Here is a 70268-nt window from a genome sequence, read left to right on the forward strand (position 1 = left end):
AAATACATTCCAGAATTAAAATTGCTGATATTTGCAGGTTGCAAACTGCTCACTATGCAATATGGATAAAGGGCTTGATGGTCAAGAAGCTGCATGGTGTCAGGGCCCGGCCTGGGACCCGGAAGTACTCTTATGCTATGTGGGCACTAAGTTGTATGACATTGTAAAAGGTAAGTACAACTTGCCTATGCAGGCACTAAGTTGAGAAGAAGGGTAACCTTCTCAACTCCCCGCATGGCACCCATAAAAGGAAAGACTGTACAGTTCCCCAGTTGAGTGGTGTGACTATGGGGAGGGTCCGGGTGGCAGTACTCAGAGGGCATGGGAACATTCTGGGCGAGCAGCTCGCCCAGAACTGTGGCAGTGTCTGGAGGTCTTCTCACACTTCCGTGCTCACACGAGTGTACAGGGCAGTGAAACAACAACTGGTAGAGAAGGAGAGGAGGTGGTGTGGGGTCAGGGCTTGGGTGCTGGGCCCTGACACATGGGCAGTGAAAAAATATGTATTGCCAAATTCCTGCAGAAGCCACACAGGAAATTGTCCGGGAACTTATGGCAGCCAAAAAAAAGTAAATGTTTGACGGTATCAACCCATTTGCCGCGTACTGCCACACCGGGAATTGCCGGGATTGTGCTTAGTTATGTACGTCGCCTACCTCACTTTGCAATGTTCCCCTTTGAGCGCACTTTCATTGGACAAGACTCCAGCGTGCTTCATATCGCCTCAATTGTTTAGAACATCTTACTATGGATGATGTTTTGGATGACATGTAAACGAGTTTCAGCTCCGTGCTTCCTCATTCTGATCGAAACTGTGGATCCAGAATGCAAGACCCCCTCGTTGTCGGACTGCTTGTCTTCGATGAGCTTGCCCTTTGCGTCGCACGTAGGTTCCCTCTTGTCATGGTGCTCACCCCCCCTGACCAACCTGTCCAGACCGCGGCGAGCTTCGAGAGGAGGATGCCGCCCCCATTACTGAAATCCTGAACCGAGTCGGAGTCCAGCCCGGAGCAACAGGAGAGGTTCCATTTGGTGAACCACAACGGTATTTGACATCGTACACTCGAGCGTGATGCGCAGAGACATGTCTGACGGAATCACTCAGTTGTCTACAGTTCCGCCACACTTCCTCATATACATTAGCCATACTTCGTGCGGCCCAGTATCGTCCGGGGTTTGTGCCAGGAGATGAGCGACCACCAACCACCAACCCTGACCTTAGTCAGAAACTATGACGTGCAAAAATGAAATCTTGTTTGACATAATGTGTCGTCACTCTACTATTGAATATCGCGCGCATAGTCGTGTGAGGTGATCAGAAGTACAAACGTGCAAGACTTGACCAATTTGAGTGAACAAGCAACATGTAAATGGGGATGTGAGATCAGAGGACCTGAGAGAACGAGATACTTCGGAGCCCCTGTATCAAATTTGAGGACATGCGTAATAAAGTTGCCAAAAAAAAGGCTTACCAGCGAACGTTGTATTTAACTCTTTGGTGCCTCTTTGAAGGACGTAGCCTGCTCTTCGCCCATTGCCGAAGCTACAGTAACAAGAAGCTCCTTGCCATCTCCAAACTCGGCCCTAAGCTGTTCTCCTAGCTCGCCTTCGGGAACTTTCACGTCGTTCTTTAGAACCCCATCGGTATCCATCAGACTGAGGAATCCATCTTCAATATCAATCTCAATACGACAAATCAGAATAATTTGACTGGTAATTGCATGTACTGATTTATTACCAGCGTGAATTCAGTGCGACTAACGTTAGGAACATCCATGTTATGGGTTGATGGGGAAATATCTTCCTATGGAGTTCCTTGGATCAGAAAGGATACACGAAAAGGGGCAGGTTAGGAACATACCAGTTTTTTACCAGTAAAAATCTGGGAGAAGGTAGATGAGTGTAAATTGGATTAAAAATTGCCACGCATCTTACGTCAATCCCAACAAGATGAACCTTAGCATGCCCGTGCTTTCCAGTTTTAGAAGTGGACATATCCACGATCTTGCATGGTCTCCCCTTAATGACAACGTGTCCACTAACGACAAAGGAGGACGGCGTTGGCGGGATGCTCATTTACATGAGTCGATCGAAGGCACTCACTTCTTCCTCAAGGCAGAGCACTGCATGGGAAAGGTGTGCGAAGCGCCAGCATGCGCCTGATCAAAAGTCTGTTGGTGCTTGTCGTCTTCACTCATGGATGGAGTAGGGACTGGAAGAAAGATCGATTAGACCGATTGAAGGCAGTTGCCGAGCCATCAGAGGCACGTGATGGCTGGAGTTCTCCTGCAACGCGCATGTCTGTTGAGCAAAATTTCCGAGGGGCTCTGGACCAGTTCCGGTGGCCACCAACGCGTGTCGGAGATGCACAAACTCTTGACACACAGCCAGGACCGGGAGTGTTTTCTCGCTTGTACAACAGTATGAGCTCTTATGTTCCTCTGCGTTCGGATGAACGGTGAGAGTCATTTCGATTGCACTGTTGTTTGTCATCAGCAAATTTCGATGCAGCGTTACTTAGGTCGAATGAGGAGGAAGCTTACTTTGCATTGAGTCGATGGGAGAGGTAATCCTCCACCCTCCACCATTTATCCACCCTCACTGGTCATTTTTGGAAGGTTGCTTGGATTCGGGGCCTGTTTGATAGGATCGGCTGTTTGTTTTGCTGTGGCTTTTTTCACCCTCCCTCTTCTTGCTCTGCGACCCGGGAAGTTTGCCCTCGCATTCAGGTGCCATCGTTCCGCCCAGTTTTGGTCCGCAACTTACAATTTCTTCTCAGTTTGGGAAGCCTCCTTGTGATGTTCGGGTAAGGAATCATTCATATTGGTGGGGGAGTAGTCGGCTTTGATCATCACTTCAGTTTTGCAGTTTTATCGGGCGTTCACAATCACTTTAAACACTTGATCGCCCCGCAGCGTTTACCTTTTTCCGCTTCGTACTTTGGTTCTCTCATTTTCACTCTATATTTCTCTTTGGTGGCAAGTCGACTCTCTCTCAGACTTGTTGTCATGCTGACTTCTGCTTATAGCGCAAATCCTACCTTGGCAGTTTAATATTTGCCATCATTCAGGTTGTGACTCTTATCTTCTACGTTGCCGCTTATTTTCCCGGCGGCATACAGACTATGAGATTTGGTGGGCAAGTGTTGCTTCGTGGGGCTGAGAGTGTGTTACCATTTTGATATCCAACAATTACCATGCCTTTGTGTCGCTAGACCCACCTGTGCCCAGTAGGCCATGAAGGGCATGTGAAAGGAAAAAAAGAAATTTTTGAAAATGAAAATTTCCACTAGTGGGTCCTATGGGTTTAAACTTTGCTGTGCAAAGAGGTCCTCTATTGTTGCATATTCCATTGCCTTCCAGGGTCCTCTTTGGTCTCAACTCCCTGCAAGACCTTGTAATTCCTGCTACTCTGTAGTGGGTCTTGTAAATTTTTTGACCCTGATTGAATGTGTTTGATGACAAGGTCCTCTATTATTGCCAATTGTCATATCCATCCACCACCACCACCACCTTCTGCCATCTCTGGCCATCCCAGATTGCCTCTGCTCCTTCATCTCCAGCCTTGGAGCCCCTGGATCCCACAATCTCCTCCGACCCCCCCCCAATGGTCACCACCCTCCCATTTCAATATATTACCTACACCTCCCTAAGTATGGAACCCTGAAGGTCTCCAGACAGCTCCAACATCTGCAAGCGCACCCCCACTTCTGCTGGGTCATTTAGTTGCCTACCCTGCAAGTCCACCTTCGGACTGATCCTGTTATGGATATAGAGTCTCCAACAACCATATCCATCACATTGTCAAAGACCCCCCCTTTCTATCACACACACTCTCTCTCCCTCTCTTTCCCAATACCCTACTATTCTCTCCCGTTCTATTCCATTCCCCCCCTCATGCAAAGCTTTCCCCATCAGGGTTTTGGTGCTGGCCGAGGTTGTTTGCATTTCATGGGATTTCCCATGACCTTTCCATTTATAGATAGTCACGTGTCATGTACAGAAACCACTGGAGGCAGTTCCTGTTAACTACTACGACTTGCTACAAACTACCTTGTGCATTGTCTCTTGTAACAACCCCTTCTGTGACTCAGCTGAACACATGTGTGTGTGTGTACAACCTTCAATATGTCCTATATGCCTGGTTATGTCGAGTCATCTGGCGGTTCCTGCCATGAGGACTTGAAGTCATGAGTCAAAGCCTCATGACTTGTGTATCATTCACTGGAACCCATGTCCTACAGGACATCATTGCCTAGCTCTCCCTCCAGCGTTTGACGGACAACATCACATTATGGTATTCGGGATCACGACTGCTCTGAGACTCATATTCCTGTGATGCCAGCACACTTGTTGCACAAGCGCCAAGTAGCTGCCCATCAACTGTCTGGTCCCTCCCTTGTCAGTCATCGTTCCTTGCTGCCAACGGTATGTTCCCTTTGGGAACACCAAGTCACTGAAGGCCCCACTAGCCATTCCTTACTGGGCTCTCATGATTATAACCTGCTACCAGTACATTCGTACTACGAACACCAAGTAACCAATAGCAACGATACGGGATCTTCACACAACGTACAAGTCGTGACAATGCACACAGTATGCTCCCCTGAGGATCACCAAGTACCCATGGCCAACCTATCTATCCTGGCATCCCCAACTACATGTAATCAAACCCTTAATAACTCATTCCATTGTGAACCATGATCAATGGGGATTTGATCATCTACTCTCATACACGACTGGGACCTCCCATTGATTACACTTCCCATTAAGGTACATACAAGATCTTGCAATCATCTTCCAGCTACAAGAATGGTTTGAGAAGGGAGAAGTTCTCTCCATCCTTGTAACAGATCCCTGTCAGAGTACAGCCCAGTTAAGTCTGGACTGCTTACACACAACTGATGACACACTTGCCCCAGACTGACATTACCTGCACAGCCTGATCATCATCCCCGGACTTGCACAGACATTTGTTATATTTCCTTCTGTAGAGCGGCCCCGCTTTGCTGGGCATACTGACTTTATCATTCCCTGGGTAGCGAGTGAGGAAGATAACTTTCTTCTCTCACTTCCCCTTGCTGCTCAGGTATGTTGTACATAGTATATACAATGATATGATCTCACTTCCCCTCACTGCTCAGCTGGAATCCCTATCGCAATCTGCTTTGCCAGGTTCCCCCATTGAGACTGACCCTGTCCCCCTCAGCCTCAGCTCCAGCAAAGGCTCGGGATCCCTCGACTTAGAGTCCGAGCAGCTCGGTACCCTGACAATCCCTCCATCCCACTTCTGGGTTACAACCCATTAACCCCGTAACCCAAGTCATCGGTAGCATTCAGTCAGCTAACCCTTGACCCCATTAGGTCAGCTCCATCCGGCCCTTGCCATTTATGGTGAAGGAGCGGAGCTGGATCACCTTATGTAACCAGTTTCCTATGTCCAATAACGATATTAGAGTTTGTGCTGATTTGCGTACTGACTGTGTTTTGGTTACCAAATATATAATTGTTCACTGTCTAAACAACAATAAACACCCCCCAACGATCTCACCTGACGTATAGATCGTCTATGGATAAAATTCTATATTGACTTTACTATGATTTCTAGTCAATATTACACCTAGATATACCACTTTTCAGTAGGATGTGATTTTCCTGATAATTTACTGAAGGAAAACTACTAATAAAATAATTCCATAATAAATGTTACTCAATACAGGAGTGACCAAACTGCTCTTTCTATCGCTTTGAGTGCATGCTAGTTATCTAGCAGGTTCAGGATCGCTCACTTTTCTCCTGTGGTGTGATAACCAAATATTACTGAGAGATTATTCAATTAAGAAGTCCCTCCACCAAATTCTCACTAATTCTCACTATGACACTTTTGTTCAGCTGTGTCTAACTGACCCTAACTCACACTTAGAGTGATGTGTTAGTTTTATATTAGCTAACAACTTTTATCTTTTGGAGCAAACAAACCAACCACTGGTGAGGAGAATTAAACTTATATTTCTACCTGAGGTTTGAGAGGGGGCAGAAGCGGCGGCCTTTTATGCTTTTCAGAGGCCTCTCTACTCCCACGCCTCGCACTAGTTACATGTGTTACATTTGTATTATAGATAGTTCTAGAATGATATAGGGGCTTGGGCTGTGTAAGCTTAATAATGGACTTAGGACATGACTCAGCAATAAGTAATTCAGTTCTTTGTCTTTTGGGCCGATCTTAGCGGGGTCTTGTAGCGCTAAAGCTATGCTCTACACTGCCTTACTTACGAACGGTTATCTTTAGAAATGACTCGGCTATAAAGGAACTTTCTAGACTGTTCTCTAATTCACCCCTTTTTGTGAAGCCGCATCATTACTAATGGTCTAGAGCTTTCCCAATTAATTAACTGATCCACGGACTTCTGAATCACTTCATGCTTATGATCCGAGATCCAGATCATCAATCATTCCTTTGTTCTGATTTATTTGAGCTTAAAATCAAAAAGTTTTGATGAATCATGGGAAAATATACAAGATCCGGTTTTTTAGCATTTTCTCCTCTTCTGATGTGATCAAAAACTGTCCGCCCACGCCGGGGAATACTCTGTCATATGGTATTCGGTCCGCCATACTTCCGGGCATCAATATATTTCCCTTGAGTCACATTACTTTTTGTAAGAATTAGCAAATACATATATGCGAATTATAAGGTGTTTCGCTGTTTGAGCTATATCTCCATCAGTTTTGAAGCTTTTAGAATGAAACAAAACCGTGGATAAAGTTAAGAAACAGTCCTTTCATATGGTAAAAGTATTACAGTCAAAAGCTTTCTGGTTCCCGAGATATTTACATTTCTTTCCCAATGTTCCTTCTTATTCTGTCGTCTATGTGCTATTTTCTTGTTGTAGGGATATATTCTTTGAATATTATACCTATGCCAGGTTCTAGGCATGCTTGTAGTAGATTAAATCTCATTCTACATGGGTGTAGATAATTTATAATGATCTTCTAATGTCTGTCCAGTCTCATAAAGATCATGAGATCTGTTAAACATCTGAACTTGTCACCTGATTGTTGACTATTCTGATAGCTCATTGTTTTATTCTTTGAATATTATTTCTCCTACACCACACCAATGTAGCATGAGATTTAAGCTACTACAACCATGCCTAGAACCTGGCATAGGTGTAGGAAAATATAATATTCAAAGAATATATCCCTACAACAAGAAAATAGCACATAGACGGCAGAATAAGAGGGAACATTGGGAAAGAAATGTAAAAATCTCATGCTACATCGGTGTGGTGTAGGAGAAATAATATTCAAAGAATAAAACAATGATCTATCAGAATAGTCAACAATCAGGTGACAAGTTCAGATGTTTAACAGATCTCATGATCTTTATGAGACTGGACAGACATTAGAAGATCATTATAAATTATCTACACCCATGTAGAATGAGATTTAATCTACTACAAGCATGCCTAGAACCTGGCATAGGTATAATATTCAAAGAATATATCCCTACAACAAGAAAATAGCACATAGACGACAGAATAAGAAGGAACATTGGGAAAGAAATGTAAATATCTCGGGAACCAGAAAGCTTTTGACTGTAATACTTTTACCATATGAAAGGACTGTTTCTTAACTTTATCCACGGTTTTGTTTCATTCTAAAAGCTTCAAAACTGATGGAGATATAGCTCAAACAGCGAAACACCTTATAATTCGCATATATGTATTTGCTAATTCTTACAAAAAGTAATGTGACTCAAGGGAAATATATTGATGCCCGGAAGTATGGCGGACCGAATACCATATGACAGAGTATTCCCCGGCGTGGGCGGACAGTTTTTGATCACATCAGAAGAGGAGAAAATGCTAAAAAACCGGATCTTGTATATTTTCCCATGATTCATCAAAACTTTTTGATTTTAAGCTCAAATAAATCAGAACAAAGGAATGATTGATGATCTGGATCTCGGATCATAAGCATGAAGTGATTCAGAAGTCCGTGGATCAGTTAATTAATTGGGAAAGCTCTAGACCATTAGTAATGATGCGGCTTCACAAAAAGGGGTGAATTAGAGAACAGTCTAGAAAGTTCCTTTATAGCCAAGTCATTTCTAAAGATAACCGTTCGTAAGTAAGGCGGTGTAGAGCATAGCTTTAGCGCTACAAGACCCCGCTAAGATCGGCCCAAAAGACAAAGAACTGAATTACTTATTGCTGAGTCATGTCCTAAGTCCATTATTAAGCTTACACAGCCCAAGCCCCTATATCATTCTAGAACTATCTATAATACAAATGTAACACATGTAACTAGTGAGAGGCGTGGGAGTAGAGAGGCCTCTGAAAAGCATAAAAGGCGCCGCTTCTGCCCCCTCTCAAACCTCAGGTAGAAATATAAGTTTAATTCTCCTCACCAGTGGTTGGTTTGTTTGCTCCAAAAGATAAAAGTTGTTAGCTAATATAAAACTAACACATCACTCTAAGTGTGAGTTAGGGTCAGTTAGACACAGCTGAACAAAAGTGTCATAGTGAGAATTAGTGAGAATTTGGTGGAGGGACTTCTTAATTGAATAATCTCTCAGTAATATTTGGTTATCACACCACAGGAGAAAAGTGAGCGATCCTGAACCTGCTAGATAACTAGCACGCACTCTAAGCGATAGAAAGAGCAGTTTGGTCACTCCTGTATTGAGTAACATTTATTACGGAATTATTTTATTAGTAGTTTTCCTTCAGTAAATTAGCAGGAAAATCACATCCTACTGAAAAGTGGTATATCTAGGTGTAATATTGACTAGAAATCATAGTAAAGTCAATATAGAATTTTATCCATAGACGATCTATACGTCAGGTGAGATCGTTGGGGGGTGTTTATTGTTGTTTAGACAGTGAACAATTATATTTGGTAACCAAAACACAGTCAGTACGCAAATCAGCACAAACTCTAATATCGTTATTGGACATAGGAAACTGGTTACATAAGGTGATCCAGCTCCACTCCTTCAGCAGATAATTACGATGAGCTTCTAATGTGTGTCCAGTCTCATAAAGATCATGAGATTGTCAGGGCACACACCCTGACTATGTTAGATGAGTGGGCAGAGTTGTCCGAAAGCGGAAAAGGGACTCGGAGTGGAGGGACCTTGGCCTCAGCGACTCAAGTGGAGCGCTGTGCCACTGCTTGTTGTCTAAGGTGGTCCTTAACTTCAGGTTAGCAGGGGAAGTCTCTTTGGGGGACAATCCAGTTGTTATTCTTGTCGATTTCAGACTGGGGGTACAGGAACTATGTACAGAGTGTATATATAACGATACAGGAGTGGAGTCGGAGAACAAAGGGAACTGGAAGGGGGACAAAGGGAGACTGGATGAGGGGACAACCCCAAGGGCCAAGGGTTGGAACTCTATGGTGCTTCCCAAAGGGCAAGGCCAAGAGGGGAAGGAGTGGAGGGGGTTGTGGGGAATGACAGCTGACTAATATGGAAAGGAAGCAGCTGTCTAAATAAGGAAGAGGCAACAAGAGGATCAAATGACACCATACAGTAGAGACTGCAGGGTCTGGAGTAAGTTCCAGAGGTCCAGAGTTGGAAGTTAAAGTCCGGAATATTGGCAAGACGTAATAAATGAAATGTAATAAGGAATACAAGGAGATAAGATGGAGGAGGAGGTCAAAGTCCAGAGGTGGAGATGTGACTGGAGTTCCGGAGGTGGAGGTGCGATGAGGTTCCGGTACAGGAGTCCGGAGCCAGAGGTGTGGAGCATCACAAACTCTGGTCTGGAAGGTACAAGGTTGGGATTGGACCTGGAGTAAACTGGAGTCGGACCGGAGGTAGTGTTGGATGTTGTGTTGGAGCCAGAGGTATAGTGGGCTCTCAACAACCAACAGGGGGAGGTGGAGGTGGAGGATGTGGAGTTCTGGAGGAGGAGATGGGGTGTAAGGAATGGATAGAGGATGGTTGATGCATGCTTTGCACGCTTTCCTTTTATTCTTTATACTATAATAATCCTTGGACTAAACAATGTATAACAACTGTATATACATATATAGTGTCCAGGGTCAGGAATAGGGGCTTTGCTCTTCTCCTCCCCCCCTGTCGAAATACTAGCTCCATACAGCCTAGATTATTGACAGCCTGAGGATTGAGGAGTCACCAAGGCCGGCACCCCAACTGGCCTTACATGGGGGTCTAGAAACAGGAGTGGAGGTCCGGAGTTGTGTGGATATGACAGACTAGCCTGGACCCGGACCTGTGTCTGGACCTGCTACACTTCCTGCACGTACTTCCCATGCCACATGCCACATGATCCAGCCCTGGATCCTGCCCTCATGTGACTTCCGGGTATCCCCGGAAGTTTTCCTGATATGGTGGCCACTGTGGGAAGATGAGAAGTTAGCTTCCTTCTCATCTCTTACCCACAGTAGGTTGTGCCCTGGACAGGGCTGGTTACACATAGGGCTGTGGACCATAGGGGAGGGTCATGGGGACCTGGGAGTCATCCCCTGACAGAGATCTGTTAAACATTTGAACTTGTCAGCTGATTGTTGACTATTCTGATACATCATTGTTTTATTCTCCGAATATTATTTCTCCAACAGGCCTGCTGCCTAGACTCCCTCTGTAACTATATATATACATAACTTGTAGTTATGGTACACCTCAGCGAAAATATTGATTAGAGTTATCCCCCTCTTCTAGAAGTCCCCTCAGTCTGTAAATTAGGGCACCGACATGATACTGGGCACAGCGCTCCTGGTAGAGTTGCTGAGGCCATAGCCCTCTGATTAACAGGGACATCTCCGCTCATCCCAAACCTGGTCTCTGACACCAATTCTAGATAACCCAGGGTCCTCCCAACTCCTTATACCATACCGCTTCCTTGCTGAAAACCACATTTCAATGTTTGCACTGTGTCACATATTCTGTTTCCCCCCTTTCCCCATGCATGTCCATCTTTGCAACCGATTTCCGGATTATGACAGATATCTTCATGATGTACTTACTTACCTTTTTACTCTCCTCTGTATGCACTTCATGCACTTCATGCTCTTTCAACCATGATGATGTCCTATCTTCCCTCCTTCAATTTTAACAAATCACCTACTATTAACCAGACTATCATTCATACCTTGGAGTCTGTATGTTCCTCTGACCTCTGTGCTCTCTGTTTTTGCATGTCTGGAAAAAAAAGAGGGGGGGGGGGTTGAACACTGGACTTGCTGGGCTGTTAGTGATATGCCCTGATTGGGACAACAGGGGTGAAATGACAATTGGGTGTAGAACACAGTGAAACAGTTGGATTATGGGAATTGAATATCATTATGCACTGATCTTTTTTTGTTCATGTGTTGTGTTTTGTTCGCTGGGTTAATGCAGAGTGTGTTTGTACATGGGTTGGATCTTGAACCCAAATATATTTTGGAACAATGAAGGACAGAAGAGTGGTGGGACCTGCTGCATCAGGTGGCATCCACCAGTTATTGTTGGTCTGGGACTCATCAGTGCTGTTCTGAATGTGCATTTTTCTGCATTGTTGCTAAGACCTCACAAAGAGTCCCTGGGTCCATTGCCCCATTTGTCAATCAATACAAAAAATCATGTGCAGGGAAATCTTGGGTTCTCTTGTCAGTCACACCTTAGTGGAGTTGACCAAATACATCTATACAGTTTTTCACCCCCCAATGGTTCAGATTTTGTATTTTGCATGTAGACACTGTGTCATATCCATACAATCCTAACCTCTACTCCGGGTTCCTGGAACTCCGAAACTGACTCTGGAGCCCCACTTCCCTTCCATCACCTTCTCCTTGCCAACTCCCAAGAGGTTATCCCACCTCTGGCTCTGACACCACCTTCAGTCTGTCAGGGCATGCCTTCGGGTCGCTAGCGTAAGTAGCGCATTGCCACATGACCCATATCTCCATCAGCTTCTGCTTCTTTTCTTCTTCTTCATCTCCGATCTGATCCGATCTGCGGCTGTCAGTTATGACGCTGCATGATCTTCTATCATTCTTGATCCGATACTACCGGTTATTAGCTAGTTGACTAGTTACCACCTCTACATGTATATATGACCGTGTGCTGGGATGGGCATGTCCCCCAGCTTTGATATCAATTAGGTTTCTGGGGCATCCTTTGTTGCGAGCACGCACGACCCTGACACAGTCCAACTCCGGACCATTCCAGTTCCGACCTCAACCATGACACCTTTCAGATGAGTACACGACATCTACACTCCCAACTCTGGACCTGCACTCCAGAATCCTGTTGTCAGGGCCTGGCCTCCGTCCGGGGGCGGCCCTACCTCAGAGCTGGACACTTGCGGTGTCCCAGGTAGCCAGGTGCTGGATCCTATCCCAAGCTCCTCAAACTCACTAAGCGGGGATTGAGTTGTCATGTATTATGGAAGGTAGCTACAACTTGCCTAAGCGGGGATTGAGTTGAGAAGAAGGGTAAGTTTCCCTATTCCCCGCTTGGCTGCTATAAAAGGAAATGTACTGTACAGTTTGTAACGTGACTATGGGTAAAAGCCAAGCATGTTCCCACGATGCGGAAAAGGTGTCACATGGGTTAAGGCGAGTTGCTCGCCTTGACCCACGTGATTTTTCCCACGGGTTCACATGCGGGCTGTAGTTGTGAAAGATGGGAGGATGAGGGAAGTGGGGGGAGGTTAGGGAAGGTGGTTCTGGGTTGTATGGTCAGGTGTGGTTGCCCTGACATCACCCCCCCTCTATGCCGCTTCGCCTCGGAGCGGCTGGGTGTCTTGGCTGGCGGGTTCTATTGGACCTTTCTTGTCTCGGGGCATTGGGGTGGGATCGATGGAACTCTTCTATGAGCTCTTGAGAGTGCTCTAAGTTTTTGTGGGGGAGCCATTCATTTTCTGAGTTTGGCCAGCCCAGGAATTTAACAAAATACCAGAGTTTTCCATACCTGTACTTGGAGTTTAGGATCTTTTCTACTTCATATTCTTCTTCTCCATCAATAACTTCTGGGCCGGGGCGGGGGTCTGCTGTGCGCTCAGCAATCTCATCTGGGAGGTAGGGGTGGATGTTGGTGACTGAGACTACAGGGTGGACGCCCTTCAGCTGGGTGGGGAGCTGCAGCTTCACAGCTGCTGGGGACACCACCTTGGTGATGTGGAAGGGGCCAATCCATTTGTGGTCCAGCTTCTTAGTTGGTCGGTCGGTTGTGTAGTTTCGGGAGCTGAGCCAGACCTTCTGCCCTTCTTTGTACTCTGGGGCAGCCTTCCGGTTCCTGTCATAGTACCGGGCCATCTCGTCTGCTGCGTGCTCTAGTGCTGCCTTTGCCTCTTCCTGCATTTTCATCATCCGGGAGGCGAAGGCATCTGCTGCTTCAACATCAGAGGAGCGGGTCGGCTCAGTCCCCATCCGGGGGTGTTGTCCTGAGTCAAGCTCAAATGGGGTCTGGCGGGTGGCTGAGTGGACCCGGTTGTTGTATGCAAACTCAGCTAGTGGGAGCCAGTCAGTCCAATCATCCTGCCGGTGGTTGACAAAGACGCGGAGGTAGGCTTCGATCTCTTGGTTCACGCGTTCTGTCTGCCCATCCGTCTGCGGGTGGTATGGGGTGGATGGGGTGAGCTTGATCCCTAGGAGTGCTGCCAGCTCGCTGGAGAATTTGAACACGAAGGCTGTGCCTCGGTCGCTCAGGATCTCCTCTGGAAGGCCATGGTGCTGCCAGACATGTTCGAGGAACAGCCAGGCTATGCCTGCAGAGTCCACTGTGGTGACGGTAGGAACAGCATGGATCCTCTTGGAGAGGCGGTCTACTACCACCAGGATCGCATTGTAGCCCTTTGACTCTGGGAGCTCGCCTATGGTGTCCACCGAGATTATCTGCCATCGGTGGGAGGGCACTTTGTTTGGGATGAGCTTCCCGACCTTCCGGGAGGGGAAGGATTTTGCCCGTTGGCAGGTGTCGCAGCCTGAGACATAACTAGCTATGTATCGTGACAGTCCCGGCCACCAGCAGTTCCGGGAGATCAGTTCCAGAGTCTTCCATCTGCCTGGGTGTCCTGCCGGGACCGAGTCATGGTGCAACTTCACCAGGTCATGGCGGAGCTGAGGGTTCCTGGGGACGTATACTCGCCCCCGGTAAAGGATCAAGTCCCCATCTCTATCCCATTCGTCCGGGCACAGAGAGCCTTTTCCTAGTTCTCTTAAGGCCTTTACCACTGCCTCATCATGTTCCTTCCCTTCTCGAATCCTCTTCAACATGTCCATCTCCTCTCCTCCCATCGACACCCCCTCAGTCACCCAGACTTCAAACCACTCCGGGTGCAGTAGGGTTACGCCTGTATTGTCCCCTTCTCCTCGGGGGTGGTCTGCTCTGCGTGACAGAGCGTCCGGCTTCCCCATGAGCTTCCCTGGGCGATGGGTTAGCACGAAGTCGAAGCGGGAGAGGTAGAGGGACCAGCGTGCTTGTCGCCGGTTCAACCTCTGGGCTGTTCGGAAGTATGAGAGGTTTTTGTGGTCTGTGAAGATGGCAAACTTCTCTGGGGCCCCTTCTAGGAAGTGGCGCCATTCCTCAAGTGCTCGTATTATGGCGAGCATCTCCTTGTCATAGATCTCGTAGTTCCTTTCTACCTCCGAGAAGCTCTTAGACATGAAGGCCACTGGGTGGTAGTCTCCATCCGACTGAAGCTGTGAGAGGACTGCCCCCGTCGCAAAGTTGGAGGCGTCACACTCTAGGCGGAATGGGGCAGTGTTGGAGGGGAAGGTGAGCACCGGGGCCAACGTGACTGCTCGCTTCAAGTCCTCAAAGGCAGTCTGTTCTACTAGGCCCCAGGCCCAAGGCTGGGTCTTCCGGGTGAGTCGGTGAAGGGGCTTTGCCTTTTCTGAGAAGTCCCGGATAAAGCGGCGGTAGAAGTTGACGAAGCCTAAGAAGGATTGAACCTCCTTGACCTTCATGGGGACTGGCCAGTCAGTTACTCCCTTCACCTTCACTGGGTCCATCGCAACATGACCTTCAGAGATGACAAGGCCCAGGTAGTCGATGGTGTTCTTCTCGAACCTGCACTTCTCGGGCTTGAGGAAGAGCTTCCGCCTCCTCAGGGTGGCCAGAACCTCTTGCACGGCCTTCCGGTGCTCTTCAAGAGTGGGGGAGAAGACTAGGATGTCATCCATGTAGCAGATGACATCCCCTTGGTCGATGAACTCCCGCAGGATGTCATTCATCATTGTCTGGAAGGTGGCAGGGGAGTTGCAGAGGCCGAAGAACATCACTGTAGGCTCAAACAGCCCTCGGTTGGTGGCAAAGGCCGCCTTCCACTCATCCCCCTCCTTGATCCGGACATTGTTAAACCCCCATCGTAGGTCTAGGGTTGAGAACCACTTAGCGCCCTGGAGGCGGGTGAGGACGTCGGATATCAGGGGGAGTGGGTAGGAGTTTTTAACCGTGACCTCGTTCAGCTTGCAGTAGTCTTGGACTAACCTCAGGGACCCATCCTTTTTCTTCACAAATAACACAGGGGCCCCTGTCGGGGACTTAGATGGTCTGATCCGCCCATTTGCGAGGTTCTCCCTGAGGAAGGCATCCAGCTCTTTCTGCTCCGCTGGTGAGAGCGGGAACGTCCTCCCTCGGGGGAGCTTGGCATCTGGGGCGAGGTCGATGGCATGGTCCCAAGGCTTCCGGGGGGGGGAGTTCGTTGAAGGCTTCCTTGGAGAATACATCCTGGAAGTCTCGGTAGTGCTCTGGCACCAGTTCCTCGAAGGGGCGTTCTACCGGGGGGCCTTCCTGTGCATCCTGGGCCATTCGCTGAGAGGGGGTGGATGTGGCTCGGAGCTCATGGCCCCACTCTGGTGGGATCATGGCTGCATAGACTCCGTCTCCGGGTTCGAGGGCGAAGTCGGGTTCCCCCTGGGTTCCCGGCTTCGGCATTGGGTTCCGGCCGTAGCAGGCTGGTGGACACCGGGACAGGGTGACCCTCTGCTTGACCCAGTCTACTTCTGGGTTGTGGTGGAGGAGCCATGAATGGCCAATTATCACTGTCTGGTGGCCCAGGTTAGCAACTGCAAACCGGGCCCGCTCCGTGTGTCGGCTGAATCGGAGGAGCACTTCTACCTCCTCTGTGATGGATCCGTTCTCATTCAGGGTTCCGTCCACGTTATGGATGGGGACCGGTTGCACTAGAGGCAAAGTCTCTAGGTTGTGCTTCTGGACGAAGTCGCGTCCGATAAACATTCCAGTGGCCCCTGAGTCCAGTAGAGCAGAGGTGGTGACTGAGCGGAGTGAAGTGGTGGACATCAGTTCCACTGAGAGGTTGAGCGAGCGGGGGGAGTGCTTAGACAGGACGTAAATTGCAGGGGCTGGGACGGCAACCTTGCATGGGGGTTCACCCCCTTCTGGCTTTCTTGGTGTGGCTTTTCTCTTTTTTGCAATTACCCAGAGCAGCTTAGATTGCATGGCCCGTCTGGGGCGGCTGCGGTATTTACAGGTGGGTACATTGCTCTCATCAGGCAACTGGGGCACACTCTTCACCGGTCGCCCTCTAGAAAATCCCCTGTTGGATCTTCCTCCGCTTCCTCTGGTTCTGGGGGGGGGCCTCCACTGCGTGATGGCCTCTCAGCGAGTCAATGATCGCTCGAAGGTCCTCTGGGGCCAGCCGGGATGGGGTTCTGAGGGTTTCTTCTTGGAAGGCCCCACGGATCTGGTGAGGTCTCGGCCTTGGGCAGTCGCGGGCTATGTGCCCCGGTTGGTTACAGTTGAAACAGAGCCCACTGCGTCTCTGCTCAGTGCGGGGGGAGCGTGTGTGGTCCAGGTCCATTGCTTGAGGGTCTGGCTTTGGGGTTGCAGCAGGAGCAGTGGTGGATGGTGCCAGGGGAGGGGTGGAGCGAGAGAGGAATGGGGAGGGTTTTGCTGCCATGGTGCGAGGTTGGGTGGCTTGGAAACGTCGCCACTGGTTGTCGAGGATGGAGGCCTCACGCTTCCATTTGGCCCAGGTTGCAGGCATCGGGCGGAGGCGGTAGATGCTCTCTCGGAGGCGTGGGTGGAGGGCCTGCTCGAAACGGTCCACCAGGGCAACATCTCCCATCCATGACACAGGTCCGTGGAGTTCAAACTGCTGGATCAGTTTGTCCACCGACTCGCTGCCTTGCCGAAGTGAGGCCAGCTTCTGCCGAGCTGTGGCCTGGCGGTTGGGGTCAGCAAACATGGAGTCTAGTTCTTGGGCGAAGTCATCGAAAGCGATCCTTGGGGAACCGGGGGCAAGGAGGGAGTTGATGCGCTGGGTAGCCCATGGGCCAGCAGCACCTCCCTTCATGTATGACAGGACAAACAGAACTTGGCTGTGTTCGTCTGGGAACTCGGCATGGCGCATGCTCATGTAGAGCCCGCATTCTGCCTTGAAGCGGTCCAGGTCATCTTGCGACCCGGAGAAGGGAGTGGGGGTAGCTACTTTGGGTGGCTTGCGGGTCGGAGCAGGGGCAGCAGCAGGGGGGGGGCAGGCTGCCTTTGGGTAGCCAGCTGGGTCTGGAGGTCTTGGAGCTGGCGGGTCAGCTCTAGTATCTGTTCTTCTAGCGACATCAGGGGGTGTGGAAGTAGGTTGAACCCTTCTTCTGCTATCAGGGCCCGGCCTCCGTCCGGGGGCGGCCCTACCTCAGAGCTGGACACTTGCGGTGTCCCAGGTAGCCAGGTGCTGGATCCTATCCCAAGCTCCTCAAACTCACTAAGCGGGGATTGAGTTGTCATGTATTATGGAAGATAGCTACAACTTGCCTAAGCGGGGATTGAGTTGAGAAGAAGGGTAAGTTTCCCTATTCCCCGCTTGGCTGCTATAAAAGGAAATGTACTGTACAGTTTGTAACGTGACTATGGGTAAAAGCCAAGCATGTTCCCACGATGCGGAAAAGGTGTCACATGGGTTAAGGCGAGTTGCTCGCCTTGACCCACGTGATTTTTCCCACGGGTTCACATGCGGGCTGTAGTTGTGAAAGATGGGAGGATGAGGGAAGTGGGGGGAGGTTAGGGAAGGTGGTTCTGGGGTTGTATGGTCAGGTGTGGTTGCCCTGACACCTGTTCGCATCTCTGTCTTGGAACTCCAGTCTTAGCTCCAACCTCGGACTTTGACCTCACCTCCACTTATACCCATTGTATTGGTTAGCTAATTCCATTTATTTACCTTTGCCAATATTCCAGAGTTTAACTTCCGAGTTTGGACTTTCCAGACGTACTTCGGACCTTGCAACTATTGCATTGTCCCATTCAATTCTGCTATTCTCCCTCATTCCTATTTGGGCTGCTGCTTCTTTCTATTCAGTCAGCTAGCCATTCCTGACTCCCATCCTCCATCCTTCCTCCTTGGGCCTTGGCCCTTCACTCCTCCTTTGAGAAACACCATTGAGTCAAACCCTTGACCCTCAGTGTTGTTCCCCCTTCCAGCTCCCTTTGTCTCCTTTCAGATTACCCTTGCTCCTTTTGATTCTGGACCCCTCCTTTATATACAATGTACCTAGTAACCTGTAACCTCAGTCTGAAATTGACTTGATTTCCCCCCTAAGAGACTTCCCCCTTGCCAGATCCGAAATTAGGGACCCCCAGGACAACCAGCAATGGCACAGCACTCCACCTGAGTCGCTGAGGCCAAGGTCCTTCCATAATAAGTCTCTGATTCCATTCCGGAATTGTCCAAACCTGCCCTTTCTAACACACTGCAATTTTGGATCAAATTATATGAAAAATTTTGTGAATAGTAGCCAATAGGAATGTTGTTTCATACCCTAGCTAGTTGGCTGAGGAATGTAAGGATGAAGGAGGAAATAGGGATGCAAATTCAGTGTCCAAAAATGGCAATCACCCCTCAATGGTTATTATGTCTCATAATGCATCATCTGTGCACTTCTTCTGGAGTATTGCAGTGCAGGAAGTCCCTGCACCTCTGTGACTTCATCCTAGCCATTTTGAAACACAGACAGAACCTAAGTTGGATGGGTATTTAGCATTGCTAATTGGTCTAGTGTGCAATATAACAGAGAATATCATAGATATCCCTGTACTATTCAGCTACAGATAATCTTTCTCTAAACACAGTGAGTGTGTCCAACTTTTAGGTTTCCCTACCAGGCTACTTTTGTTATGAGGGTTCCCCTCAAACTGATGGCCGAGCTTCCGATGTTGCCCATTTCCCACGGTAAAAAAAAATTGAACCCCCTCTGGAAACAAAAGCCTCGCAAGCTCGGCCAAAAAGACCACGTGAAAATTCCAACAGTTATCTTGTTCTTTGCGCATTTATGCACATATTCTTGAACATCATCTAACTTATACTAATCGCGTGCGCGGGTCCAGCCGGATGACCTCCTTTATACTTACAGTTTGAAATTATTGAAACCTCTAGTTGATTTTAGAATCGTATTTAAGATTTTTAAGATTTTTTTTTTTCACCTGTACATGACCTTTGTGGAACGTGCTGGGTGGGGCATTTACGCTGATTTTCTTTGGCTTGCTGTAACGCCTCGTGATGCGTTACGCTTGAGCGGTGTTTTCCGACATTCCCTGCACCTTTTGCACAATCACTCACGGCCGCAATTATTCGCCATGCTTGGTGTGGTAGACCAATGCCCGAAATGCTCGAAAGCTGCATATGCCGCTGAAAGGGTAAGTTCCAAGCTGGTTATGCTCGATCGAAACTAGACCAGGATTCTTTGGGATAGGTAATGGGGCCTGGTCGTAAGGTTCGATTTTTAAGTTGTGTGCTCCCTTTCCATAAACACTGAATGACGGATGCGTGCTCCTCCCGCTGTGGCTCTTTAGTACTACCACAAGGTGCTCTCTACCTCCTAGGCTGGTTCGACGCAGCTCAATGACCATATTCGCTCAGTCATGTCTCATGTGCACGTTGTGCGGAAGTCGTTTAGCACCTGGTGCTCTCCAAGAACACGATGAACAGGTCAGTGAGGGAACTATCGTCCTTTGTGCAAAGCATTCGAATTCTGACATCCGAACTCACAGCCGTACTGCCGGAATTGCTATCTAAAGCTCTTTTCTACCCTCGACCTCAGACACCAAAATCTCCATAGTCGTGATTGTGCTTCCCCGAGCTCATCCCCTAATCGCTCAACGCCAAGTGCGGTGACGCCCCAATACACCAGTTCGACACCGAACGTTGCCCAAGTTGTTCCTCTTGGCCAGACAAATACTGTTGGTGCTCGTTTTAACGTATCCTCGCAGACACAGTGTCCACTCTGTGGTAGTGCGGTGTACCATGCTGAGCAGGTTGGGGGCTATTTTTTGTGTCGTGGCAACGATTCTGACCAGAAGACGTCGCAACAATTAATGTTAGGTGGTGGCTCTGGGGAAGAAATGGGTGAGAAAATACGATTGCTGTCTAGTTTTGAGGTTGAACTGCATCCGTTGCTCAGCACCGCGCTTGCCTGCAATGTTCTTCGTGCCAGAGGCGACTCGAATCTCACAACATTTGTGACAACGATGGTGATGCTTACTGCAGGATGTGTTACTCTCAGGTCAGATATTTACTGGTGTGCGAATATCCACTCAAGAATCTGTTTCAATTAGAAGCACGGACCTACTGGCTGTGGGTATGCCCTTGTTGGAAAGCCAGGGGGTTGAACTATTGGCCATGTGTTGTTGGGGTACTCGATTTGTGCTGTAGTAATTCGAGTGCTGCATGTATGCGCTGCCTCGTCCGTTTTGAGTCACGAAGGGTGGTTTTGGTTGGATAGTTGGCTAGATCGGAAAAGAATGAGTGAAGCCCAATGGACAGATTCCCGTGAACATGGTTCAACGGATGGGGCAATCGGCGACAGTGTTTGCCAACCAATGCGGTGCAACAGGCCGTAGGGTGTGAATGATGCTTTGGTCCTTTCGATCGAATCACTCGTGCCTTGCTCTGATTTGGGTGTCTCGGATGAATTGTTGCAATGGAATTATCCTATCATAGGATTGAGTGAAGCTACGATTGCCCGTGCCGGCCTGCGAGTGCGTCATGAGCGTGCATGATAAGGGTGTCAAGAGAGAGAGCAGCCTGAGGACGACGACATAGGGAGGGGCATAAGATAATGCCTCATGCAAAAAAGATGCAAGGCAAGTTAGGAGGACATCCGCGGGGCGTGGTGATGGATGCGCGTGGCAGTCCAACCGGCATGTACATGCTGTATTATTTATTTCATTTATTGGCCAAAAGTATCAATTATTGGACGAGATAAGACAGAGGTCTGCCACGTACAAGTTGTGTAGCTCGTTAGAAGCCAAGCTAGCTGTCGCTCTCGAAACTTGCTTTTTCTGAAGAGTGCACAACGAGGTGGCTAGAAGAAGCAGGAATATGATCCTGCAGGCGTATTCTTCTTCGTCTATCGATGTTAAATCATATTTTTGCAACAGTACCAATCTGCGATCTTCTTCACCAATTTAGCTTCCCCGTTATGGTTGCATTCTTTTCCTTTCATCTGCAACCGTGTCCCGTGGTCATCTATCCGTCCCAATTTGAGCATGTGGATGATCATGCATGCTTCAATATTTTGATTGCAGAAATGATTTCTGATATCCAACTGAATGATCAAATATTATATATACCATCTTGTAAACAAGACAAAATAGAAATGGAATATTCTTCCCAAGAGAAGGGTTGGCCTGCACGTTGCTGTTGCCGCTATTAGTCCTTGAGCGCTACTCCTCACCAGCGCGAGCACATCTCCCCATCCCGTCGCTCCTCCGCTTTCTCATTCGCACCGTTTTCCCTTTGCTTTCTATTGTCCTTCTGCATGGCTCCCTTCATCCTCAAGTTCAAGGTAATTCTGCTGCACAACTCCAAGCCTATCGCCTTCCCTCTACCGCTTCGCTTACAACTAATTATCCAGGGTAACAAGTCGTTTTCTCCTTTTTCTCAGCTTTCAGGTCAGAAATACCCCCTCGATCTCCTTAACTCTCCTCTCACTGCTCCCGATCTCCATTGCAGACACCGACAGCCTCACTCGTACATGGAAAGTATGCACCAAGGTCCGTTTCATACTTCGTCTTTCAATCTCCCCCATTGAACCATTTCCTTACGATTCCGCTTTCTAGGTCGCAGCTCACCTGGAGCAGGGTAACTCGATCCTCCTAATCCCTGCATGGCTTTCCTGTTTGACATATTATCCTCTCGGGCCTCCTTGTCTTTCTAGGCCAGCGACTCGAGAACCTGTCCTGGAGATGTTGGTTCCTACACTCTTTAATGGTGGAGGCTGATAACACTAAATCTAAACGCGAGTTCAAAAAGATGACCAAGTCCATGGGAGAGAAACTAGACAAGGAAAAGGGCAGGTAAGTAAAACTTTGTGACGTTTTTCCGCCGGTTTTGGTACCAATCGCCGTTGAACAGGAGCATCGAAGAACTGCACGCCCCAGATTTCAAAGGCTCTGACTCGACGAGCAGAGTGAAGCAGCGAGCAGATGAACGCTTTCGAGATACCCACATGCCCGACGGATCTCGACCATCTATGAAGGGGATGCAATACACATTCTCTGTCGCTCCGCCTACCATTGTGACCACAAATGTGACAAAGCCAAGCGTAAAGAAGTCCACTACTCCGTCCTCAGGTCCTCCGTCAGGAAGTGAGCACCCCCGCCAGGACACCAATGCTGCTGTCCGTCCCTTGCAGCTTTTGGATGAAAACTGCAAAGTCCCTCAGTTTTCGCCTGCTGAAATCCACCTGCCCCCATCGCCAACGGACATGGATCGTCCACCCTCGCAGACAGATCCCCCCCTCGTAGCATCTCAGCGTTCTAACTTCTCCAGTGTAGTGCGCTTCCCAGCTTTGTTTTCTTCTGACTTTAGCCCGACAGCACTACTTGGCCCCAGTTCCGCTTCTACCAATCCCCGTATGTCCTATGGTGAGGATGTTATTGGAGCCGGCCTCACCGAAAGCATGGCCCGAGGTTCATTCGACGTTCCGAGGCCTGCGTTCGAGTTTCCGTTGGACGAACTCATGGATTCTCCTGAGTCTCGTTCCTTGCCAAACGGTGAAGAAGAAATGAAGGATGCCTTCTCCCATCCGGCGGGAAATTCCGTAACTCACCAAGACTATGGACTTTCTTATCTCTTCAGCTCTAGCGGCAACGATGTCGAACCATATCTTCCGAAATCGGACCCAACCCAAGTTTTGACTCTTCAGTATCAAGCGAACACGGAGCAGTTCCCTTTCTCACCATACGGGCAACTACACCATCCACCCATGACCATCTCCCCTACTTCTCCGGATTTTTCTGCTCCGTTTCCGGGCAATGTGGTGCAAGCACCTCCTACAAACACCTTCTCCGCGAGCGTGAAAGGTAGACCCCGTTCCTCTTCGAAGCACCAGAGAGATGAGGATGCGTTCGTTCTTACATCCACACCAAGCCGCGGGACCCGCCATTCTCACTCGGCTTCACTGCCTCACTTTTCTTCCCAGACGTTGGATGTGTTGCCATCTCCCTCAAGTTCTTCTGTTACCCCATCGAGAAGAAACAGCCTGAAGAATGGTAATCGTCATCAACCTCCTTCAGCGACTCCTCCCCCTCGAGCCCAACGATCAAGTCACGGAGGTCTGACACCGAGCAGTGTGAAGACCGAGTGTGCAAATTGTGGTGCTACGTCCACTCCTCTATGGAGACGTGGCCTCAATGATGAGCTCAATTGTAACGTACGCAAGTACTCCATACTTCCTCTTGGAAACTTTACTAATCTTCGATATCGTTCATAGGCATGTGGTTTGTTCGCCAAGCTGGTAAGAATAACTTGCCTCGCATCCCCGCTCCAAAAGTTGAAGTGCAATTACAGCACAAGCGTGCTCGACCCAAGACGTTGAGGAATCAGATGAGTTCCGAAAATAACAATAGGCAAGGGGTTTGGACGCCTCGCCAGAGTGATCAGGGGGATGGTGAAGCGGGTACGTTTGTTCTGCATGCACACTTACAACGACCGAATGCTGTCCACAGTTAGTTGCTACAACTGTCACACGACCGCTACTCCTCTCTGGCGTAAAGATGAGGGTGGTCGAACCCTCTGCAATGCGTAAGTTCTCTGGAATTCCGATCCTTGCAATCCGTCCTGACCACGCCTGGCTATTTTAGTTGTGGTCTTTAGTAGGTGATCTGATTGTATTTTAATTTGCATGAACGCTGACGCAGGTGTCGTCACTCAGCTTAAAGCTCCATGGTGAACGTCGTCCCTCATCAATGAAGTCTGATGTAGTACGTAAACGCAATGGGCGAAAAGGGTCTTCTCCTAGCGACACACCAACCGGGACCCCCAACGAGAGTACCCATACCTCCCCTATCATCGGCCCTTCCATGCCACCAACGATCCAGGACATCCATCCTCCTATGCTCCCATCCTCCTTCGATTTCTCTGCTGCTGGGTTCGAGTTTTCTCAAGTTACGCACGATTCCACAGATCGCTTGACTTACCAGCATGAACTTGACCGTGATGCCACACTCAGAATGACCATGTCTCCAGGCTCATCATATCTCGAGAATCTTACCTATCCCGCTGCCCTATCAGCATACAACGTGCAGCCCTTCTACAATAACAGTGCCCATGACACCACTTCTGATGACACGGCTGGAAGCCATGGCAACGGACGCGCGCCGGAGAGTATCAATCTCAGCCCAGGCGCAGCCACAGTTAGCACTGGTCGGGCAGCCTTCCAGGATGACGGTTTCAAGCGACGACGAGTTTCCCCTGAAGTGGATGCTCATGTGAGTACGGAAGTGGAGAACGCATTCGGCACCGTGGACGACCAAGTGTCCAGGCCGTTCGACCATTTCAGCGCCTATTATCCATATCCTTTCACTTTCACTTCTGCTGCGAGTTTGTTCCACCCACCGATGGCATTTGTACCTGAAGACCAGATTGAGGCGGGGGAGGCAATGGACACTTCGGTTTCTTGCGCCCGTGGGTTAGACAAGGACGGTGGCTCGCCAAACTCTGGTTCTTAGCAACTGGCAACAGCGTTCGCAGCGTTCAAAACGCGAAGTGAACTTGAAGTGCGCTCTCGTGTATTTTTTTTGCTTATGTATCCGTGCAAGCCGCAATGTAGGTTTCCAGTTTGACAGAGTTTACATGTTGTACATAGCGCATAAGAGGCATGAATTAGAAACAAGCACATGAATCACAGGCACTGATCCCTTTTTTTTTTTTTTAAATCCAGAAGGTGTGACAGAAAGTCCGGGGTGAGGTCTGTGTTGGAGACAAGCCACGATACTTAACTCCCACATCTTTCTTACCTAATCAGATCTCCGACCACCTCTGAGAATCGGCCATGCGCCATCACTCAATCTGCCCAATCTGCCCAATCGACTATGTTGGAATACGAGTCACATGATGAGACTGAACCGGAATATCCGGGAATATTCTACAGGTTACTAGGTGCCTGTGTAAGGGCTGGGCATAGGAATGTTGTTGAGGAGTATAAATATGGGTGCTGGTATTTGAGTTATATTTCTTTCTATATTACATCTGGGTTGCTGTCAGGGCACACACCCTGACTAGCCTGGACCCACATGTGCACTCTGCCCCGCATGCTCCGGGCCCGGTTCCCACTCTTCATGTGAGTTCCGGGTATCCCCGGAAGTTTTCACCATATTGGGGCCACTGTGGGAAAGTGAGAAGTTAACCTTCTTCTCACTTTCTTACCCACAGTAGTTATGCCCTGAGATGGGCTGTGTTTACAGGTCAGACTGTGGGCCATAGAGAGGGGTCATGGGGACCCGGGGTCCATCCCCTGACAGTTGCCATATTTGGAATGCCGCGTTTACAATAGACTACTCTCAATCATCTCAATCACCACAACCACACATGGATATGTCCATGTGTGTGAGTCTGTCATTTGCATCCAGTGTCAGAGACCAGGTTGAGACGAAGGAGTGTCTCTGTGGTGGAGGGCTTCGGCCTCAGTGACTTATGCCAGGAGTGCTGTGCCAAGTAACACGTCTGTGCCCTAACTTACTAAACTGGCAACCAGAACTGAAGGGGGTAAACTCTAGTCGATTTTATTACTGAGTGTAACCTATGTACAAGTTGAGTATATATATATAGTTACAACGAGGGCAGGCCCGCAAATGGCGGAGCCGAGTGGAGCGGAGCTAATGGGGTTAGACATTAGCCGATTGAATATTACCGACGAGTCAGGTTACAGGGTTAACGGAATGGTAGGCGATAACCCAGAAACAGAAAGGAGGGATAGGCCCGAAGGTGGGCTTGCAGGGCAAGTGAGTGTATTGCCCAGCGGAGGCAGGAGTGCGCTAGTGGACGTTGGAGCTGTCCAGAGGCCTTCGGGGCTCTGTACTTAGGGAGGTGTAGGTAATAAATTGAAAAGAGAGGTGGTCACCATTGAGGGGTACCGAGGTGATTGCGGAATACGGGAGCTCTGAGGTTAGTGAAGAAGGAGTGGAGGTAGACTGGAGGGATTGGAGGGAGTGGAAGTCGATGGCTGGGGATGGATATGACAGTATCCCCTTCTTAGGCCTGAACCCTTGAAGGCCCAGAATTAGTAAGGTGAGGGGAGCTGTACTTACAGAAAGGAAGAAAGGAAATGGAAGTGAGGAGTGGAGAGAAAGGGAGAAATGGGAGAGGAGTTGGGGTTCCTAAGGGGCTTCAGGTCCAGGCTTATCTGGGTACCGAGAGTGGAATGCTTCGATGAGGTCGGAGGCGTGATCGAGTTCTCCGGCAAGGAGCCATTGTGTCTCCTCGTTGGTCCCTTCATAGCCTAGCCACTTGACCAGGTAGAGCAACTTGTTGCATCTACATCGGTCGATCTTGGAGTCGAGTATCTCCTCGATCTCGAACTCGATCTTGCCTTCAATTTCTATGGGAGGCAGAGGTGGCTGGTGGCGGTTCGGAATGATGTTTGGGATGGAGGGTTCGATCTGTGAGACATGGAATACCAGGTGAATGGCTTGCATGTTTTCCGGCAGGCGGAGAGTGAGGGAGTGAGTTCCTATGCGGGCAATGATCTCGAATGGGCCGAGGTTTTTCTCGGAGAGCTTTTTGGAAGGTTGGGTGGAGCAGAAATACTTGGCCTTTACATAGACCGAGGTTCCTACTTTGAAAGCTGGGGCAGGACTCTGACAGGAGTCTGCCAGGCCCTGATAACGGATCTGAGCGAGGTGCATTTCCTTGCGAAGGAAGTGATGGAGGGAGTCGAGATCTACAGAGTACTCCTGGGCGCGTACTGATGTTAGGTCTCGCTCTGGGTGAACGGTGATGTTCAGATGGTAGCCTTTGTTGGCGAAGAACGGAGAGACGCCTGTGGTGGCATTCGGAGCATTGTTGTATGCGAACTCCGCGAGAGGCAGGAGTTCGGACCAATTGTCCTGCTGGTAGTTACTGTAGATGCGCAGGTACTGCTCGAGCGTCTGGTTCATCCGTTTGGTCTGACCATCTCCTTCCGGATGATAACCGGAGGTGAAGTGGAGGCGGATGTTGAGGGCCTTACCAAGTGAATGGAAAAAATGAGAGACAAACTCTGGACCCCTGTCGGAGGTGATGTGGGAAGGAACTCCGTGCTTGGAGAACACATGGAGGAGGAAGAGCTTGGCCAGTTCCGGAGAGGTGATGGTATCGTGGGTAGGAATGAAAATGCACTGTTTAGACAGGCAGTCCACGACGACCAAGATGGAAGTGAATCCGGAAGAGGAGGGTAGCTGTTCGATGAAATCCATGGAGATGGAGTTCCAAGGATGTTCAGGGATGGGGAGTTGTTTGAGCAAGCCGTAAGGCTTATGACGGGGAACTTTGGCATGGGCACAAGAAGTGCAGGAGGAGATGTAGCTCTTGACGAAGTTATGGATGCCCAGCCAGGTATACTCATGACGTACTAGATCCAGAGTCTGGTTTTGACCGAAGTGTCCGGAAAGTTGGTGGTCATGTTTGTCTCGCAAAACGCGGAGACGGAGATCGTTGGAATCCAGAACGTAAATGCGGTTGTCCAGCCTTAACAGGCCTTCATGTCAGGGCATGGCCTAACCGGCTACCCTGACTCCCTATGCTGGAAGGGAGTTGCCGTAAGACGATCCGGAGTGATCCAAAGAACGCAGGTAATCTCGCTTAGCTTTCGCTTAGCTCCTGCTTAGCTCCTGCTTCTATCTTCCGTCCACATGTCACCCCTTTCCCACACCTCGCTTACGATTATCCGAATGAATAGCTATCTTTTCATGTCGTCATTCTATCGGCTGTTTCTTATCTCGTTTGTAGCCGCACTCTAGTGGATAGCGGTATCCATGTATATAAGCCCTATCTCCGCTGAAGGTGGCACTTCAGCGTTAACAACGACTAGGATTCTCGGGAACACCCTTATCGTCGTGAACTGACACACGGTCCCTGACACTTCAGCATCAACGGACCAGCGGGAATTGGGGAGGTTGGGGGAAGCGAGATGAGAAGAGATTGTGGTATCGGAGGAGAGGGAGGCTAGAATGTCTCGATGGAGAGCCTCTGTGTCGACGAGTATGGCTGCTCGGATTACTGTGGCAGCTAGGAATGTGGCTCGTAAGGACGCAGTGAGCTGCTCTGAAGTGAAGACCGGTCAGAAGTTCTGCAGATTGACGTGAGCGTAGTCCATATCCCCTTCTTTGGGATAGACGTCCCAGCGTCTAGTCAATGCATCTGGTTTTACTCCGAGTCTTCCGGGATGGAATTGGACAGTCATGTGGAACTGGGAGAGGAACTCTGACCAACGGGCTTGCCACCAGGTCAAGAGTTTGGTGGTGGAAAAATACTCGAGGTTCTTGTGGTCGGTAACGACATCGATTGGAGTTCCTGAACCTTCAAGGTAGTGATGCCATGATCGGAACGTGTCATGGATGGCGAGCAGTTCCTTATCATGGGTGTTGTAGTTGAGCTCCGGTGCCGAGAGTGTTCTAGAGCAGAAAGCGATGGGGCGAATCTCTCTGTCATCACAACGGATGGACAGGATTCCGGAGATCGCATAATCGGAAGCGTCAGTTTCTACAATGAGGGGGGCATCGGGTAACCAATGTGTCAGGATAGGAGCAGAAGTGAAGGCTTCTTTCAAGGTGTTGAAAGCAGAGCAACAGTCGTCAGAGAATAACCAGGGGGCTCCTTTACGCATAAGGCGCATCAAGGGGACCACAATGTCGGAGTATTGGTGGATGAAACGCCAATAGAAGTTAGCGAAGCCAAGGAAGGACTGGACATCCTTGACTTTACGGGGCTTGGGCCAATCTTGGACAGCTTTGACCTTCTCGATGGACATGGTGAGTCCGGAGGGAGAAAGGCAGTATCCGAGATATTCCGTAGTGTCTGTATGAAATTTGCATTTTTTCAGATTGGCGTATAGGCTGTGTTTGCGGAGTCTCCTAAGAACTTCTTGGACATGCTCCTGATGTGAAGCCATGTCTTCCAAGTAGGTAAGGATGTCATCTAGGTAGACTACCACAGAAACGTCCAAGAGGTCGGCAAAGATCGTGTTGACGAATCGCTGGAAGGCTGTGGGTGCATTTGTGAGACTGAATGGCATGACAAGCCACTCATAGGAACCATAGCGTGTGCGGAAGGAAGTCTTCCATTTGTCGCCTGCTGCAATGCGAACCAGGTGGTAAGCATGCCGGAGGTCGAGTCTGGTGTAGACTGTGGCACAGCTAGGTGCATCAAGGAGGTCGGAGATGTGGGGGAGTGGGTAGTGATCCTTTTTGGTGATCTTGTTCAGCCCTCGGAAGTCAACGCAAAGACGGAGGGATCCATCTTTCTTGTGGACGAAGAGGACTGGTGCTGTGTGAGTGCAAGTAGCGGGACGAATGAACCCGGAGGACCTCGAGTTCCGAAGTAGAGAGAGAGTACATAGTACCCAAGGGTGGTGAAGTGCCTTCCTCAAGGTCGATCTTCAGGTCATGCTCACGGTGCAGTGCCAGCATTGAGGCTTTGCTCTTACTGAACACATCTACGAACTCATGGTACTCCTTCGGAATGGCCGAGAGGTCAACGGAATCGGTGTGGGATGAGGCAGCCCTCAAGCAGCTGTCCTCGGAAGGGATGGTTAGGCTGAAGGATACCAATCCTTCAAGTCGACAAGCCTTCGCGAATGCGGAACAGCTGACAAACTCGATAGATGGTAATGGAGGAATGGGAGCCTGTGACTGAGGTGCTGGCGGAACATCAGATGGTTGGATGTCGGACAACGGCAGTGGTACTGGAGATGATGGGGGAGAGCTCGGAGTAACTGTCTTGGTAGGTTCGGAAGTTCGGAACGTAATACTGCTTGAGACCCAGTCAATCAACAGATTGTAGCGGGTAAGCCAGTTGTGTCCTAGGACTAGGGAACATGATCCATCCAGCAATGTGACAAAGAAAGTCATGGGGGTGATGTTTCCGGAAGCAAAGCAGAGGGGAATATCAACGGCATGGGTTATGATTGAGTTGGTGCTACTGTTGAATAGGCGTAGTTGTAGGGGTTTAATCTGATATGTCTTCAAGGCCAACTTCTTTATGAATGTGTCGTTGATGAAGCAGTCCGAAGACCCAGAGTCTATGAGTGCAGGTACGTTCTCATAGGAGCGGAAAAGTTTATTTTGTGTCCTATCATTGGATGGAGGAGAAGGGACAGGAGAAGAGAAAGAAGAGAAATGGAGAGAGGTGGATCGATCTACGGAAGTAGTCGGAGGGGGTGGAGGAGAGAGTGGTACATCAGCAACACTATCTACAATGGGTAGAACATTAACCAGAGGGTCAACATTGAGAGGAGAAAATAGACCATTTGAAAGAGAAAAAGAAATGGGAATATGGAGGGAGGATAAGTCGGAGATGGAAGACGCGTTTAAATGCACTTCTTTGAGTGCACGGAGGGAAGAATCGCAACCCCCGGTCCATGCGGAGTCCATGGGGGTGCGGACTAATTTTTTGCTTCTGCAGAAGCGGATCCTTGCTCCTCGGTCTGGGCCGAACAGGCCTTAGACGTGTGAGAAGAAGACTTGGGACAGTCCTTGACCATGTGGCCAGACTGGCCACAGAACATACAAAGTTTCTTGTCGAGACGATGCTTACACTCTTGTGGTGTGAGCTTGCCGTTGTCTCCGAGTTTTGACGAAAGGTCCGGTTTAGTGGAGCTGGCCTTGGACTTCTTATTGTCCTTCGGAGGCTTGCTACCGGAAGCGGAGTTGAAAGAGGAGGAGGATGGGACAGGGTCGGAACGAGAAGCGGCGGTGGACTTGTCAAAAACGTTAGAGGAGGAGGGTTTCGCGTGACAGGTAACTTCAGATTTACGCTCCCAATAGCGTGCATTGAAAGTTTGCGACAAGGTGCAAAGTTCCGAAAGAGTAGAAGGTTTACCTACTCTGGCAATATCGTCCTTGATACGTTCCAGCAATCCGTTATAGAAAAAACGACGAAGCGCGGCTTCTCCGTAACCATGAAGTTGAGAGGCGTGTTGGTTGAACTCGATGACGTACTTATTGATGTGGTGCCTGTCCTTCATGTCCAGGGTCATTAGTTGAACTTCAGCGTCGCCCACAGGATCGTGAGGACCGAAGTTGGTTTGAAGTTCGTTGATGAACTCTTGATAGTTATTCATCCATCGCAGACGAAGTGTAGAATTTTGATCGAATAATAGATCCAGCTCGAACCAATCGAGGGCCATTCCCTTGAGATAGGACTGCGCAAAGATGACCTTAGCGCAGTCGCTAGCAAAAGCGAGGGGACGGTCCTGGAAATTAAGTTTGCATTGGACCAGAAATACTCGGAGTTCTCGGGGATCTTTCCTGTTGAACTGTTCAGGCTTGTGGACCTTTGTCCAGAGAGTGGAGGATGGTGGACATGGTGGACGTCCGGTGTGACAAGCCAGGCTGGCAATGGCTTGGGCTAATTGTGCAATAGCCACATTGGGGATGGGTTTGGCATCATTGGCGGTTGGGACAGTGTGGATGGGAGGATCAGCAGGAGGAGGGTTGACGAAGTTGGGGACCTCGGAACCGAGTCCAAAGAAGTGAATGGGGTTTATGGGTTGTTCCGTGGTGTCTCCGAAATCGGAATCTGCAACTGGTGATCGATTCCTAATGGGACGCATGATCGGAGTCGATGGGAGAGGGGTTTCTAGATTAGAAAAGCTACGAAACTCAACTGGGTTTCTCGCCAATCGACTAGGACCAGGCTGTGAGGGTTCTGGGGACGGTGAGGCAGAGTTGGGAACTAATGTGCATAGTTGCGAACGAGTGCAAGGGGCTTTTGGTGCCATACAAGATGTGTACTAGTCAGGGAGTAATAAAATACTGTCAGAGACCAGGTTGAGATGAAGGCGTGTCTCCGTGGTGGAGGGCTTTGGCCTCAGCGACTTATGCCAGGAGCGCTGTGCCAAGTAACACGTCCGTGCCCTAACTTACTAAACTGGCAACCAGAACTGAAGGGTAAACTCTAGTCGATTTTATTACTGAGGTGTAACCTATGTACAAGTTGAGTATATATATAGTTACAACAAGGGCGGGCCTGCAAATGGTGGAGCCAAGCGGAGTGGAGCTAACGGGGTTAGACATTAGCCGATTGAATATTACCGACGAGTCAGGTTACGGGGTTAATGGAATGGTAGGCGATAACCCAGAAACGGAAAGGAGGGATAGGCCCGAAGGTGGGCTTGCAGGGCAAGCGAGTGTATTGCCCAGTGGAGGCGGGAGTGCACTAGCGGACGTCAGAGCTGTCTGGAGGCCTTTGGGGCTCCATACTTAGGGAGGCGTAGGTAATAAATTGAAAAGAGGGGGTGGTGACCATCGAGGGGTACCGAGGTGAATATGGGAGCTCCGAGGTTAGTGAAGAAGGAGCGGAGGTAGACCGGAGGGATCGGAGGGAGTGGAAGTCGATGGCTGGGGATGGATATGACACAGGTGCTGTACAGTTTCAAATGAATGGGTTTGCAACTTAGAAGTTTTTTCTTTGTTCCAACTCACACTCTCCACTACTCCACTACACACTGTTACAGGAATGGGTTCCAGGGAACCCAACCTGAGCCGTTCGGCTCACTAATGGAGGTGGCTGCGTAGCCATCGGAGGGAGAGCAGAATAGGATGAGTGTATGGAAGTACAACCTGTGTGTCGGCCAATGGTAACTTGGCGCTCCTGGGAGCGTACCGGTAGCAAGTATGATGTGGGCTCCTTGAGGGAGCCACCTGGCTGTCTGCTAACGGGGACTTGGCGCTCCTGGGAGCGTGCCGGTAGCGGGTGTGCTGGGAGTGTTTGGCTAGCAGTGACTTGGCGCTCAATGGAGCGTACCAGTAGTGAGGGATACTGGGACTCCCAAAGGGAGTCACCCAGTTGGTGGCTATCGGTGACTTAGCGCTCATGGGAGCGTACCGGTAGTGGGAGTTGTTGGGGAAAGCGGGCTGGTGGACCAGTGCACGGTAGTGGGTGACCGTGGGAAGTGGGACCTGTGGGTGCATGGCCAGGCATCCTGGAGCTGCCTGGACCATATCCTTCTCCTGAGGAGGTGGGATCGGCTACAGTTCCTGATAGGGAACTTCTGGTAGGATGGGAGTAACCACTCGACCACCCGGTGGACTGGTGGGAGCGGGCAGCAGGAGGTTGGGCATGGGAATGCCCTCCTCATTGCGGTTTTGTCATGGAGAGGATGAATAGGGAGGTGGACATGGTTCCAGGGTTACAGGTTGAGTTTACAGTGGTGACACAATGGTGAGGATGTTACAATTGCAGTACAAGGTTTGTGGGTTATGTATTTGATAATGAGAAAACATCTCAGCAATTACCATACATGTCATATGACTTGTATCTATCTAATACAAATGTTATATGGCCAAAGGAAGTCCCTTGGAAATCAACAAATCCCCCAGCCAGCACCAAAACCCAGTGGGAAAGCTTGGCATGGGGTTTGGCAGAGAATGAAGTGAGAAGAAGTAAGAAATATCTTACCTGTGTGCCTGGTCTATAGGAGTCTAGGCCCATTTCCATAGCAAGGGGCCTCAGGGTCTGGTTGCCTGTCACGGACCATAAGATTCTCCATTTCCATAACACACACTCTCTTCACATGCAACACCAAATTAACATCTCACAATACCCAAACAAACTGAGCTGTGTGAACCACATGAACAAACATGATGATGTATGTCTCTTTTTTCTTTTTTTTTTCCAGTTGCATTCACAATGCGATGTTTTTTACTCCACCCCAGATGTTCCTTGAAAAAGAAAGAATGAGGGTGGGTTTGCCACCCAAACCTACCCTGTGTTGTATGTTGAGTTGTAAGTATGGCAGTTCACTGTGTTTGTTGCTAAACTGACCACCTAACCACCCTCTTGAGCTTGTTAATGTCAGGGACCGGTCCGGGGTTGAGAGTGCCCAGGTATATCACCTGGCGCTGAGGGCCTGGTAGGGTATGAAGCAGGCATGCATGGCAACGGACCCGATGCAGACAGGTGTCCCTGAAGTGGGAATGGTGAGAAGAAGGCTACTTCTTTGGTTCCCACTCCAGGTATGTTTATATACATGCAGCTTGGGTCACATGATGGTTGCCACATCATCCTCACACACAGCCCCAGCCATCTGGGTATCCCCATGGGGGATCCCAAAGAGATCTGCTGTGAGCATGTGCACTGGGTGTTATCAGCCAGCAGGTGTCTTGGTACAATATCGATTAGTTAGATATTGTACCCAGGTTGAGTCACTACTGCTTATATACCTATTTGCATGGCCAGCCAGAACAATAGGTGGTACAGGATATGGCAGACAACATGAAGTTAAAAAGAACAAGCATCCTGCCACCAGTGCAGGTAACAGTTGCACTATAAGCATCAGGCAAAATCGATCATGCTTGACCCTAGCTAGTGATTTCATGAGAATGTCTGTGGCCATTTCACCAGTTCCAATAAGCTTGAGGCTAATGGTCCCATTGGCAACACATTCCCTGATAAAGTGGTACCGCACGTCGATATTCTTGGTTGCATTGTGGTTTATGGGGTTTCATGCAAGGAGGTCCATGGCTCAATTATTGATGTGCAGGGTGGTGGGCTTTGAGGTTCCTTCATGAAGCTCTTTGAGTAATCACCTGAGCCATACCATCTCTTTTGCCACTTCGGCAGCTGCGACATATTCTGCATGCATGGAGGATAGCACGACTGTCATTTGCTGTTTCGACATCCAGGATATTGCTCCCCCAGACAGAAGGAAAGCATATCCTGAGATTGATTTGCAATTTAGTGTGTCATTGGCCCAATCTGCATCTGTATACCCAATCAGATCTCCTCCACTAGCCATGTACACAATCCCTTGGTTCAGCATCCCTGAAAGATACCTCATGATGTGTTTGATTCCAGTGATGTGCTCTTCTCCAAACATTGATGCGAACGAGGCCAATGCTCTTACAGTCATGCAGATGTCCGGTCAGGTTCCTAGTGCAGCGTACATAAGTGACCCAATAGCTTCAAGATAAGGGAATGAGGAAACTCTGGAGTGTTCATCAGCCGATGCCGGTGTGAATCATACTCCAGCTGGGAGTGGGGTGGTGGTAGGTGTGCAGCCGGTCATCTGGTACCAAGTGAGTATGTCCTGATGTATTGCACTTGATCAATAGACAAGGTCCCTGCAGCTATGTCTTGCTGGATGCGAATCCCAAGTATCCACGATGCCTCCCCATAGCTTGAGACCTTGAAGTGGGAAGCAATCGACTTCTGGATGGAGGAAAGCAGGTTCTTGTCATTCCCTGCCAGGAGCTTGTCGTCCACATATACTGCAATTACGATCACAGATGAGCCTCATTTGAATATGAAGATGGAGTGGTCAGCGGAATCCAAGGTGGATCAGGAAGTCATGTAACGTTGTGTACCACTCCTGTCCTGCCTGCTTCAATCCATAGAGACCCTTCTTCAACTTAGCCACCATATGTTCCTTCCCCTTTTCCTCATATCCCTTTGGTTGTCGCATGTAAATATCCTCGGAGATGACCCCATTCAGGTATGCAGACTTGATATCCATTTGGCGGACTCTCCAGCCATGTCGAGCACAGATAGCCAGGAATATGCGGAGAGAAGCAGACTTGACGACCAGGGTGAAGGTTTCAGAGTAATCAATCCCTTCACACTGGCTGAATCCTTGGGTGACAAGTTGCGCCTTGAATTGTGTGACTTTGCCGTCCACTCCTCGTTTCTTAGTAAGCACAAAGCGACAGCCAACAATGTTCCGGATCGCAGAGGTCGGTTCCACTAGCTCCCATGTTCCTGCCTCTTTGATTGATGCGAGTTCCTCCATCACTGCCTTGTGCCACTGGCCGCACTCTGGTCCTGCTAGGGCTTCTTGGAGAGTTGGTGCATCAGGAAGGTTGGTGTCTTTGGGTAGAATGGGATTGGCAAGGTGGGCTTCATCAAGAACGATATCCAGCACATCTTCAAGTTCAAGTGTGGCTGTGATTGGTGTTTCGTTTAGGAGATCTTCATAGACATTGGCGATCGTTTCTTTCCAGCGGCCATGGGCGCCGTGGGTAAATGGGTCAAAACACTGAGGAGGATGGCGGTTCCTTGTTGGTCGATCAGGGGTGGTAGAGGGAGTGGAGTGATCAGGTGAGCTAGTAATTGGTTGGTCAGGAGTAGAGTGATCGGTAGTCTCTGCAAGGTCATCAATTCTCTCATCTCCCTCTGCTTCAGGCTCTTCATTGCTGTCGGAATTGCTTATGCAGGACTCGAATGCTGTCTGAGGATTTGCTCTTGCCTCTTCCCTGAAGATTGGTGCCCAGGTGATCTTGACTTTGTGGGTAAGTGGTTCGTATGCTTTGTATCCAGTCAAGTTCTCAGGGTACCCTAGGAACTTCATGCAGCTACCTCATTCTCCAAGCTTCTGTGCCCCTAGATTCTTTGGTCTGTGGACGAACATGTCAGAGAACCATACTCTCATGTGGGAGATGTCGGGTTTGTGACCATGGAAGCGTTCAAATGGTGTTAGCGAGTCAGGTCGGGAGTCTATGGTTTGATTGATAGCGTAGACTGCAGTGGCAAAAGCATCTGCCCAAAGGAAGTCAGGGGCATCAGCATCCTTCATCATAGTCCACCCTTTGTCCAAGATCTTCCGATTTGCCCATTCTGCAACCCCATTTTGCTCTGGGGTGTGGGGGACAGTCAGTTCCATACCAATCCCCTTTCCTTTGCAGTATTCTTCTAGCATGGTATTAACGTACTCGCCTCCTCAGTCCATCCTCAAGATTTTGATACCTGTGCTGTACTGGTTTTCAAAGTAGGTGTTCATCTTGATGAGCCAGGGCATGAAATCTGATTTGAGCACACATGGATAGAACCATAAGAAACCTGTCTTGTCGTCGATCAGCATGCAGAAGTAGAGTCTCCTTCCCAGTGATGGAACTTCCATCGGTCCACATATGTCCGAGTGTATCCGTCCAAGTCTCTCCTTCGCTATTTCATGTCCTTTCCCAAATGATCCCCTCGTCATCTTCCCTCTTATACATGCCTCACAGTCGAAATCTCCAGAATCTTTCGGCACTCCTTCCAGCCCTAGGGCAGATCCCTTCTTTATCATCTCCACCAATGTCTCCTTTCTGGGGTGTGCAAGTCGCTTGTGTATGAGGCCAAAGGATGGTGTGGTTGCTACCGCTATGGAGTCTAGTGGTTTCTGGGAAGTCATGGGTAGGATGGGGTGGTTCAGGTAGAAGAGGGGGCCAGGGTCTTTTAGTGATTCTGCAATTATTTTTCCTTTTTTCTGTACAATTTTGCAGGTGTTGCATACTTCATCAAAAATGACACGGAGGCCACAGTGCATCAGGGTTCTGCAAGATAGTAGCACATAAGCTAAGTCTGGGACATATTGGACATCGAGAATGTGATGTGTAACGTTTCTTCCATTTGCAGTGCAGGTGATAGATACTGTCCCCTCCCTGAGCAATGGGATAATGCTAGAGTTCCCTAGGCAGATGTATCGAGGTGCATTGAAAGGGGTGTATTGGATGAACTCGGAATCCAGAGTCTATGATCCAGGGCTTCAGGGAGTTGGTGTGTTTGTCAGTGACAAGGGCAAGTCCAGATATGAATCCATGGTGTGGTGCACTTTTGGTGATCATGGCCCCTTCCTCATTTTCTGGTTCAGTGGTGGTGTTTTCATTTGCATCATGCTCTGCTGCCTTCTTCTGTTGGTAAGCATCTCTTTCAGCTTGTGTGGCACAAGACTTCGTGTGGATGTGACCAATTTTGCCACATTTCCAACAGGTTTGACGAGCGAGCCAGGTGGGGTCATTTGGGTCCTTCTTTCTTCCCTTCAACTGACCACTTTCCACAATAAGCATTTTGGGGTCCCTGGGTGAGTCTAGTTTGGTGCCTATGTTCTCTCCGGCAGCTCATGCTCATAGCTCATCAGCCTCTACCCTTCTCTGTAGATCACCAAGGTCCCAGCCCTTGCTTCTAGGAGGGGGTGTGTCAATAAGCATTGTCTGTAGGATATGCATGCAGGGTGGGAGAGAGTGGATAAGGCGCATGGCAATAATTCAGTTTCCAATGCGGCTCTCATCTTCAGTGACTTCCTTATTGACTAGGTGAGCAAACCTCATGAGGCCCATTAGGTAGTCCGAGATAGAGTCATAGTCGCTGATCTTGGCATTGCCATATTTCTGTCTAGCGTAGAATTCAGCTGAGGTGCCTGTGTGTTTGTACGCATTCTTGAGAGCCTTGAACAGTGCTGCTGCTGGACTCTTGATGTGATGGAAGACATTTTCTTGGACGAGATCGCTGAGGGAGAGCCAGATTCTCCAACGTGTATTTTGGTCTCCGATTGTCCAAGCTTGGTATTCAGGTTTAGACTCGTCAGGGGGTGCAACATTCTTTCCTTTGATGAAGTCCCAGGTGTGGTTGAGAGCTATTTCAAGATTGCCTGCCCACATACCCCAGTCTTCCCATCCCTGTTGTGGTTATTTCTACTTGTTTTCTATTCAATCTGCACTTTCTATAGTGTCATGTGACTGCAGAGTCGCTCTTTATTGTTCTTACTTGTGTAATAACACTAAAGTGCAACTCAGACTGTGCTATCTGCTGAGTTATAATAGGTTATGAGCCCTCTTCTCTGAAGAACTTCGAAAAATTTCGATTTTTTCGCATTTTGAGACACTGCCTAAGTGTCTGTGCCTTCAAACTCGCTCTAGCACCTCAGTCGCTACACACTTCGTTTCGACGCATGCCTATGGGGTATTTCACATAATGAACTACATTCTGCCACGTTTTTGTACCGATTGATGCATTTTTGATGCTACTACAGTGATTCTTATCATTTTGACTCTACCACGTCATCCAGCACTCAGAATCGTTTCAAACTTGGACAGAATGCTTATCCCACATCGTTTAACCAGTCCCCTCACTCTCGTGCTGATCGCTGCACTCTTTCTGGCGCTACTCAACATCTTTTGGGCCACAACTGGGGCCACAACCACTTCTGGGTGTCTGGGCATGCTCCAAATGGACTTGTCACTTCATTTGCCTCGAAATTCATACAGCCCATACTTCGCATAATACTCTTGCGACAGTCTCAGTTTGGTGTCAAGTGCTTCACTGCCTGGCCTGCCTCCACCACTTTCAACCTCCACTGGATCATTCCCTTCACTCTCTGCCTCTCTTGTGTTATCAGGGGTGCACTTGAGATTATTTGCCAGCTTGTGAAGCAGGTCATGATTTTCAAATCTGGCCTTTGCCTTAATGGCAACTTTTGTGATTCCAGGGGTTCACTTAAGGTGGAAAATGGCTGGTTAATAATGTGGCTAAGAGAAGTGTTTGGAACAAGGCAACACATCCCAAGTGACAAATGTCAGGAGTTTGCTGGGAATGCATGTGCCCTCTCCACCCCTGCTCACTTACCAGATTCCTGGATTGCAGACACAGGTGCCACTTCTCATATGACTCCTCATCGAGAGTGGTTTAAGACTTATAAGCCATGCAAAGTCCCTGTTCATCTTGCAGACAACAATGTGATATATGCAGCTGGGAGTAACATCTGAAAAGTGTAATATCTCCCATGGGCTCCATGGATATCCATGGGTTTTCATGGCTTTCATGGGCTTTCATGGATTTTCATGGGGGGCCATGAACACCCATGGACACCCATGGAAGTATTGTATCTCAGCAGATACCTCAGTCTGAGTTGACTTTAGTTGACTTTAGTGTTATTACACAAGTAAGAACAGTAAAGAGCGACTCAGCAGTCACATGACACTAAGTAGAAGTGCAGATTGAATAGAAATGAAGAGAAATAACCACAACACTCCCCCTCAATCCAGCTCCTGCTTTCTGAGCCCTAATAAAGAGCATTGGTATTGGTGAAGGTCTCTAGGCAGAGCCTTAGTCAAGATGTCAGCAGAATTGTCCTTTGAAGCCACCCATTTAATCTCCAACCTCCCTAAATCAACCTGGTCTCTAATCCAATAGTATTTCGTCTCTATGTGCTTCATTCTCCCATGGTGTTCTGGGTTTTTGATGACTTTGATAGACGACTGGTTGTCCATCTGGAGAGGGAAGGATGAGCCTTGAGGATATCCAAGTTCTTCAAGTAAGTGTGTCATCCATGTTCCATCTGAGGCCCCAGCATTTGCTGCATAGAGCTCTGCCTCTGTGGTGGACTTGGCAACTACATCCTGTCGTCTACTGGACCAGCTAACACATGAGGATCCAACAAAGGAGACATATCCTGAAGTCGATAATGCTTTTACAGCATCCCCAGCATAGTCTGAGTCTGAGAACACTGAGAGGGTGACTCCCCCAGATGGTGATGCCCCCAATTCAAGGCAGAAATCAGAAGTCCCTTTGAGATACCTGAATACCCTTTGGATTGCATTCCAGTGAATCTTTCCTGGGCAAGAGTTAAATCGACTCAAAAGACCAACAGCATAGGATATGTCTGGCCTTGTCCCAATTGCCAAGTACATGAGGCTGCCAACTGCACTCAAGTATGGCACACCAAGCATAAAATCCTTCTCCTCCTGTGACATGTCCTCGATTTTAGAAAGAGTGATATCAGGGTCAAGGGGAGTTACTACAGGTCTGCAATGCTCATGGTGGAAGCGTTGCAGGATGTCTAGGGTGTGTTTTCGTTGGGAGAGCCAAATCTTGCAATTTGCACGATTGCGATGGACTTCCAGGCCAAGGATGTACTTTAGCTCCCCCAGATCTCGCATCTCAAACTTGGACTTAAGTTGTGCTTTCAGAGCAGATAAGGCAGCCAAGTTGTTGCAAGCCAGAGTGAGGTCATCAACATAGACAGGGATAATCACTTTCACCTTGTCCTTGGCCCAAACCCAGATAGAATTGTCACTAGGGCACCTCTTGAATCCCATATCAGAGAAGGTTTCATGCAGCTTTTGGTACCACTGGTGAGGGCTTTGTTTAAGGCCATAAAGCGATTTGTTCAGGTGACAGACTAGGTGTTCCTTCCCAGGTTCTACAAACCCCTCAGGCTGTGCCATGTATATGTCTTCTTCCAGGTTCCCATTAAGGAATGCAGAGGAGACATCCATGTGGTGGACTTCGAGGTCTTCAATGGCAGCAATTGCAAGAATTGTACGAAGAAATGCAAATTTGGTCACAGGGGCAAAGGTTTCAGTGTAATAGAGATGGGGCTTCTGTGAAAAACCTTGTGCTACAATCCTGGCCTTGTATCTCTCGATGGATCCATCAGCATTCTGCTTTATCTTGAAGACCCACTTTGAACCAACAGTTTTTCTCCCCTTTGGCAAAGGTACCAAGTCCCATGTCCCATGTGCTAGCATTTGGCTATACTCTTTTAATGCAGCCTCTTGCCACAAGGGCCAGTCCTCTCGCTTTTGGGCCTCCTTCATGGACCTAGGTTCAGCAATTGATGTAGCCAAGGAGTATTCGACCATCTCTTCCTGTGACAGGGCCTTACACTTTGACTTTGCCAAGAGGGCAGCCATAGCAAGTTCATCCTCAGAGTCATCCTCTGGTTCATCAGCATCAGCATCAGCCTCTGCCTCAGAGTCAGAGTTGACAGCAGGAGTCGATTCCCTGGCTTCCCACTTGCTCACAGGTGGTGAAGGGGTGGGATTGACTTTCCACCACTCACCTGGTGGTTTCCCAGCATTGAGGCGAGTAGTTCTGCGCAAATTCGAAGAGCCAGAAGATGGGGGTGGTCCAGGAGGTGGAGAGGGAGATGGAGATGGAGATGGCAAAGGAAATGGCAAGGGTGATGGAGGTGGATTGGCTGGGTTGACTGGAGGCACAGGGAGACCAGTGTCAGAGGATAATAGGTCAAAAATGTCATCATTAGCCAGAGGAGTGTAGCGATTGTTGGGTCCCTTATCTCCCCCAGACTCTGGCACAGGGACCAAGTGGACAGGAATATAGGGGTTGTTGGAGTTTCCAGATCGTGTTCCAGGCATGGATTGTTCATCAAATATCACATCTCTTGAGACAAATGTCTTTTTAGTAGATGGATCATAAACCTTCCAACCTTTGAAGTCTGGTGGGTAGCCAATGAAGATTCCACAAAGAGTTTTGGATTGGAAACTCTTCCTCTTATCTTTCTGCACATGGATATAGGCCTGGCATCCAAAGACATGAAAGTGAGAAACAGAGGGCTTCCTGTTGAACCAGCCTTCATATGGTGTGATTTTGTCAAGTGAGGAGGTGGGAGAACAATTTAAGATGTGAACAAGGGTACCCAAAGCATCTCCCCAGAAAGAACCAGGGAGTGATGACTCATTGAGCATAGAGGTGATCCCTTCATCAAGAATCCGATTAGTACGTTCTGCCACTCCATTCTGCTGTGGTGTAGCAGTAGTGGTGTGTTCCCTCATTATGCCATGTTCCTTGAGAAAATCATCCATCTCTTTACTCATATACTCCCCCCCTTTATCATCCCTAAGTCCCTTGATGGTGAATCCAGTTTGCTTCTCAGCAAAGGCCTTATAGTTCTTGAAGGCAGCAAATACCTCTGACTTCTTGTGAAGCAAGTAGATGGCACGATAGCAAGTGCAATCATCCACAAAACTCACCCAGTACTTATGACCTCCTGGTGTTTGGACTGACACTGGTCCATGCACATCTGAGTGTACAAGTTCCAAGGGCTTAGTACGACGATTTGAGGCAGACTGGGGAAAGGGGAAGCAATGCTGCTTGCCTGCTAGGCAGTGTTCACAAATGTCAGGAAGAGGAGAGGTGGGGGAAGTTCCAATGTTCAGGTCCTTTACATATTTCCCAGATATGAGTTGTTTGAGGCGAGTTCGACCAATATGGCAAAAACGACGATGCCAGAGATCAGGAGGGGGGAAGGAAGTGGTCCTCAGAGCAGCTTGAACCACAGTAGCACCATCCAGCAATGCAGTGTTATCATCTGAAACTGATGCTTGGAAGCGTACCTGAGAGTTCAGCATAAAGTTCATGGTCGATTTCCTAATGTTAACTTCCCAGTTTTTCTTCTTAGTGAGGGTGAGAACTGAGAGAAGGTTGTTGGCCAGTAAAGGGACATGAAGGACACCTGAGAATTCAAGTTGGCATAGAGGAACTCCATCAATCATGGGAGTAAACACAATGGACCCAATCCCAGCTGCATATATCACATTGTTGTCAGCAAGACGAACAGGGACTTTGCATGGCTTATAAGTCTTAAACCACTCTCGATGAGGAGTCATATGAGAAGTGGCACCTGTGTCTGCAATCCAAGAATTTGGTAAGTGAGCAGGGGTGGAGAGGGCACATGCGTTCCCAGCAAACTCCTGACATTTGTCACTTGGGAGCCTGTGTTGCCTTGTCCCAAACACTTCTCTTAGCCAAATTATTAACCAGCTATTTTCCACCTTAAGTGAACCCCTGGAATCACAAAAGTTGCCATTAAGGCAAAGGCCGGACTTGAAAGTCATGACCTGCTTCACAAGCTGGCAAATAATCTCAAGTGCACCCCTGGTAACACAAGAGAGGCAGAGAGTGAAGGAAATGATCCAATAGAGGTTGAAGGTGGTGGAGGCAGACCAGACAGTGAAGTGCTCAACACCAAATTGGGACGTGAGCGAGAGTACTATGCGAAGTATACTCTGCCCGAAAGCCAAGGTGGATGATGCAGCATAGGTCCCAATAGAGCTGATATGAATGAATTGAGATGTGGGGGCCAAGGAAATGCAGTGTTCAGCACCAAACTTCAACAGCCGCGAGGACGTTATACGAAGTATAGTATGTCCGAGTTTGGGGGCAATCGACATGGTGTAGATCCCCAGAGAGTGTAAATGAGAGTCCAGGGATGTCAGGGATGTCAGGGATGTGGGGGTGAGCAAACGAACGAAGCGCTCAGCGTCAAATCGAAGCAGCAGCGAGAGTGCCCAACGAACGATACTGAGTGCGAAAATGGAGTTGATCCAAGCACTAGGGGTGCCAGGAGAGCGAAAACGAATGCCACAATCCAAAGTAGAGATGCCCAGACAGCCAGAAATAGTTGTGGCCCCAGTTGTGGCCCAAAAAATGTTGAGTAGCGCCAGAGAGAGCCCAGTGATCAGCGTGAGGGTAAAGGAACTGGTTAGGCGACGTGGGATAAGCATTCTGTGTGATTTCGGAACGATTCTGAGTGCTAGGTGACGTGGCAGAGTTGAACTGATAAGAAGTCGGTGTAGCAGCGTCGAAAATGCGTCGATCGTTACGAAACTGTGGCAGAATGTAGTGCGTAGTGCATAGTATCCCATGGGTGTGCGACGAAGCAATGTGAGCAGCGACTGAGGTGTTAGAGCGAGTTTGAGGACACAGGGACTCAAAGTGTGTGTCAAAGATGCGAAAAATCGGTGTTTTTCGAAAAACTCTTCAGAGAAGAGGGCTCATAACCTATTGGATCTCAGCAGATACCTCAGTCTGAGTTGACTTTAGTGTTATTACACAAGTAAGAACAGTAAAGAGCGACTCAGCAGTCACATGACACTAAGTAGAAGTGCAGATTGAATAAAAATAACTGTTGTGGTTATTTCTCTTCATTCTATTCAATCTGCACTTCTACTTAGTGTCATGTGACTGCTGAGTCGCTCTTTACTGTTCTTACTTGTGTAATAACACTAAAGTACAACTCAGGCAAGTCTCCTCTTGTATATACTGTTCTTACTTGTGTAATAACACTAAAGTACAACTCAGGCAAGTCTCCTCTTGTATATACTGTTCTTACTTGTGTAATAACACTAAAGTACAACTCAGACTGTGCTATCTGCTGAGTCATAATAACTCCATGCACCAGTGTCAGAACACGGCTGGAGGGAATGAGCATGTCTGGACCTTTCCCCGGAAGGGAGGCTGGAGGTAGAGGATGAGTGGAGGGACTGTGGCCTCAGTGACTCGGAGAGGAGCGCTGTGCCAATGTTTGGTAACGCCAGTGTTGGGTCCTTAACTTCAGAACAAGGGGGTGCGAACTCTGGGGGAACTAGTCATCGATTTTGCACTGAAGTGCCATCAACTACAGTACATGACTTATATACATAATACAAGACAAATAAGAACAAAGGGAAAACCCAAGATGGACTTACCCACTTGCTGGGTTGGCAAGCTTGTGAGAGAATTGCCTTATCAAGCACTGTGGAGTGGGTAGATGAAGGGTGGGATTAGCGACAGCTATTGGATAGTGGGAAAACCTTTGCAGGGTTGGTGGAGGTCCTAGGAGGTCCGTAGTAATATTGGGTAGGTAGAAATATTAATAAACTTCTAAGATGAGGATAAGGGGTACTGGAGAAGGTACCGGAGATCAGAGGCAGAGGTGGACCAGAGGTATACTGGAGGATATGGCAGAGGTGAGGGAGAGGATGAACCAGAGGTGAACTGGAATGGTGGCGGAGTAGATTGGAAGTTGGGCAGAGTTGGTATGGATATGACAGTATCCCCTTCTTAGGCCTGAACCCCTGAAGGCCATAAGACCTATGAGAGAGGCTAAGGGAGGTACTGCAGATAGGAGGAAGGTTGGCGCTGGAGGAGGAGAGGTAGTGGAGAAGAAGAATTTTTTATCAAACCTAATACTCAGGCCCAGGCTTGTGCAGATACCAGGCGTGGAAGGCCGCAACGAGATCAGGAGCATGATCAAGTTCCGAAGCCAAGAGCGAAGAATATTCCTCATCAGTCCCCTCATAACCCAACCAATGCACGGTGTAGATGAGGTTACAACCCTGTCTACAGCAATCAATCTTAGAGTCGAGAATTTCTCCAATCTTGAACTCAGGTTGTCCGTCAATCATGAATCGGCAGAGGTGGAGGTTGGTTGCAGTTTGGGATGACATTAGGAGTGGCTGGTTCGATTTGAGACACATGGAAGACCAGGTGAATGGCTTGTAGTAACTCAGGTTAGCACCCCTGGGGCAGTCTGAGATAGACTTTAGCCTTGATACAATAAGTAGAAAGGATAAAGTCAACCTCAAAGTCACATGACTATATGTTGAGTGAAGATTGAAACAAAAAGAGACACCTCAAACTACAACATGGCTCTCATGGACTCAGGGAGGTGGAGCATGATGGAGTGGCTACCCACATGGGCAATGACCTCAAAGGGGCCAAGATTCTTCTCAGACAGCTTCCTCGAAGGTCTGGTGGAACGGAAGTACTTGGCCTTGATGTAGACCGAAGTACCGACCTCGAAATCAGGAGCTGGGATGTGCCTAGCATCAGCTGGACCCTGATAATGGATCTGGGTGTGGTGCATCTATTGTAGCTCAGCTATAGCCGCTCTGAGTCAGACTTTAGTGTTAATACACCTAGTAGTAACAGTAAATACAAGAGGACTTGCCTGAGTTGGACTTTATATTATAACTCAGCAGATAGCACAGTCTGAGTCAACTTTAATGTTATTACAGAAGTAAGAACAGTAATATACAAGAGGAAGACTTGCCTGAGTCGACTTTAATGTTATTACAGAAGTAAGAACGATAAAGAGCAACTTGGAAGTCACATGACACTAAGTAGAGCATAGATTGAATAGAAAATGAAGAGAAATAACCACAACACTTTAGTGTTAATGCACCTAGTAGTAACAGTAAAGGACGACTCCGCAGTCATGTGACGTGAAATAGAGTGCAGATTGAAAGGAAACTAAGTGAAATAACCACAACAGCATCTCCTCATGGAGGAATTGGTGGAGAGAGTCGAGATCCATGGTGTACTCCTGCACACGTAGTGAAGACAGATCTCACTCTGGATGGATGGAGAGGTTCGGATGGTAGCTCTTATTGGTGAAGAAAGGAGAGACGCCAGTGGTTGCGCTAGGAGCATTATTGTAGGTGAACTCTGCAAGAGGCAAGAGCTCAGCCCAATTATCCTGCAGATAATTGCAATAGATGTGCAAGTACTGTTCTAGCATCTGGTTCATATGCTCTGTTTGTCCGTCTCCTTCCAGGTGATAACTGGAGGTGAAGTGGAGGCAGATGTCAAGGGCTTTACCAAGCGAACAGAAGAAATGTGAAACGAACTCCGGACCCCTATTGGAGGTGATATGGGAAGGAACTCCATGTTTGGAGAACACGTGAAGGAGGAACAACTTTGCCAGCTCCAGGGAGGTGATGGTGTCGTATGTGGGGATGAAGACGCATTGCTTCGATAAGCGATCCACAATGACCAGCACAGAAGTGAAACCGAAGGAGGGAAGTTGTTCTATGAAATCCATGGATATGTGTCAGGGCATACACCCTGACCTAGCCCATACCCGCTGAAGGAGTGGAGCTGGATCACCTTATGTAACCAGTTTCCTACATCCAATAACGATATTAGAGTTTGTGCTGATTTGTGTACTGACCGTGTTTTGGTTGCCAAATATATAATTGTTCACTGTCTAAACAACAATAAACACCCCCCAACGATCTCACCTGACGTATAGATCATCTATGGATAAAATTCTATATTGACTTTACTATGATTTCTAGTCAATATTACACCTAGATATACCACTTTTCAGTAGGATGTGATTTTCCTGATAATTTACTGAAGGAAAACTACTAATAAAATAATTCTGTAATAAATGTTACTCAATACAGGAGTGACCAAACTGCTCTTTCTATTGCTTAGAGTGCATGCTAGTTGTCTAGCAGGTTCAGGATCGCTCACTTTTCTCCTGTGGTGTGATAACCAAATATTACTGAGAGATTATTCAATTAAGAAGTCCCTCCACCAAATTCTCACTAATTCTCACTATGACACTTTTGTTCAGCTGTGTCTAACTGACCCTAACTCACGCTTAGAGTGACATGTTAGTTTTATATTAGCTAACAACTAATATTTGCTTTTATCTTTTGGAGCAAACAAACCAACCACTGGTGAGGAGAATTAAACTTATATTTCTACCTGAGGTTTGAGAGGGGGCAGAAGCGGCGGCCTTTTATGCTTTTCAGGGGCCTCTCTACTCCCACGCCTCGCACTAGTTACATGTGCTACATTTGTATTATAGATAGTTCTAGAATGATATAGGGGCTTGGGCTGTGTAAGCTTAATAATGGACTTAGGACATGACTCAGCAATAAGTAATTCAGTTCTTTGTCTTTTGGGCCGATCTTAGCGGGGTCTTGTAGCGCTAAAGCTATGCTCTACACCGCCTTAATTACGAACGGTTATCTTTAGAAATGACTCGGCTATAAAGGAACTTTCTAGACTGTTCTCTAATTCACCCCTTTTTTGTGAAGCCGCATCATTACTAATCTTCTAGAGCTTTCCCAATTAATTAACTGATCCGCGGACTTCTGAATCGCTTTATGCTTATGATCCGAGATCCAGATCATCAATCATTCCTTTATTTGAGCTTAAAATCAAAAGGTTTTGATGAATCATGGGAAAATATACAAGATCCGGTTTTTTAGCATTTTCTCCTCTTCTGATGCGATCAAAAACTGTCCGCCCGTGCCGGGGAATACTCTGTCATATGGTATTCGGTCTGCCAGACTTCCGGGCACCAATATATTTCCCTTGAGTCACATTACCTTTTGTAAGAATTAGCAAATAAATATATATGAATTATAAGGTGTTTCGCCGTTTGAGCGATATCTCTGTCAGTTTTGAAGCTTTTAGAATGAAACAAAACCGTGGATAAAGTTAAGAAACAGTCCTTTCAGATGGTAAAAAGATTACAGTCAAAAGTTTACTGGTTTCCGAGATATTTACATTTCTTTCCCAATGTTCCTTCTTATTCTGCCATCTACATGCTATTTTCTTGTTGTAGGGATATATTCTTTGAATATTACACCTATGCCAGGTTCTAGGCATGCTTGTAGTAGATTAAATCTCATTCTACACAGGTGTGGATAATTTATAATGATCTTCTAATGTCTGTCCAGTCTCATAAAGATCATGAGATCTGTTAAACATCTGAACTTGTCTCCTGATTGTTGACTATTCTGATAGATCATTGTTTTATTCTTTGAATATTATTTCTCCTACACTGCATCCACACCCGCACTTGCACCCACACCCACACCCACACCTGGCTGTTGCACTTCCCACACGTGCCCTGTGCCAGACACTCCATGTGGCTGGATGCCCTGGGCCCCAGGTCTTGGGTCTCATGTGACTTCCAGATATCTCCGGAAGTTTTCGATCTATTGTGGCCACTGTGGGAAGATGAGAAGTTAACTTCCTTCTCATCTCTGACCCACAGTAGGTTGTGCCCTGGACAGGGCTGGTTACACCAGAGACTGTGGACCATAGGGGAGGGTCATGGGGACCTGGGAGTTGTCCCCTGTGTCAGGGACGCGTCCGGGTTGAGAGGGCCTGGGGGTAATGCCCGGCACTGAGGCCGTCGCGGGGTGTGGAGCGGGCGTGCGTACTGGCGGGCCCGGTCCAGGACAGTGGTCCCTGGCCACTCAGACTGAAGTGGAGAATGTGAGAAGAAGGTTACTTCTTCGGTTCCCACTTCAGGTACATTTATGTACATGCGGCTTGAGTCACATGACAGGTGCCACGTCATCCTCAGAGGCAGCCGCAGGCATCCGGGTGTCCCCGTGGGGGATCCCGAGAGCGTCCGCTACATGCGCGCGTGCTGGGCACAGCGGGAAGCCGTCCGGGGTGTGTGGGCCGGACGGGTCAATAGTACATCGATACAAGGGAAGGTGGTCCATGTAGATAGAAAGAAATAAACAGGAAGAAGATGAGAAGAATGAAATAAAGAAAGGGGAAAGGAAAGGGAAAAGAAGGGGGAGGAGAGGGAGGAAGGAGGGGGGAGGGGGATAGACAGCGGGGAGCGGGTGTGGTGTGGCCGGGTGGGCCTGGGTGGGCCCGGGTCAGGCAGGTGTGCCCTGACATCACCCCCTCCTTAAGCCGCTTCGCCTCGAAGCGGCCAGGGGGTTCGTTCTCTCCCTTCCTGGGGCGTGGGGGTGTGTTTGGTGGAACTCCTCGATCCAGTCAGGGGCATGGATTAGTTGGTCTCGGGGGAGCCATTCATTCTCTGAGTTCGGCCAACCCGCGAACTTTACTAAATACCAGAGCTTCCGGCGTAACCACTTAGAGTCCAGTATTTTTTCCACTTCATATTCCTCCTCTCCATCTACGAGTTCTGGGCCCGGGCGGGGGTCAGGGGGTCGTTCTGCGATCTCGTCCGGGCGGTAGGGTCTTACGTTCGTCACAGATACGACTGGGTGAATTCCCTTTTGCCGTGCGGTGAGTTGGAGCTTGACGGCAGCCGGGGAGACGACCTTGACAACTTTGAAGGGGCCTAGCCACTTATGGTCTAGCTTCTTGGTCGGGCGGTCAGTCGTATAGTTTTGGGCGCTGAGCCAGACTCGGTCACCCTCCTGGTACTTGGGGGCTGTCTCTCGACCTTGGTCGTAGTAGTGGGCCATCTCGTCCGCTGCGTGTTCCAGGGCCACCTTCGCCTCTTCCTGCATCTTCATCATCCTGGACGAGAAGGCGTCGGCGGCTTCTACCTCGGACGTACGTGTGGGCTCCGTCCCCATCCTGGGATGCTGCCCGGTGTCAAGCTCGAAGGGGGTTCGACGGGTGGACGAGTGGACGCGGTTGTTGTAGGCAAATTCTGCCAGTGGGAGCCAGTCCGCCCAGTCGTCCTGGTGGTGGTTGACGAACACCCGAAGGTAGGCCTCGATTTCCTGGTTAACCCACTCTGTCTGTCCATCAGTCTGGGGGTGGTAGGGCGTTGAGGGGGTTAGCTTGACCCCCAGGAGATCTGCAAGTTCTTTCGAGAAGCGCGAGACGAAGGCGCTCCCTCTGTCGCTAAGAATCTCTTCCGGGAGCCCGTGGTGCTTCCAGACGTGCTCTAGGAAGAGCCAGGCGATACCAGCCGAGTCCATGGATGTCACGGTGGGGATCGCGTGGATGCGTTTGGACAGACGGTCCACTACAACTAGGATGGCGTTATAACCTTTCGACTCTGGGAGCTCTCCCACCATGTCTACCGAGATCACCTGCCAACGGTGGGTGGGAACTTTATTTGGGGTGAGCTTCCCAACCTTCCGTGCGGGGAAGGGTTTGACGCGGTTACAGGTGTCGCATCCACGTACGTATCGCCCGACATATTCTGCCATCCGAGGCCACCAGTAGTCGCGGGAGACGAGCTCTAGGGTTTTCCATCGCCCTGGATGTCCCGTCGCCCACGCGTCGTGGTGTAGCCATACCAGATCGTGGCAGAGTTGTGGGTCTTTTGGAACGTACACCCTGCCCCGGTAGAGGACCAACTCTCCCTGTCTCTCCCACTCGTCCGACCTCAACGTTCCTTCTCCCAGTTCCCTCATGGCCTTTACCACCTGTTCGTCATGATCTCTCGCTCCTCGTACCCTCTCTAGGATATCTGCCTCCTCACCCTCCACTGAGACTGCTTCCGTCGCACGGGCCTCGAACCAGGCCGGTTGGAGGAGGGTCAGCCCCTCATTGTCGTCCCTTCCCTTCGGGTGGTCAGCGCGGCGGGAGAGTGCGTCTGGTTTCCCCATGAGCTTCCCTGGGCAGTGGACGAGGGTGAAATGGAAGCGGGAGAGGAAAAGGGACCATCTGGCCTGGCGTCGATTTAACCTCTGGGCCGTCCGGAAGTAGCCCAGGTTACGGTGGTCGGTGTAGATCTCGACTTTCTCCTCAGCACCTTCCACGAAGTGTCGCCATTCCTCGAGGGCTCGGACGATTGCAAGCATCTCTTTATCGTACACTTCGTAGTTGTGCTCTACATCCGTGAAACTTTTGGACATGAACGCTACCGGGTGGAACTCTCCATCCGGTTGGAGCTGGGAGAGGACCGCACCAGTTGCAAAGTTGGATGCGTCGCACTCGAGCCTGAAGCGGCCATGGTCGGTAGGGAAAGAGAGGACAGGGGCTGTGGTGACGGCTTCCTTGAGGGCACGGAAGGCATCGTCTTCATCCGGGCCCCAGTTCCAGGTTTGGGTCTTCCGGGTCAGCCTGTGAAGGGGGCGGGCCTTCTCAGAGAAGTCTCTGATGAACCAGCGTTAGAAGTTTACGAATCCTAGGAAGGATTGTACTTCTTTCACCTTGGTTGGGGGGGGCCAGTCGAGGACACCCTGGATCTTCACCGGGTCCATCGCGACGTTACCCTCCGAGATAACGAGGCCCAGGTACTCGATCCGGGTTTGCTCAAACTTACACTTCTCTGGCTTGAGGAAGAGCCTCCTTCTCCTCAGCGTCTCTAGGACTTCTCGGACGACCCTTTGGTGTTCCTCCAGGGTGGCCGTGAAGATCAGGATGTCGTCCATGTAACAGATGACAACCTCCCGGTCGATGAAATCCCTCAGGATGTTGTTCATCATGGTCTGGAAGGTTGCCGGGGAGTTACACAGGCCGAAGAACATCACCATGGGCTCGAACAGCCCCCGGTTGGTCGCGAATGCCGCCTTCCACTCATCTCCGTCCTTGATCCGGACGTTGTTAAACCCCCAGCGTAGGTCCAAGGCTGAGAAGTATTTGGCGTTGCGGAGGCGGGCGAGGACATCTGAGATGAGGGGGAGCGGGTACGAGTTCTTCACCGTAATCTCATTCAGCTTCCTGTAGTCCTGGACCAGGCATAGGGACCCGTCCTTCTTCTTGACGAAGAAGACTGGTGCTCCCATGGGGGATTTGGACGGCCGTATGCGCCCGTTCTGTAGGTTCTCGCATAGGAACTCGTCTAGTTCTTTCTGTTCCGGACGCGAGAGTGGGAAGGTCTTCCCCCTGGGCAGTTTGGCATCCGGTACCAGGTCTATAGCGTGGTCCCAGGGCTTCCAGGGGGGCAATTGGTCAAAGGCTTCTTTGGAGAACACATCCCGGAAGTCCTGGTAGTGCTCTGGTACTAGCGTCTCAAACGACGCGGGCTCAGCCTCCGGGTTGCGGGCCTCTTGGGCCATCCGCTGCGAGGGGGTCGTGGTGGCTCTCAGGTCATGGCCCTAGCTTGGGGGAATGATAGCAGCGTAGATCCCATCCCCAGGCTCCAGTACCGGGTCCTGATCATTTTGTATTCGTGGTTGTCTGCAGGAGGACGGGCAGCGGGACATGATGACTCTCTGTCGTACCCAGTCCACTTCTGGGTTGTGGTGCAGCAACCACGAGTGTCCTATGATGAGGGACTGGCGCCCGAGATTTGCAACCGCGAAGCGTGCCCGCTCTGTGTGTCGCCCGAAGGTCAGGAGGGCTTCTAGCTCTTCTGTTATAGCTCCATTTTCGTTCGGGGTTCCATCGACATTACGGACGGGAATGGGTTGGGGAAGGGGGGTTGTCTCTAGGTTGTGCTTTCGGACGAACTCGGGGCTTACGAAGTTCCCGGTGGCTCCTGAGTCCAGGAGGGCTGACACAGATACCGACGCGAGGGAGGTTAGGGCGGTCAGTTTCACTGTGAGGTTAAGAGATCTGGGGGACTGCTTGGAAAGGACGTAAATGGCGGGGGGGAGACTGCTACCTCGGGCGTTGCTGCCCTTGGGGTCTTCTCGTTCTCACGGGTGGAGGATGCGTTTCTCCTCTTTTTCTTCGCGATGACTCGGTGAAACTTTGGCATTGGCGTTGGCTTACGCGTGCTGCGGTATTTACACGAGCTATCTTCTACGGGTGGCCGGGACGCATCCCTTACCGGTCGCCTGCCTGAAAATCCCTCTGAGGTTCTTCCTCTGGTTCCCCCTCCACCGTCTCTGTCCCTTCGGTCAACTGCCTCTTCAGCCCTTCCATCAACGTCCTCAGGTCTTCCGGGTGGAGATGTCATACTCGGCTGACCCTGGGGTGTGGGCATTCTCGCGCGAGATGACCCGGGGTGTTACAGTTGTAGCACCGTCTCTGGTCAGTCCTCGACCTGTCGAGATCCATCGGCTGGGGGCCCGTCCCTGGTGTAGGACGGGCTGCTGGGGTGGGGGGCGGAGGTGCTGGAGCAGGTCGTGGGGGGGTCTGCGCGGGTCGGGTCTGGGATGGGGTCACGGTCAGCGGAGGTCGGGCTGGCGGGAATGGGGGTCTAGGTGGGGGTGCGCGTGGTTGGGTGGCTTGGAAACGTCGCCACTGGTTGTCCAGAAGCGTGGCTTCGCACTTCCACTCAGTCCAAGTGGTGGGCATGGGGCAGAGGCGGTATATACTCTCCCTGAGCCGCGAGTTAATCGCTTGCTCAAACCGGTCGACCAGCCCGACATCGCCTAGCCTCGAGGCGGGTCCCAATATCTCGAACTCCTGGATGACCTTATCCACGGAGTCAGTCCCTTGGCGGATGACTGCCAACTTCTGCCGAGCTGTGGCCTCCCGGTTCGGGTCTTGAAACATGGCGTCGAGTTCCATGTTGAACTCGTCCATGGTTATGGTGGGGGAGGTGGCTGTCAACAGGGTGATCGTCCGTTGTGTCGCCCACGCCCCTGCGGGTCCTCCCTTCATGTAGGAGAGGACGAAGAGGATCTGGGATAGTTCAGTAGGGAACTCGGCTGCGCGGACATGGAAGTAGATCCCGCACTCGGCTTTGAAACGATCGAGGTCTTCACTGGCTCCTGAGAAGGGAGTGGGGGCAGCGACCTTCGGTGGTTTGGGTCTGGGTGCGAGTGTGGGTACGGGCGTGGGTGCAGGGGCGGGTGCGGGTGCAGGTGCGGGTGGGGGGTGGTTGCGGGTTTGGCTCTCCACAATGGCTTGGAGCTCCTGGAAGCGGGCCAGCAGGTCGTCATACTGTTCTTCTGACACCATGGCTGGGAGATGGGTGAGGCGGGGGAAATAAGGTTAAAACCTTCTTCTGCTGTCAGGGACGCGTCCGGGGTCGAGAGGGCCCGGGGGTAATGCCCGGCACTGAGGCCGTCGCGGGGTGTGGAGCGGGCGTGCATACTGGCGGGCCGGTCCGGGACAGTGGTCCCTGGCCACTCAGACTGAAGTGGAGAATGTGAGAATGTGAGAAGAAGATTACTTCTTCGGTTCCCACTTCAGGTACATTTATGTACATGCGGCTTGAGTCACATGACAGGTGCCACGTCATCCTCGGAGGCAGCCGCAGGCATCCGGGTGTCCCTGTGGGGGATCCCGAGAGCGTCCGCTACATGCGTGCGTGCTGGGCACAGCGGGAAGCCGTCCGGGGTGTGTGGGCCGGACGGGTCAATAGTACATCGATACAAGGGAAGGTGGTCCGTGTAGATAGAAAGAAATAAACAGGAAGAAGAAGATGAGAAGAATGAAATAAAGAAAGGGGAAAGGAAAGGGAAAAGAAGGGGGAGGAGAGGGAGGAAGGAGGGGGGAGGGGGATAGACAGCAGGGAGCGGGTGTGGTGTGGCCGGGTGGGCCCGGGTCAGGCGGGTGTGCCCTGACACCCTGACAATATGGAGTTCCAAGGACGTTTGGGGATGGGGAGTTGTTTCAACAAGCTGAAAGGCTTGTGACAAGGGACCTTGGCATGGGCACACAATGTACAGATGAGACATAGTTCTTGATGAAGGTGCGGATTCCAGGCCAGGTGTAATCTCGATGAATCAGATCCAGCATCCAATTCTGGCCAAAGTGGCCTGAAAGTGTTGTGTTTTGTGTTATTTCTTTCAATCTTCACTTTATAGATAGTCATGTGACTACTGAGTGGTTCTTTACTGTTTCTACTATTGTATAAACACTAAAGACCAACTCAGGGTGTGCCACCAGCTGAGATATAATAGAAAGTGGATGATCGTGTTTATTACGCAAGATTGTCAGGGCACACCTGCCTGACCCCACTCCACCCAGTCCGGCCCCACCCGATCCCACTACCCTCACCCGATGCCCCCACCCTCCTTCCTCCCTTCTTTCCTCCCTCCTCTCTCCTTCCTTCTTTCCCTTCTTCTTTCTTCTTTCCTTTCTTCCTTCTTCTTTCCTTTTCTACTACACAGACAACTTTCCTTGCATCGATGTACCATTAACCCAGCTGCACAACACACCCGGACCTGGACACACTGGGTGACACCCTACACACTGGACGCTCCTGGGATCTCTTATGGAGATACCTGGGCAGATACAGCTGTGTGTGTAGATGACATGGTGCCCCCCACATGACCTTCAACCGCATGTACATAAACACAGCCTAAGTGGGAACTGAGAAGTAACCTTCTTCTCACACTTCCCACTTTAGGCAAGTAGCTTACCTCTGTCTCTGTTAATAATAATTCACACTTCCCACTTTAGTCTAAGTGGCCAGGGATGCCCTTTTGTGCCAGGCCCGTTAGTACATGTGCCTGTGCTACACCCTATTGGGCCCTCAGTGCCAGGTGACACATCCAGGCACTCTCAACCCCAGGTCACTCCCTGACAAAGATCCGAAGTCGGAGATCATTCAGGTTGGGAACATAGATGCAGTGATCCAGCCTCAACAGGCCTTCAGCATCTAGCGACCAACGAGAGTCAGGAGGTATGGGAGAGGAGAGATGTGAAGATACGAAAGTATCTGAGGGGAGTGCAGAGATGATGTCTGTGTGCAATGTCTCTGTATCAACCATGGAACTAGCTTCAATAACGGAAGCAGCCAGATAGGTAGCTCGTAGGGACAATGCGAGAAATTCTGATGAAAAAACGGGCCTGAAGTTCTGTGGATTGATGCAAGCATAGTCCATATCCCCTTCTTTGGGATAGACATCCCAACGTCTAGTCAATGCATCAGGTTTGGCACCGAGTTTTCCAGGATGGAAGTGGACTATCATGTTGAATTGTGATAGAAACTCAGACCAACGGTGTTACGGATATAGAGTCTCCAACGACCATATCCATCACATTGTCAAAGACCCCCCTTTCTATCACTCTCTCTCTCTCGCTCTCTTTCCCGATACCCTACTATTCTCTCCCATTCTATGCCATCCCCCCCCCCTTGTGCAGAGCTTTCCCCATCAGGGTTTTGGTGCTGGCTGAGGTTGTTTGCATTTTGCGGGATTTCCTGTGACCTTTCCATTTGTAGATAGTCATGCATCATGTACAGAAACCACCGGAGGTGGTTCCCATTAACTACTATGACTTGCTACAAACTACCTTGTGCGTTGTCTCTTGTAGCAACCCCTTCTGTGACTCAGCTGAACATGTGTGTGTGTGTGTACAACCTTCAATATGTCCTATATGCCTGGTTACGTCGAGTCATCTGGTGGTTCCTGCTGTGAGGACTCAAAGTCATGAATCGAAGCCTTGCAACTTGTGTATCATTCACTGGAACCTGTGTCCTACAGGACGTCATCGCCTAGCTCTCCCTCCAGTGTTTGACAGACGACGTCACATTATGGTATTCAGGATCGCGACTGCTCTGAGACTCATATTCCTGTGATGCTGGCATGCTCATTGCATGAGTGCCAAGTAGCCACCCATCAACTGTCTGGTCCCTCCCTTGTCAGTCATCGTACCTCGCCACCAACGGTACATTCCCTTTGGGAACACCAAGTCACCGAAGGCCCCACTAGCCATTCCTTACTGGGCTTTCATGATTATAACCTGCTACCAGTATGTTCATACTACAAACACCAAGTAACCAATAGCAATGATATGGGATCTTCATACAATGTACAAGTCACGACAATGCACATGGTATGCTCCCCTGAGGAGCGCCAAGTACCCATGGCCAACCTATCTATCCTGGCATCCCCGACTACATGTAATCAAACCCTTAATAACTCATTCCATTGTGAACCATGATTGATGGGGATTCGATCGTCTACTCTCATACACGACTGGGACCTCCCATTGATTACACATCCTGTTAAGGTACATACAAGATCTTGTGATTGTCTTCCAGCTACAAGAATGGTTCAAGAAGGGAGAAGTTCTCCCCATCCTCATAACATTGGTGCCCCAACCCCGGTGTGAGAGACTCGCACCATGCCACCAAAGACGGTGTCCCTATTGGGAGATGAACCTGTTACCCTGGTGCAAGCGACCCATGAATTGTATCCTCCTTCCTGACCCGCAAGGATCAGCCAGTCGGATCGTAAATCTAACTCAAGAGACACTTTGCCAGTAGGCTAAGATGTGCATTCTGTTAGAGACCTGAGTGAGATGAAGGAGTTGTCTCCATGGCGGAGGGCTTTGGCCTCAGTGACTCAGACCAGGAGCGCTGTGCCAAGTTACACATCCATGCCCCAATTTACTTACTGGCAACGAGAACTAAAAGGGGGATCAACTCTAGTCGATTTTATCACTGGAGTGTAACCTATGTACAAGTTAAGTATATATAGTTACAGCGAGGGTGGGCCCATGAATAGCGGGACCAAGCGGAGTGGAGCTAATGGGGATAGATGTTAGCTGACTGAATATTACTAATGAGTCGGGTTGTGGGTTTAACAGAATGATGGGTTAAGACCCACAAGCGGAAAGGAGGGATAGGCCCAAAGGTAGACTTGCAGGGCAAGCAAGTGAATTGCCCAGCAGAGGCAGGAATGCACTAGCGGACATCGGAGCTGTCTGGAGAGCTTCGGGGCTCTGTACTTAGGGAGGTGTAGGTGATATATTGAATTGGAGGGGTGGTGACCATTGGGGGGGTCGGAGGTGATTGCAGATTGCTAGATACATGAGGCTGCCAACTGCACTCAAGTATGGGACACTCTGCATAAAGTCCTTTTCCTCTTGTGGCATATCCTCAATTTTGGAAAGGGTGATGTCAGGATCAAGGGGAGTAACAACTGGTCTGCAATGCTCATGGTGGAAGCGTTGCAGGATGTCAAGGGTGTGTTTGTGTTGTAGTTTGAGTTGTCTCTTCCATTTCAATCTTCACTCTATAGATAGTCATGTGACTTTGGAGTCGACTTTATCCTTTCTACTTATTGTATCAAGGCTAAAGTCTACTCCAGGCAAGTCTTCCTGTATCTTATCCTTTCTACTTATTGTATCTAGGCTAAAGTCTACTCCAGGCAAGTCTTCCTGTATATTATCCTTTCTACTTATTGTATCTAGGCTAAAGTCTACTCCAGACTGCCCCAGGGCTGCTCACCTGAGTTACTAGAGTTTGTGCTGAGAGAGCCAGATTGTTCGTTTTGGGCAATTTCGATGAACTTCTAGGCCTAGGATGTAGTTTAACTCCCCCAGATCTCACATTTCAAACTTAGCCTTGAGCTGATCTTTGAGGGCAGTCAAAGCAGCCAAATCGTTACAGGCCAGAGTGAGATCATCCACATAAACTGGAATTATCACCTTGACATGATCTTTGGCCCAAACCCAGATAGAGTTGTCACTGGGGCACCTCTTGAAGCCCAGATCCAAGAATGTCTCATGGTGCTTTTGATACCATTGGCAAGGGCTCTGTTTAAGGCCATAAAGAGACTTCCTGAGACAACAAACCATATGTTCCTTCCCAGGTTCCACAAATCCCTCAGGCTGAACCATGTAAATATCTTCTTCCAAATCCCCATTAAGAAAAGCTGAGGAGACACCCATATGATGGACCTCCAAGTCCTCAATTGCAGCTATGGCAAGAATGGTTCTGAGAGAGGCAAATTTTGCAACAGGGGCAAAGGTCTCTGTGTAGTCGAGATGGGATTTCTGTGAAAAGCCCTGTGCTACGATTCTGGCCTTGTATCTCTCGATAGAGCCATCTGCATTGTGCTTGATTTTGAAGACCCACTTTGAACCAACAGATTTTCAACCCCTAGGAAGAGGAACCAGATCCCAAGTGCTGTGTGCTAACATTTGAGTGTATTCCTTCAATGCAGCCTCCTTCCACAGTGGCCAATTGTCTTGTTTCTGTGCCTCCTTCATGGATCTGGGTTCAGCAATTGAAGTAGCCAGCAAGTACTCAACCATTTCTTCCTGTGACAAACCCTTAACTGTCAGGGCAACCACACCTGACCATACAACCCCAGAACCACCTCCCCCCACTTCCCTGATCCTCCCATCTTTACACACCTCTCACAACTACAGCCTGCATGCGAACCTGTGGGAAAAATCACGTGGGTCAAGGCGAGCAACTCACCTTAACCCATGTGACACCTTTTCTGCATCGCGGGAACATGCTCAGCTTCCACCCTTAGTCATGTTATGAACTGTACAGCATCAGCAAACCCAATCAGGAGGTATGAGAGCTCATAGAGCTCTCAGAGCTATGAACTTTGAAAATTGCAGGTCCCCCTCTCTGAGAACTTGGGAAAGTAGCTCAAAGCTCTGAGAGCTCATAGAGATATATTTGCCCACAGAGGACTATTAGCTCTATGAGCACCCTGAGCCCATGTTTAATTTGCAAAAATTCAAAAAAATAAAAAGCTTGACTAGAGTATCATGTGACTGGCCACAGTCAAGTTCCTACCCAAGGGTCAACTGGACAACAGTCTACTTAACTTGCAACCCTCATGTGGCACTGCACACCAAGGGCACACAACCCAATTGATATATACACTGAATTTAGGGTTATAAATAGGGTTAATCCGAAATTACTTAGGGGAAAATGGGGGGAAATGGGGGGGGGAAATGGGGGGGGAAATGAGGGGGAGAATGAGGGGGGAAATGAGGGGGAAAATAGGGGGGAAAGGGGGGGAAAATGAGGGGAAAATTGAGGGGGGGGAATGGGGAAATTTGGAGGGGGGATGAGGGGGGGAATGAGGGGGAAAATGAGGGGAAAATGGAGGGGGGGAATGGGGTGACATTTGGAGGGGGCAATGAGGGGGAAATGAGGGGAAAATTGAAGGGGGGGGATGGGGGGAATGGGGGGAATTGGGGGGAATTGGGGGGAATGAGGGGAAATGAGGAGAAAATTAAGGAGGAATTGGGGGGGGAATGAGGGGACAATTGAAGAGGGGGATGGGGGGAATTGAGGAGGGAATTGAGGGGGGGGGAATGAGGGGGAAAATGAGGGGGAAAATGAGGGGGAAAATGAGGGAGGAAATGGGGGGTAATTGAGGGGGGAAATGAGAAAATTAAGGAGGAATTAGGGGGGGGGGGGAATGAGGGGAAAATTGAAGGGGGGGATGGGGGGAGAATTGCAGAGGGAATTGGGGGGGGGGGAATTGAGGGGGGGGATGAAGGGGGAAATGGGAGGAAAATGAGGGGGAACTGGGGGTTTCTAAAAACTTGAAAAGAAGTCAGGGAAAATTAAGGAAAATTCAGAAAATTCAGGGAGAAATGGGGGACTTTCAAAAAAAATTGAGGAAAGGAAACTTTCTAAAAAATCAGGGAAAATTAGGGACAATTCAGAAATCTTGGGGAATGTTAGGGAGAGAAATTTCAGGACATTTAGAAATAATTTAAAAAAATTGAATCACCTTTCTATCATAAAATTTTTGCTATCCGAAAATTTCAAGGCAAACTCCAAAATCCAAAAATTTACACTATATATTTCATCTCCTTTCTCACCCAAAACTCACCCAATTTTGACAATTCAAAAGGCTTGGTATGGATGTATGGATGATATCTGAAGGATACATCAGCTTTCTGTTTGCTTTATTGGGCTGTATTTTAAATTTACTCTTTTTGGGACACTTTTCAAAACTGATTTATACTGTTACAGGAATGGGTTCCAGGGAACCCAACCTGAACCGTTCAGCTCACTAATGGAGGTGGCTGCGTAGCCATTGGAGGGAGAGTGGAATGGGATGAGTATCTGGAAGTACAACCTGTGGGTTGGCCAACGGTAATTTGGCGCTCCTGGGAGTGTACTGGTAGCGAGTATGATGTGGGCTCCTTGAGGGAGCCACCTGGCTGTCTGCTAACGGGGACTTGGCGCTCCTGGGAGCGTGCCGGTAGTGGGTGTGCTGGGAGCGGTCGGCTAGCGGTGACTTGGTGCTCATGGGAGTGTACCGGTAGTGGGAGTTGTTGGGGAAAGCGGGCTGGTGGACCAGTGCACAGTAGTGGGTGACTGTGGGAAGTGGGACCTGTGGGTGTGTGGCCAGGCATCCTGGAGCTGCCTGGACCATATCCCTCTCCTAAGGAGGTGGGATAGGTTACAGTTCCTGATAGGGAACTTCTGGTTGGATGGGAGCGACCACTCAACCACCTGGTGGACTGGTGGGAGTGGGCAGCAGGAGGTTGGGCATAGGAATGCCCTCCTCGTTGCGGTTTTGTCATAGAGAGGATGAATAGGGAGGTGGACATGGTTCCAGAGTTACAGGTTGAGTTTACAGTGGTGGCACAATGGTGAGGATGTTACAATTGTGGTACAAGGTTTGTGGGTTATGTATTCGATAATGAAAAACATCTCTCAGCATCTGCCTTACATGTCATATGACTTTCAACTATCTAATATAAAAGTTATAAAAGGTCAAAGGAAATCCTTTGAAACTCAACAAATCCCCCAGCCAGCACCAAAACCCAGTGGGAAAGCTTGGCATGGGGTTTGACAGTGAAGTAAGGTGGTGAATTCCCAACAATCTAATCATCTATGGACACGGACCATAAGATTCTAGGTCTATTCTATAACATATACCTGTCAGAGACCTGGTCGAGACGAAGGAGTGTCTCCATGGCGGAGGGCTTCGGCCTCAGCGACTTGTGCCAGGAGTGCTGTGCCAAGTAACACGTCCGTGCCCTAACTTACTAAACTGGCAACCAGAACTGAAGGGGGTAAACTCTAGTCGATTTTATTACTGAAGTGTAACCTATGTACAAGTTGAGTATATATAGTTACAGCGAGGGCGGGTCCGCAAATGGCGGAGCTGAGTGGAGCCGAGCTAACGGGGTTAGACATTAGCCGATTGAATATTACCGACGAGTCGGGTTACGGGTTAACGGAAAGGCAGGCGATAACCCAGAAACGGAAAGGAGGGATAGGCCTGAAGGTGGGCTTTGCAGGGCAAGCAAGTGTATTGTCCAGCGGAGGTGGGAGTGCGCTAGTGGACGTCGGAGCTGTCCGGAAGCCTTCAGGGCTCCGTACTTAGGGAGGCGTAGGTAATAAATTGAAAGGAGGGGGTGGTGACCATCGAGGGGTACTGAGGGGATTGCGGAATACGGGAGCTCCGAGGTTAGTGAAGAAGGAGCAGAAGTAGACTGGAGGGATCGGAGGGATTGGAAGTCGATGGCCGGGGATGGATATGACAATACCCACATAACATGCATGGTTACATTGCCACACTTAAGTGCTTTCCAATGCACATAGATAGAATCATCACAATTGGATGAGTTTTGAGCAAGAAATGAGATGAAAGATAAAGTGCAAAGTTTTGAATTTTGGAGTTTTCCTCAAATTTTACAAATAGCAATAAATGCTGTATCTCAGCATATTCCATGGATACATCAGTAAACACAAAAGGTCTATGAGGTCTATGAGCCTGCTGAGATCATAGAGCTCATAGAGCCTTTGGAGCCTTTGGAGTGATGAGGATGGCTATTTTCCACACATTTACAGAAACATATATCCATATTACCATTGCACTACTGGTGCCAAGATAACTCAGCAGATTCCATGGAGACATGGAGACCATTCATTAGTAAAAAAAACACAAAGCTCTATGAGCTCTATGAGCATAGAGCTTTTCGAGTGATGATGATGGGTATTTTACATGCATTTCCAAAAATGGATATCCATATTATCTTTGCACTTCGGCATCCTTATGAGAACAAAATTGTATATATATTTCATTTTCTTGACTCTATGTGTAGAGGGTGCACAGCAAAAGACTCAATTTGCTCACAGAGCTCTGAGAGCTCTGAGAGGTCCATACCAGGTTTGCTGATGAGTACATTTCCCCCTTATAGCAGCCAAGCGGGGAATAGGGAAACTTACCCTTCTTCTCAACTCAATCCCTGCTTAGGCAAGTTGTGGCTACCTTCCATAATACATGACAACTCAATCCCTGCTTAGTGAGTTTGAGGAGCTTGGGGTAGGATCCAGCACCTGGCTGCCTGGGACACTCCAAGTGTCCAGCTCTGAGGTAGGGCCGCCCCTGGACAGAGGCCAGGCCCTGACATTAACCTTGGACTTTGCAAAGAGAGCAGCCATAGCAAGTTCATCCTCTGAGTCCTCCTCTGGCTCATCAGCATCAGCCTCAGAGTCAGAGTTGACACCAGGAGTTGGTTCTCTGGCTTCCCACTTGCTCACAGGTGGGGAAGGAGTTGGAGTTGGTTGCACCTTCCACCACTCACCTGGTGGTTTTCCAGCATTGGAGCGAGTAGTTCTGCGCAAGTTTGAGGTCTCAGAAGAAGAAAGTGGTGCAGGGGGTGGAGAAGGAGAAGGTGGTGGAGATGGAGATGGAGAAGGGGCAGGGTTGGCAAGAGGTACAGGAAGGCCAGTGTCAGAGGATAGAGTGAAGGTGTTACAGGAATGGGTTCTGGGGAACCCAACCTGAGCCGTTCGGCTCACTAATGGAGGTGGCTGCGTAGCCATCAGAGGGAGAGCAGAATAGGATGGGTGTATGGAAGTACAACCTGTGTGTTGGCCAATGGTAACTTGGCGCTCCTGGGAGTGTACCGGTAGCGAGTATGATGTGGGCTCCTTGAGGGAGCCACCTGGCTGTCTGCTAACGGGGACTTGGCACTCCTGGGAGCATGCCGGTAGCGGGTGTGCTGGGAGTGTTTGGCTAGCGGTAACTTGGCGCTCAATGGAGCGTACCGGTAGTGAGGGATACTGGGACTCCCAAAGGGAGTCACCCAGTTGGTGGCTATCAGTGACTTGGCACTCATGGGAGCATACCGGTAGCGAGAGTTGTTGGGGAAAGCGGGCTGGTGGACCAGTGCACGGTAGTGGGTGACCGTGGGAAGTGGGACCCGCGGGTGCATGGCCAGGCATCCTGGAGCTGCCTGGACCGTATCCTTCTCCTGAGGAGGTGGGATCGGCTACAGTTCCTGATAGGGAACTTCTGGTAGGATGGGAGTAACCACTCGACCACCCGGTGGACTGGTGGGAGCGGGCAGCAGGAGGTTGGGCATGGGAATGCCCTCCTCGTTGCAGTTTTGTCATGGAAAGGATGAATAGGGAGGTGGACATGGTTCCAGGGTTACAGGTTGAGTTTACAGTGGTGACACAATGGTGAGGATGTTACAATCGCGGTACAAGGTTTGTGGGTTATGTATTTTATAATGAGAAAACATCTCGGCATTTGCCATACATGTCATATGACTTGTATCTATCTAATACAAAGGTTGTAATGGCCAAGGGAAGTCCCTTGGAAATCAACAAATCCCCCAGCCAGCACCAAAACCCAGTGGGAAAGCTTGGCATGGGGTTTGACAATGAAATAAAGGTGGAGGGACCAAAGGTTTGAATGTTCAGTCATGGACCATAAGATTCTAGGTCCATTCCTATAACAGAAGGTGTCACTGTCAGCCAGAGGAGTAAAGCAATTGTGAGCCTTGTTATCTCCCCCTGACTCTGGCACTGGAGTCAAGTGGACAGGAATGTAGGAAGTGGTAGAGGACTTGTTTCCAGGCATGGATTGTTCATCAAAGATCACATCTCTTGAGACAAATGTCTTTTTAGTAGATGGATCATAAACCTTCCAATGAAGTCTGGTGGGTATCCAATGAAGGTTCCATGAAGAGTTTTGGATTGGAAGCTCTTCCTCTTATCTTTCTGCACATGGATATAGGCCTGGCATCCAAAAACACGAAAATGAGAAACAGAGGGCTTTCTGTTGAACCAGCCTTCATATGGTGTGATTTTGTCAAGTGAGGAGGTGGGAGAGCGATTTAAGATGTGAACCAGGGCACCCAAAGCATCTCCCCAGAAAGAACCAGGGAGTGATGACTCATTGAGCATAGAAGTGATCCCCCTTCATCAAGAATCTGATTAGTATGTTCTGCCACTCCATTCTGCTGTGGTGTAGCAGTAGTGGTGTGTTCCCTCTGTTGTAGTTTGAGTTGTCTCTTTTCATTTCAATCTTCACTCTATAGATAGTCATGTGACTTTGGAGTCGACTTTATCCTTTCTACTTATTGTATCAAGGCTAAAGTCTACTCCAGACTGCCCCAGGGCTGCTCACCTGAGTTACTACACCCTCATGATGCCATGTTCCTTGAGAAAATCATCCATCTCCTTTCCCATATACTCCCCTCCTTTGTCATCCCTAAGTGCCTTGATGGTGAATCCAGTTTGCTTCTCAGCAAAGGCCTTATAGTTCTTGAAGGCAGCAAACACCTCTGACTTCTTGTGGAGCAAGTAGATGGCATGATAGTGAGTGCAATCATCCACAAAGCTCACCCAGTACCTATGACCTCCTGGTGTTTGGACTGACACTGGCCCATGCACATCTGAGTGTACAAGTTCCAAAGGCTGTTTATGACGATTTGAGGCAGTCTGGGGAAAAGGGAAGCAATGTTGCTTGCCTGCTAGGCAGTGTTCACAAATGTCAGGAAGAGGGGAGGTGGGGAATGTTCCAATGTTCAGGTCCTTTACATATTTCCCAGATATGAGTTGTTATTGTAATCTGAAAAAGGTGGCCACACCAGGATTCGAACCAGGGACCATTCAACGTATATTTGGAGGTGATAACCACTACACAATGTGGCCATGACTGGTTCTCTAGGAGCCTGTAGGTCTTATCAACTACTAGGTCTATTGACTACAACACTCCCCCTAGACCAGGCAACTGAGGACAGGGTAGACAAGTACCCAATTTACAGAGGGGTCATTTGCGGTCCTGGGAGACGCAAGCCTTTAATCAGAGTACTGGGCTCATAACCTATTGTATCTCAGCAGATACCTCAGTCTGAGTTGACTTTAATGTTATTACACAAGTAAGAACAGTAAAGAGCAACTCTGGAGTCACATGACACTATATGGAGCGTAGATTGAATAGAAAACAAGAGAAACAACTACAACAGTTGTTTGAGCCGAGTTCGACCAATATGGCAAAAACAACGATCCCAGAGATCAGGAGAGAAGGAGGAAGTGGTCCTGAGAGCTGCTTGAACCACAGTAGCACCATCCAGCAATGCAGTGTTATCATCTGAAACTGATGCTTGGAAGTGTACCTGAGAGTTCAGCATAAAGTTCATGGTCGATTTCCTAATGTTAACTTCCCAGTTTTTCTTCTTGGTCAAGGTGAGAACTGAGAGAAGGTTGTTGGCCAGTAAAGGGACATGGAGGACACCTGAGAACTCGAGTTGGCGTAGAGGAACTCCATCAATTATGGGAGTAAAGACAATGGACCCAATACCAGCTGCATATATCACATTGTTGTCTGCAAGACGAACAGGGACTTTGCATGGCTTATAAGTCTTAAACCACTCTCGATGTGGAGTCATATGAGAAGTGGCACCTGTGTCTGCAATCCAGGAATCTGGTAAGTGAGCAGGGGTGGAGAGGGCACATGCATGCCCAGCAAACTCCTGACATTTGTCACTTGGGAGCCTGTGATGCCTTTTTCCAAACACATCTCTTAGCCACATTATTAACCAGCTATTTTCCACCTTAAGTGAACCCCTGGAATCACAAAAGTTGCCATTAAGGCAAAGGTCAGACTTGAAGGTCATGACCTGCTTCACAAGCTGGCAAATAATCTCAAGTGCACCCTGGTAACACAAGAGAGGCAGGGTGTGAAGGGAATGATCCAATAGAGGTTGAAAATGGTGGAGGCAGACCAGCCAGTGAAGCACTCGACACCAAATTGAGGCGTGAGCGAGAGTACTATGCGAAGTATACTCTGCCCGACAGCCAAGGTGGATGATGCAGTATAGGTCCCAACAGAGCTGATACAAATGAATTGGGATGTGGGGGCCAGGAAAATACAGTATTCAGCACAAAACTTTGACAGCTGCAAGGATGTTATACGAAGTATAGTATGTCCGAGTTTGGGAGCAATTGACATGGTGTAGATCTCCAGAGAGTGTAAATGAGAGTCCAGGGATGTCAGGGATGTCAGGGATGTGGGGGTGAGCAAACAAACGAAGTGCTTGGTGCCAAATCGAAACAGCAGTGAGAGTCCCCGGCGAACGATACTGAGTGCAAAAATGGAGTTGATCCAAGCACTAGGGATGCCAGGAGAGTGAAAATGAATGCCACAGTCCAAAGTAGAGATGCCCAGACAGCCAGAAAAGTTGTGGCCCAAAAAATGTTGAGTAGCGCCAGAGGGAGCGCAGCGATCAGCGTGAGGGTGAAGGAACTGGTTAGGTGATGTGGCAGAGTTGAAATGATAAGAAGTTGGTGTAGCAGCGTCCAAAATGCATCAATCATTACAAAACTGTGGCAGAATGTAGTACGTTATGCCTAGTATCCTGTGGGTGTGCGATGAAGCAATGTGTGCAGCGACTGAGGCGATAGAGCAAGTTTGAGGACACAGGGACTCAAAGTGTGTGTCAAAAATGCGAAAAATCGGTGTTTTTTGAAAAACTCTTCAGAGAAGAGGGCTCATAACCTATTGTATCTCAGCAGGATACCTCAGTCTGAGTTGCACTTTAGTGTTATTACAATAGTAAGAACAGTAAAGAGCGACTTGGCAGTCACATGACACTATATGGAGCACAGATTGAATAGAAAATGAAGAGAACTAACTACAACATCTTCGCCTGGCACATTCCTGAGACAACAAGCTCTCAGGCAAGTCATCAATGCTCTTGGAGAATTCGAAGGTGGAATTTTTGAGGACTCGAATAATTACATGAAACAAATACGAAATTGGCATCATCTCACCCCAGCTGATCTCGAGAAAGAGCCGTTGAAGCCAGTCTCAAAGGAGAGCCTTTGAGATATCAACTTGGGACTGTCTGGTGGGTCAAGTTAACCAACCTACTCATGAAAATCACCGAGTTCACCCAGCTTGCCACCAAGGCCAACTTAGCCACAGGTGATTTCATAGTGGATCCCTGAGGTGACCTTGCCCTTATATTCACCATAAGAGGATGGTCATCACCCAAGGAGTTCAGCATTGCTTGGAACTTCCTGGACCAGCATTTTAACTCCTTCAAGAAACATTTCAACACCATCAAGAAAGTTGCTCATCCTTCACAGGAGTTTGACGAGTTGTGCATGAGTGGTCTTAGGTTGGCAAATGCCATGCCCGCCAACTTTATGGATCCTGGGCAAGTTGAGGAGGCATGGTTGACCGAAATGCAACCCACTTGTCAACCTGAAGTTCCCCTGTCAGGATGGACCACATATGAGGATCTTATATCTCCTTCTGAAGAGACCACTTTTGTTTGTAAACGCACTCAACCGTCTAGGGCCTTCCCAGCACCTAGACCCAGTATCAATGTCGCTGCAGGGACGCTACCCAGAGATGAACCGTCTATGCCGTTCATGACACTTCATTGAGAGACCAATGCTTTCGAGAACCCCAAGGAGAACATGGGTTACACGGAATTTGTGAGAGGCCTGAAGGTCAGAAGGAAGACAGAGTTGGGACCTGTCAAGGAGAGACTTGATCCTGACAATTGTGGAACCATTCCCCCTTGTGTCCCTCACTATCCAGTGAATGAAGGTTGTTATGGAAATGGAGAATCTTATGGTCCATGACAGGCAACCAGACCCTGAGGCCCCTTGCTATGGAAATGGGCCTAGACTCCTATAGACCAGGCACACAGGTAAGATATTTCTTACTTTGTCTCACTTCATTCTCTGCCAAACCCCATGCCAAGCTTTCCCACTGGGGTTTGGTGCTGGCTGGGGGATTTGTTGATTTCCAAGGGACTTCCTTTGGCCATATAACATTTGTATTAGATAGATACAAGTCATATGACATGTATGGTAATTGCCGAGATGTTTTCTCATTATCAAATACATAACCCACAAACCTTGTACCACGATTGTAACATCCTCACCATTGTGTCACCACTGTAAACTCAACCTGTAACCCTGGAACCATGTCCACCTCCCTATTCATCCTCTCCATGACAAAACCACAACGAGGAGGGCATTCCCATGCCCAACCTCCTGCTGCCCGCTCCCACCAGTCCACTGGGTGGTCGAGTGGTTACTCCCATCCTACCAGAAGTTCCCTATCAGGAACTGTAGCCGATCCCACCTCCTCAGGAGAAGGATACGGTCCAGGCAGCTCCAGGATGCCCGGCCACGCACCTGTGGGTCCCACTTCCCACGGTCACCCACTACTGTGCACTGGTCCACCAGCCCACTTTCCCCAACAACTCCCGCTACTGGTATGCTCCCATGAGCGCCAAGTCACCGATAGCCACCAACTGGGTGACT

The 70268-nt window shown here is 49.2% G+C and overlaps 5 protein-coding genes and 1 non-coding gene across 6 annotated transcripts; 3 read left to right on the forward strand and 3 right to left on the reverse strand.

Moving 5' to 3' along the window:
• Positions 1-999: 999 nt before the first annotated feature.
• On the reverse strand, positions 1000-2358 carry EI90DRAFT_3287186 (eukaryotic translation initiation factor 5A). The gene is made up of 6 exons (XM_039067042.1): positions 2104-2358; positions 1936-2038; positions 1862-1882; positions 1739-1804; positions 1473-1682; positions 1000-1420 (listed from the first exon to the last, which is right to left on the reverse strand). Exons 1-5 carry the CDS (start codon positions 2196-2198, stop codon positions 1488-1490), a joined length of 480 nt encoding a protein of 159 aa, XP_038920121.1. The 5' UTR covers positions 2199-2358; the 3' UTR covers positions 1000-1420; positions 1473-1487.
• On the forward strand, positions 2276-3255 carry EI90DRAFT_2992042 (ER-to-golgi vesicle protein transport Sft2). The gene is made up of 6 exons (XM_039056128.1): positions 2276-2458; positions 2522-2566; positions 2619-2729; positions 2780-2806; positions 2861-2978; positions 3029-3255. The coding sequence occupies exons 1-6, from the start codon at positions 2298-2300 to the stop codon at positions 3179-3181; spliced, it is 615 nt and encodes a 204-aa protein (XP_038920122.1). The 5' UTR covers positions 2276-2297; the 3' UTR covers positions 3182-3255.
• Positions 3256-19542: 16287 nt separating this feature from the next.
• EI90DRAFT_2909855 (uncharacterized protein) lies at positions 19543-20574 on the forward strand (the record flags this gene model as incomplete). The annotated part of the gene is made up of 8 exons (XM_039054378.1): positions 19543-19602; positions 19659-19679; positions 19759-19770; positions 19826-19894; positions 19957-20220; positions 20288-20311; positions 20367-20468; positions 20521-20574. 8 exons carry the CDS (start codon positions 19543-19545, stop codon positions 20572-20574), a joined length of 606 nt encoding a protein of 201 aa, XP_038920123.1.
• A 989-nt stretch (positions 20575-21563) lies between these two features.
• EI90DRAFT_3152277 (uncharacterized protein) lies at positions 21564-24918 on the forward strand (the record flags this gene model as incomplete). The annotated part of the gene is made up of 11 exons (XM_039065782.1): positions 21564-21752; positions 21822-21858; positions 21920-21960; positions 22027-22048; positions 22125-22263; positions 22322-23621; positions 23682-23705; positions 23759-23867; positions 23917-23992; positions 24052-24063; positions 24123-24918. The coding sequence occupies exons 1-11, from the start codon at positions 21726-21728 to the stop codon at positions 24916-24918; spliced, it is 2583 nt and encodes an 860-aa protein (XP_038920124.1). The 5' UTR covers positions 21564-21725.
• Positions 24919-66374: 41456 nt separating this feature from the next.
• On the reverse strand, positions 66375-67372 carry EI90DRAFT_2894785 (uncharacterized protein; the record flags this gene model as incomplete). The annotated part of the gene is made up of 3 exons (XM_039054011.1): positions 66375-66515; positions 66796-66799; positions 66942-67372. Coding segments are annotated over 3 exons (576 nt in total), but the record flags the coding sequence as incomplete, so codon positions are not given.
• On the reverse strand, positions 66563-66635 carry EI90DRAFT_t68. The gene has a single exon. It is a non-coding gene; the product is annotated as a tRNA-OTHER (tRNA).
• Positions 67373-70268: the final 2896 nt, after the last annotated feature.

Source organism: Cantharellus anzutake (genome assembly GCF_015039405.1).
Source record: "Cantharellus anzutake strain C23 chromosome Unknown EI90scaffold_9, whole genome shotgun sequence".
In the NCBI taxonomy this organism is placed as follows: Eukaryota; Fungi; Basidiomycota; class Agaricomycetes; order Cantharellales; family Hydnaceae; genus Cantharellus; species Cantharellus anzutake.

What these genes read in the sequence shown, in the direction of transcription:
- EI90DRAFT_3287186 (XM_039067042.1), bottom strand. Translation starts at nt 2,198, where the DNA reads ATGAGTGAAGACGACAAGCACCAACAGACTTTTGATCAGGCGCATGCT. An exon ending in TTTTTACTGGTAAAAAACTG is followed by an intron (nt 1,805 to 1,861) that starts GTATGTTCCTAA and finishes GGAACTCCATAG; the next exon opens with GAAGATATTTCCCCATCAAC. An exon ending in GTCGCACTGAATTCACGCTG is followed by an intron (nt 1,683 to 1,738) that starts GTAATAAATCAG and finishes TGTCGTATTGAG; the next exon opens with ATTGATATTGAAGATGGATT.
- EI90DRAFT_2992042 (XM_039056128.1), top strand. Translation starts at nt 2,298, where the DNA reads ATGTCTGTTGAGCAAAATTTCCGAGGGGCTCTGGACCAGTTCCGGTGG. An exon ending in AAGTTTGCCCTCGCATTCAG is followed by an intron (nt 2,730 to 2,779) that starts GTGCCATCGTTC and finishes ATTTCTTCTCAG; the next exon opens with TTTGGGAAGCCTCCTTGTGA. An exon ending in AGCCTCCTTGTGATGTTCGG is followed by an intron (nt 2,807 to 2,860) that starts GTAAGGAATCAT and finishes TCATCACTTCAG; the next exon opens with TTTTGCAGTTTTATCGGGCG.